This window comes from Salvelinus fontinalis, chromosome 10 (assembly GCF_029448725.1).
Source record: "Salvelinus fontinalis isolate EN_2023a chromosome 10, ASM2944872v1, whole genome shotgun sequence".
NCBI lineage: Eukaryota > Metazoa > Chordata > Actinopteri > Salmoniformes > Salmonidae > Salvelinus > Salvelinus fontinalis.
Window position 1 is genome coordinate 8506198 of NC_074674.1, and position 67410 is coordinate 8573607.

At 46.3% G+C, this 67410-nt stretch overlaps 1 protein-coding gene across 2 annotated transcripts; it reads right to left on the reverse strand.

Annotated features, from left to right (window-relative positions):
* Nucleotides 1–8350: 8350 nt before the first annotated feature.
* On the reverse strand, nt 8351–45368 carry LOC129863570 (telomerase-binding protein EST1A-like). Of its 2 annotated transcripts, none has more exons than XM_055935636.1 (19): nt 45287–45368; nt 32257–35464; nt 31925–32117; nt 31391–31501; nt 31090–31196; nt 25896–25974; nt 25447–25557; nt 25043–25258; nt 21161–21222; nt 20766–20911; nt 20052–20165; nt 18231–18399; nt 17336–17558; nt 17007–17186; nt 16615–16764; nt 13758–13902; nt 13241–13494; nt 12819–12900; nt 8351–12600 (listed from the first exon to the last, which is right to left on the reverse strand). In XM_055935636.1, exons 1-19 carry the CDS (start codon nt 45342–45344, stop codon nt 12470–12472), a joined length of 5739 nt encoding a protein of 1912 aa, XP_055791611.1. In that variant the 5' UTR covers nt 45345–45368; the 3' UTR covers nt 8351–12469. The 2 variants fall into 2 exon arrangements, with proteins under 2 accessions (XP_055791611.1, XP_055791610.1); XM_055935635.1 differs by lacking the exon at nt 45287–45368 and adding an exon at nt 41081–41314.
* Nucleotides 45369–67410: the final 22042 nt, after the last annotated feature.

A 67410-nucleotide genomic window follows, 5' to 3' on the forward strand; every position in this document is an offset into this window, starting at 1 on the left:
CTTTGTCTTTTTAAATATAGCATGGCACAGATGTTGGACCGGGGCTAGTTCAAATTGTGGTCTAGTAGCTTGGCTGGCCAGTGTCCAAAATCCTTAAATTCCATCCCTGAGTAGAAAAGTGTAAATAATCTGTATTTATAATTGAAACATGACAAATAATTGTCTAAATATGAACAATGATTCAAATGTGTTTATATTGTTACATTTGCATTACATTTGGGTTTCAAAACATGTTCCAAGGTCAAAGGAAAGAACAGAATATCTCTGTCTACATCACATGAATGTAGCACTGTACAGGAAGAAACAACCGATCGTGTGCAAAATACTGAGGTAAATCAACTTCCGGGTTGGTGATGTAAGTGACATTGGTGACCCAATGAAATTCAAGCTAAGGGGAGAGGAATACATTTCTAAACACTATTTCCAGTGGTGCATCTACTAACACTGAAAGTAGGATCAAATCTGTTTCATCATTTTCATTTTGTCTAGGTGTGTATTTCTTTATTGAGATTACATGTTTTTGTCATTAATTATCAAAATGGGTTCCATTACATCTTAATTACAAAATAAACACTCCCCTCTCATCCTGTCTTAGCTGCAAAGCCCATCCCACCTCCAAACTGACTAGCTTCAAGTTAAATACAACTGTTTTTAAATTGCATTAGCTAAATCAGCTGTTAGAAAACACAAGTGAAGAGTTTCTTCCAGTGGTGCATGAATGTGAAACTTCAGGAGGCTGAAGAGAATCAGCTTGGCCCCTAAGACCCTCACAAACTTATACAGATGCACAACTGAGAGCATCCTGTCGAGCTTCATTACCTGCTACGGCAACTGCACCGCCTGTAATCCAGAACTCTCTAGAGGATGGTGCTGTCTTCCTAACCCATCACCGGGGGCACACTGCCTGCCCTCCCGGACACCTGAAAGATTATCAAGAACAACAACCACCCGAACCACGGCCTGGTCACCCTGCTATCATCCAGAAGGCGAGGTCAGTACAGGTGCATCAAAGCTGGGACCGAGAGACTGAAAAACAGCTTCTATCTCAATAGCCATCACTAGCCGACCTCTACCCAGTACCCTGCCCTGAACATAGTCACTGTCACTAGCCGGCTATCACCCGGTTACTCAACCCTGCTACTTAGTAGCTCCTGCCCTATGTACATAGACATGGAATCACTGGTCACTTTAATAATGGAACACCGGTCACTTTAATAATGGAACACTGGTCACTTTAATAATGGAACACCGGTCACTTTAATAATGGAACACTGGTCACTTTAACAATGGAACACTGGTCACTTTAATAATGGAACACCGGTCACTTTAATAATGGAACACCGGTCACTTTAATAATGGAACACTGGTCACTTTAATAATGGAACACCGGTCACTTTAATAATGGAACACCGGTCACTTTAATAATGGAACACCGGTCACTTTAATAATGGAACACTGGTCACTTTAATAATGGAACACCGGTCACTTTAATAATGGAACACCGGTCACTTTAATAATGGAACACTGGTCACTTTAATAATGGAACACTGGTCACTTTAATAATGGAACACTGGTCACTTTAATAATGTTAACATAATGTTTTACCCACTTCATATGTATATACTGTATTGTAGTCAAGGCCATCCTATTGAACTTTTGCTGTACATATACTATTATATCAATGTATTCTTCAGGTATACTGCATATTCTATCATATACTGTCCATAATGTCTATACATCCCATCACACACATATATATATATATATATATATATATATATATATATACACTCCGGACTCTGACATTGCTCGTCCTAATATTTATCTATTTCTTAATTCCATTCTTCCAGATTTGTGTGTATTTTTGTGAATTGTTAGATATTACTGCACTGTTGGAGCTAGGAACACAAGCATTTCTCTACACCCGCAATAGCATCTTTTAAATATGTGTATGCGACCGATAACGTTTGATTTGAGCTTTAATCAAATAAAAAAAGTAAGGTCCCAATGACAGACAGAAAGTCCTCCACTGAACAGAGAATGGGTTTGGGAGACCATACAGTACATCTCTACCGGATAGACCTACTGTAGCTAGGTCAACAGCGGTGGAGAAACCATAGACCTACAGTAGCTAGTTCAACAACGGTGGAGAAACCATAGACCTACAGTATATATACGTCACCAACGGTGGAGACACCATAGACCTACTGTAGCTAGGTCAACAGCGGTGGAGAAACCATAGACCTACTGTATATATACGTCAACAACGGTGGAGAAACCATAGACCTACAGTATATATACGTCAACAACGGTGGAGAAACCATAAACCTACAGTATATATACGTCACCAACGGTGGAGAAACCATAAACCTACAGTATATATACGTCAACAACGGTGGAGAAACCATAAACCTACTGTAGCTAGGTCAACAATGGTGGAGAAACCATAGACCTACTGTAGCTAGGTCAACAATTGTGGAGAAACCATAGACCTACAGTATATATACGTCAACAATGGTGGAGAAACCATAGACCTACAGTATATACGTCAACAACGGTGGAGAAACCATAGACCTACTGTAGCTAGGTCAACAACGGTGGAGAAACCATAGACCTACTGTAGCTAGGTCAACAATGGTGGAGAAACCATAGACCTACTGTAGCTAGGTCAACAACGGTGGAGAAACCATAGACCTACTGTAGCTAGGTCAACAGCGGTGGAGAAACCATAGACCTACTGTAGCTAGGTCAACAATGGTGGAGAAACCATAGACCTACTGTTATCCTAATTAAGCAATACGGCACGGGGGTGTGGTATATACCACGGCTGTCAGCCAATCAGCATTCAGGACTCGAACCACCCAGTGTATAATAATTTGCTTTGTGTTAACGAGTCCTCGCTCCTGGATCTGTATTATTATCATAGTCACAAAGTAGGAGTACTGATCTAGGATCAGATTTGATTAGATCAGATTTGACAACCTGATCCTAGATCAGTACTCTGAAGGTACATTTCCACCTAAGACTTACCCACAGTGTTTTACAACAACAAAAAAGGCTCAGATTTTTGTGTCTCCACTCCCCAGACCAGCTCCAGTATCTTTCTGGGCCATGGCCTCGGTGGACCTGCTGTGACTTGGGGCCAAGGACAGGCCACTGATACTTTGTCAGCCTGCATTTACACAACACTGGCTAACTGGGAACATAAATTAACACCTTCTCACAAAGCAATTGTCTTGATGCAGAGGTTGTATTGTCACAGCACTGATGGAAACAAATCAACACTAGAGCCAACATTAACATAAACACTAGGGACACACTGGTGAGGGGTAAGTATCAGGTGGAAATTCACCATGAGAGGCTTTATGAATACCGTCCCTGCTGTCTTAGTGAGATAGCCATGTAAAATAAAAAACAAGATAAAGTTTATTCAAAATTACAATCATTCAACATCCATTTTAATCAGACATTTTTGTGAACAATGAGCATTGTCCTTTAACAACGACTAAAGCTTCCTTTAAATGAAGATAGAAGACAGTTCAAATGATCCTATTTCATTATATCAATAATCAATAAGGACTCCTGCTGCTTACAGATCCACAGACTGCTCTCTTCAAAATAAGCAACATCTTTTCAAATATCACATGGCACAGATTTTGGACCTGGTTAAAATTGTGGCTTAGTAGCCCGGCTGACCAGTGGCCAAAATCCATGTTATGTTTTTCTCTTACAGTTGTCAGTTAGAATAAGCCTTTCTATCTTCTGACTGACACATCGGACACCTATGGGTTCTCCCTCTTGTGAATATTCTTCTTGGGTGATTTAAGGGAACTACTTAGATTGAAGCATTTGTCACAACCATTGTAGCGATACGTTTTCTCTCCATTGTGAACTTGCTTGTGGTGTGTCAGATCACCTAATGTTGTAAAGCATTTTTCACATATAGAACACTTATATCGCTTCTACCCTGTGTGTGTCTTCATATGTTGTGTCAGGACTGTGCTCTGAGTGAAGCTTCTGCTGCAAACGTTACACTGATGTGATTTCCCCCCTGTGTGTGTCTTCATATGTTGTGTCAGGACTGTGCTCTGAGTGAAGCTTCTGCTGCAAACGTTGCACTGGTATGGTTTCACTGCGTTGTGAATTCGCTGGTGGCGTTTTAGAATACTTAATGATATCCAGCGTTGTCCACATACAGAACACTTAAATGGTTTCTTGGATTTCTCCCCTGTGTGAGTCATCATATGAAGTGACAGGTATCCGCTCTGACTGAAGCGTTTGCTGAAAACGTTACACTGATGTAAATTCTCTCCTGTGTGAGTCTTCCACTCTCAGGAAACTCGTTGTTCGGAAGCTGCAAAGATACAATGCTTTCTCTGATTGACAGATTGGCGCTGTTTCGCTCGCTCAGATACTTTAACTGAGATTGATTCATCTTTTTCTTGTATACCGAGTATATCATGTACAATTATAATTAATATGCTTTGTTTACCGTATTGAACAAACTTTTTTTATTTTTTTGTACTTATATTTGTGGTGTGGTTTTCATATAAGCCCTTTTGGGCTTCCAACCTGCACACCATTTTTACCATTTAAAAAAAAGAATCTGCTCTAGTTTGTCTTTCACCTCTTTTCTTTGATGTGAATAAATAAAACCTAAAAATCTAAACCTTTCTGTTGGAGTGCGTCTCGGGTCAAATAAATGATCAATATTTCAATATTTTATTTGGATGGCTGCTCATAAAGCCGGCCCTGGCTGTAACTCTTTTGAAGTCAAATCTCTACCATCAAGTACTTCTCTGCAGCTGCCACCTCAACATCTATTTTCTGTGATTTACGTTCCATCTCTGCGGTACAGTTGATATCTACTGCTATGAACGCTAAGAAGCCAACCTTTACTGAAACATATATCACTCATTGGCCTATCCCTCTGTTCTGGCACAAATCTACTATTCAGAAGGACCCTCTCAGTCACTCACCCTCCTCTACCTTCTTCACTGCCTCAGCATACAACACAACCTGCCTCTGACCCTGGCCACCTCAACCTGCCTCTGACCCTGGCCACCTCAACCTGCCTCTCTGACCCTGGCCACCTCAACCTGCCTCTCTGACCCTGGACACCTCAACCTGCCTCTCTGACCCTGGCCACCTCAACCTGCCTCTCTGACCCTGGCCACCTCAACCTGCCTCTCTGACCCTGGCCACCTCAATCTGCCTCTATGACCCTGGCCACCTCAACCTGCCTCTCTGACCCTGGCCACCTCAACCTGCCTCTCTGACCCTGGCCACCTCAACCTGCCTCTCTGACCCTGGACACCTCAACCTGCCTCTATGACCCTGGCCACCTCAACCTGCCTCTCTGACCCTGGCCACCTCAACCTGCCTCTCTGACCCTGGCCACCTCAACCTGCCTCTCTGACCCTGGCCACCTCAACCTGCCTCTCTGACCCTGGCCACCTCAACCTGCCTCTCTGACCCTGGACACCTCAACCTGCCTCTCTGACCCTGGACACCTCAACCTGCCTCTCTGAACCTGGCCACCTCAACCTGCCTCTCTGACCCTGGCCACCTCAACCTGCCTCTCTGACCCTGGACACCTCAACCTGCCTCTCTGACCCTGGCCACCTCAACCTGCCTCTCTGACCCTGGCCACCTCAACCTGCCTCTCTGACCCTAGCCACCTCAACCTGCCTCTCTGACCCTGGCCACCTCAACCTGCCTCTCTCACACTGGACACCTCAACCTGCCTCTCTGACCCTGGACACCTCAACCTGCCTCTCTGACCCTGGACACCTCAACCTGCCTCTCTGACCCTGGACACCTCAACCTGCCTCTCTCACACTGGACACCTCAACCTGCCTCTCTGACCCTGGCCACCTCAACCTGCCTCTCTGACCCTGGACACCTCAACCTGCCTCTCTCACACTGGCCACCTCAACCTGCCTCTCTGACCCTGGCCACCTCAACCTGCCTCTCTGACCCTGGCCACCTCAACCTGCCTCTCTGACCCTGGCCACCTCAACCTGCCTCTCTGACCCTGGACACCTCAACCTGCCTCTCTGACACTGGCCACCTCAACCTGCCTCTCTCACACTGGACACCTCAACCTGCCTCTCTGACCCTGGCCACCTCAACCTGCCTCTCTGACCCTGGACACCTCAACCTGCCTCTCTGACCCTGGACACCTCAACCTGCCTCTCTGACCCTGGACACCTCAACCTGCCTCTCTCACACTGGCCACCTCAACCTGCCTCTCTGACCCTGGACACCTCAACCTGCCTCTCTGACCCTGGACACCTCAACCTGCCTCTCTGACCCTGGCCACCTCAACCTGCCTCTCTGACCCTGGCCACCTCACCCTGCCTCTCTCACACTGGACACCTCAACCTGCCTCTCTGACCCTGGCCACCTCAACCTGCCTCTCTCACACTGGACACCTCCGATCCCCAACAACATGGGCACCCCTACAGTTGACAACTTTTCCCACCGAAACTCCACATTCCTCTGTCCCATGTCCTCCTGCACACTCCCACATCTTGGAATCTCCCTCCTACACACTGCTGCGACATGTCCATAAACGTGACACCTATAACACTGCAGAGGATTCGGTACATAACCTCTAACAACATAACTCATGTCTTAACATTACTTTGTCAGGTAAAGACTAAATCAAATCTCAAAAGAACAGACTGCGTCACTTCTGTTTCACCACGCGCTCCACCAGGTCTGTTTCACCACGCGCTCCACCAGGTCTGTTTCACCACGCGCTCCACCAGGTCTGTTTCACCACACGCTCCACCAGGTCTGTTTCACCACGCGCTCCACCAGGTCTGTTTCACCACGCGCTCCACCAGGTCTGTTTCACCACGCGCTCCACCAGGTCTGTTTCACCACGCGCTCCACCAGGTCTGTTTCACCACGCGCTCCACCAGGTCTGCGTCGCACCAAACGGCGAGCGTCACAAACACCAGGAATCTTCAACACCACCACTTCCACACTTAACACTATCCCAGAAATCACTCCCTTCAATGGTGCCCTGTACCTAAGCGTAGAGCAAGATACATGTCTTTCCCCAAGTTGCGTCGCACAGAGCACCTACCTGCACCCTCTGATATGAAGAAACACAAACAAAACATCACAAGTCCCCTTCAGGTTACCTTCACTGACTGACTCAACCGCACCCACCATCTTTTCCATCCAAACTGAAACCACCCATGCATCAGCCAAAAGGCCTGGATCCACCCTCTTCAAAGATCTCACTCCCACTGGACCAAACTTATCTCCATCATACCCATCGATACAAGGCTTGGGATCCTCACCACACCTTCCCCCCTCTTCCATTTCACCTCCAGAACTACAACTGACGTCCAGCTCACTCTGTTTGAACTTGACACCAATCCTTCTCGACATACCCTTCAAGAGATTTCACCCTATCCTCTGCCTCCCTCAGTCTTTTCACCCTCCTCTGTCGTTCCCTCCAATCCTCCTCCGTTAACCAATTACCCGACTCCTGACTTTTCCAAATCAAAATCTCTTGCCTCCTCGAGGGACATGCTACGACCTGTATTGGACCTACCCAAAAGCACACTGTCTGGGCTTCCTCTCCCGAACCGCCATCATGAGTCCCATGCCCCTTGTCAATTTACTTCAGTTGTCACCAGATCATTTCCAAGACATTAACCCAGCCTATTTCTACATTTTCTCTTCTTAAAATGTGATTTTAAATCTAACACTAACCACACTGCTAACCTTATGCTCAAACCTAACCTTAATTTAAGACCAAAAAGAAAACATTATAATCATGAATTTTTACAATTTAGCCAATTTGGACTGTGGCTGTAGAATGTAGTGGAAGCCATTTTCTTTCCATATTCACTTCCGGGTGTGGACGAAACAGTGACATGTTGAGGACCCAAAGAAATCCAACCAGAGGCGGGGGTAATACATTGCTAGCCAATGTACTCGTTAGATGATGTCATTCTAAGGCGAGGAGTTGCCAGACACAACATACCACTAATGGTGTCAAACTCATTCCACTGAGAGCTGAGTGTCTGCGGGTTCTTAGTGTCTCGTTTCAATTAAGACCTAGACAACCAGGTGAGGAGAGTTCCTTACTGAGACCTAGACAACCAGGTGAGGAGAGTTCCTTACTGAGACCTAGACAACCAGGTGAGGAGAGTTCCTTACTGAGACCTAGACAACCAGGTGAGGAGAGTTCCTTACTAATCAGTGACCTTAATTCATCAATCAAGTACAAGGGAGGAGTGAAAACCCTCTGTGGAAGGAGTTTGACATGTGATGTAAACCCATCATACACCATACACACATAAATAAACAAACAGACAACTGATTTGAATCAAAACAAATCATTTATTCAAACAACTCATGGAAAAGAATGAAAAAGCCTTGTGATGGGATAGTCCATGCAGGCCTGAGGTCGGCTCCAGCATATAGACAGAACAGTGACAGTCCAGGGAATCTCTCCTTCCTCCTGAAGTGCGCTCTCGATCACCAATCCCTCCCACAAAAAGGGAACAAGTGCACACTTTGGGAGAAAGGAGAGATCATTGGGACTCACTTAAAGATTCCTAAACAAGTGGGATCAACAAGTTAACTAGCTATGGTTTTGGCAAATACACAACACACAAAGGTAAAGATCAAATGACTGAGAGTATCAACTCATTTATACCAAATCTATCTATAGTTGTTCATAGACTTGAGCTTACAAGACTGATGTTTAATGCTTTGTGAAATTACTCAACTGTGTGTGTTACTGTCATAGATAATAAACCAACTAACTTGTGCCGTCTGGTGGACAGATTAGAACTGGTAACACGTTTAACGTCAGCATGCATATTAAACCATTAGAGCATGCTGATTAAACATATTACGTCAGGTATGTCATTCACTGATGTCATCTTTGTTTATATTGTGTGGGACGTTTTATGGTTGTGAAAAGACTTCCGTCTCTCTGACGCAGTGCATAATATTGTGTACTCTGACACACGCACGTTTATGGTAAACACACACGTATCATACCAGCTTGTTAACGCGTGCACACTGTACAGTCGTGGACAAAAGTTTTGAGAATGACACAAATATAAATGTTCAGAAAGTCTGCTGCCTCAGTTTGTATGACGGCAATTTGCATATACTCCAGAATGTTATGAAGAGTGATCAGATGAATTGCAATTAATTGCAAAGTCCCTCTTTGCCATGCAAATGAACTGAATCCCCCAAAAACATTTCCACTGTATTTCAGCCCTGCCACAAAAGGAGCAGCTGACATCATGTCAGTGATTCTCTTGTTAACACAGGTGTGAGTGTTGACGAGGACAAGGCTGGAGATCACTCTGTCATGCTGATTGAGTTCGAATAACAGACTGGAAGCATCAAAAGGAGGGTGGTGCTTGGAATCATTGTTCTTCCTCTGTCAACCATGGTTACCTGCAAGGAAACACGTTCCGTCATCATCGCTTTGCACAAAACGGCTTCACAGGCAAGGATATTGCTGCAAGTAAGATTGCACCTAAATCAACCATTTATCAGATCCTCAAGAACTTCAAGGAGAGCGATTAAATTGTTGTGAAGAAGGCCTCAGTGCGCCCAAGAAAGTCCAGCAAGCGCCAGGACTGTCTCCTAAAGTTGATTCAGCTGCAGGATCGTGGCGCCACCAGTACAGAGCTTGCTCAGGAATGGCAGCAGGCAGGTGTGAGTGCATCTACACGCACAGTGAGGCGAAGACTTTTGGAGGATGGCCTGGTGTCAAGAAGGGCAGCAAAGAAGCCACTTCTCTCCAGGAAAAACATCAGGGACAGACTGATATTCTGCAAAAGGTACAGGGATTGGACTGCTGAGGACTGGGGTAAAGTAATTTTCTCGGATGAATCCCCTTTCCGATTGTTTGGGGCATCCGGAAACAGCTTGTCCCGGGGGAGACAAGGTGAGCGCTACCATCAGTCCTGTGTCATGCCAACAGTAAAGCATCCTGAGACCATTCATGTGTGGGGTTGCTTCTCAGCCAAGGGAGTGGGCTCACTCACAATTTTGCCTAAGAACACAGCCATGAATAAAGAATTGTACAAACACATCCTCTGAGAGCAACTTCTCCCAACCATCCAGGAACAGTTTGATGACGAACAATGCCTTTTCCAGCATGATGGAGCACCTTGCCATAAGGCAAAAGTGATAACTAAGTGGCTTGAGGAACAAAACATCGATATTTTGGGTCCATGGCCAGGAAACTCCCCAGACCTTAATCCCATTGAGAACTTGCGGTCAATCCTCAAGAGGCGGGTGGACAAACAAAAACCCACAAATTCTGACAAACTTCAAGCATTGATTATGCAAGAATGGGCTGCCATCAGTCAGGATGTGGCCCAGAAGTTAATTGACAGCATGCCAGGGCGGATTGCAGATCTCTTGAAAAAGAAGGGTCAACACTGCAAATATTGACTCTTTGCATCAACTTCATGTAATTGTCAATAAAAGCCTTTGACACTTATGAAATGCTTGTAATTATACTTCAGTATTACATAGTAACATCTGTCAAAAATATCTAAAGACACTGAAGCAGCAAACTTTGTGTAAATAAAGTTATTTGTGTCATTCTCAAAACTTTTGGCCACAACTGTAGTGCTACAAAAGCTAATTCCATTGTTAATTGTATGATCAGTGTAGGGCACCCTATTGGCACACTGTTCCTTATAGGCCTAGTGCACAACTTTTGACCAGGGCCCACAGGGTACCATTTTGGACGCAGCCCGGGTCTTAGCCACTCATAAAGAAACAGATCAGCACAAAGTTCTGCACTTAGAATGAACATAGATACATAATTTATAGAAGCTGAACGAGTTACCCATAGATGGTGATAAAAACAAAGGAAAACAAACACACAAAATATACAATGACCTAAAAGCTAACGTTCAATCTTATTATAATATTTAAACTGTTAAAAACAACAAACTAAAAGGGTAGGTGAGTGAGAACGTCTGCGGACAGAAAAGCTCTTCTGTAGAGCATAAACATCACACTCCCAATGGATACACCAGCCAACTCAGAAACAACACACTCCCACCACCGCACAATGCTAAAACATAACAAAACATTTTTCCTTTGTCTTTTTGTCTTTAAATCTGTTCCTTTACAGAAGCCTTGGGAATGACTCTCAATCAACACAAGCTGCTGGGCAACTGGGATAAAAATCACTTCATGGTTTTACAGGAACTGAAACGGACCACTTCCGGGTCATCAGAGGCTGAGAGTGTGGCTCGGGGTCACGGGGACCTGGAGGTGGGTGTGTAGATGAAGGTACCCGCCTCTCCACTATACTACAACCTGGCTGGTACCCCGATACTACAACCTGGCTGGTACCCCGATACTACAACCTGGCTGGTACCCCGATACTACAACCTGGCTGGTACCCCGATACTACAACCTGGCTGGTACCCCGATACTACAACCTGGCTGGTACCCCGATACTACAACCTGGCTGGTACCCCGATACTACAACCTGGCTGGTACCCCGATACTACAACCTGGCTGGTACCCCGATACTACAACCTGGCTGGTACCCCGATACTACAACCTGGCTGGTACCCCGATACTACAACCTGGCTGGTACCCCGATACTACAACCAGACTCCCATGCCCCTCCCCCGAGTGGTGCAGCGGTCTAAGGCATCTCATTTCAGTGTGTGAGGCATCACTACAGACCCTGGTTTGATTCCAGGCTGTATCACAACCGGCCCAGCGTCGTCAGAGTTTGGCCCGGGGTAGGCCCTCATTGTAAATAAGAATTTGTTCTTAACTGACTTGCCTAGTTAAATAAAGGTTAAATAAATAAAATACAAAGCCTCTCTCTCTGTGCTGCACTGGGGTTCCAGACAGCTGTCAGTCAAACAGTCACACAGACACATACTATAAAACTTCTCAGTCAGGTTTGGGCCTTGGTCCTCGAGCCCTAACCTCCCTGTCCCTCTCCATTCCATGTCTCTCTTCCTCTCTGTCGTTTCCACTGAGGTAAGTACTGCCACTGGCCTTGTGAACCCACTGCAGCCCACTGCAGAAGTTACGCACGACGCATGGCTGGACCGAAGAAACCAGAAATGAACACAAATACCTTCTGTCTTCTACCTCTCTTCATGGGCCAGCCTTCCTGCATCTCTTAAAAACTCTCCCTGCTCCTCTCCTCCCTCCCGCTCCCTGAGCTCAGCGGTAAACACACACACCTCATCACAACGAGAGGGTAAAAAGCTCTCAGCCTATTCAACTCATTCCACACACAAAAAAAAGCTTTTTAGTGTCCATATTTCATTTTTCCACAAAAAAAGCTTTCTCCATCAGTCTTCCCTTCTGCATTAGCTTACAGGCTCCTCCTCCACTCCGATGGTATGGGAGGTGGCCAGCGGTTCTCAGCAGTTGATTGGTTGATTGGGTGCTCTGGGCATAGTCTAAGGTGTGACCCGGTTCAGCCCACTTTGGCCCAGGTGAGGAAGGCGGGGATGTCTCTGACCGGCACATTCCTGGTCAGGGCTTTGACCCGCAGGTTACGGTCATCTGTCAGAAGAACCACCTCCCGACGCAACCGCACCGGACCGTCTGGTAGAGAGGGGGGAGAGAGAGGTTGGAAGGGAGGAAGAGGGCAAATAGGTAGGGGAGAGAGAGTGGAGGGGAGCAGAGGTTGGGAGGGGGGGAGAGAGGGGAGCAGAGGATGGGAGGGGGGAGAGAGGGGTTGGGGAAGGAGAGGATAGAGGGAAAGAGGGGGGTTAATATAAAAGTACAGAGATATCAGGCATAATGTGTGTGTGAGTGTCTACCTCTCTGTGCAGGCATGAAGTCCTTAGCCTTGTCTTTGCAGTAGTGGAGACAGCAGGACAAGATGACATCATCATTGTTCCCCTGGAGAGAGAGAAAGGAAGGGGGGAGGGAGGGAGGGGGGAGAGACTGGTAAATCTAAAGATGATTTTCAACGACAGCCCAAAATTGGATGAAAATGCATTGATATGCAGTCAGACTGCTCCCAACTAATTCACACACTACAGATGGTAAAACATTGCACTGTAAACAGAGGATCTGGGTGTTTATACACACACACACACACACACACACACACACACACACACACACACACACACACACACACACACACACACACACACACACACACACACACACACACACACACACACACACACACACACACACACACACACACACACACACACACACACACACACACCTGTTGTCCGGAGGTGTCTTCACTGCGGAAGGCGATAGACTCCAGTTGACTTCCTCTGCTGGTCAGCGCTCTGAGACAGGGCTCTCTGGCCTCGAACCCTCGCTCCAGAAACGCCACGGCAACCTTGGCCTTCTCCTGGACCGCCCGTGCATGAGTCGCACCAGGGTTACCACGGGAACCACCGCCGCCACGACCACCGCCGGAGCCTCCGCAGCTCTCCTGACCCTTCGCCAGACCATCCAACTCTGTTATCACTGGAGAAGGGAGAGAGAGATGGGGGGAGAGAGAAAGAGAGACAGTGGGAAGAGATTAAGGGGGAGAGAGAGTGAGCGAGTGACGGGGAGGGAGCGAGAGTGAGCGAGTGACGGGGAGAGGGAGAGAGAGGTGGAAGGGGGATAGAAAAGGAGGGGGAGAGGTGTCTTGAGGCCGGTGAGGTAGTTGATGAAGTGAGTGTGAGTGAGTGAGTGAGTGTGTGTGTGAATGTGTGTGTGAATGTGTGTGAATGTGTGCTAGTTACCTATGAGGGGCACCACCAGTATGTAAGTCCCAGACTGCAGCAGTGTCTTGAGGCCGGTCAGGTGGTCGATGAAGCCATTGGTGTCTGGAACCAGGAAAAGAGGACGTACCTCTAACTTCAACTGACCACCCGTCTGTAACACCGCCTGCACGGAGGGAGACACAGCCGCATGTTAACACACCTTACATGGTATAAACACAAATATACACACACATGTTAACGCACATACACACAGACGTTAACACACAGGTTAATACGCTCAAGAATTCAGGACATACAGTGGCGTCCGAAATGATTGACACCCTAAAAAAGATGATCTATAATAACAGTAGAAAGTCAACGCTGAGCTGCACAGAACCAGCTAAAAGTTGACACAACTACTCCAGGGTTTTTATTCATTTATTTTTATACTATTTTCAACATTGTAAAAATAAAGAAAAATCTTTGAATGTGTAGGCGTGCCCAAACTTTTGACTGGTACTGTATAGTACGCACCAAACAAAATGGGGAAATTATATTATTTTATACCAATACAATGGCTCAGAGAAAGAGATGTTGTTTATGAAGTCCTCAAAAAAAGGTAGGGGTCAAAATTGACACACCTAAAGATTCTTGTGAAAAGTTTAGTATTTGGTCCCATATTCCGAGCATGCAATGAGTATGTTTACATGCACAGGAATAAAGTAATATTAACACTCTGCTTATCTTAAATCAGGTCATTTTTCAGCTGTGGAAATATAATTGCAAAAGAGTTTTCTAATGATCAATTAGCCTTTTAAAATGATAAACTTGGATTAGCTAACACAACGTGTCATTGGAACACAGGAGTGATGGTTGCTGATAATGGGACTCTTGACGCCTATGTAGATATTCCATAAAAAATCAGACGTTTCCAGCTACAATAGTCATTTACAACATTAACAATGTCTACACTGTATTTCTGATCAATTTGATGTTATTTTAAAGGACAAAAAATGTGCTTTTCTTTCAAAAACAAGGACATTTCTAAGTGACCCCAAACTTTTGAACAGTAGTGTACAGTCGTGGCCAAACGTTTTGAGAATGACACAATATAAATTTTTACTAAGTCTGCTGCCTCAGGGTCTTTAGATATTTGTGTCAGATGTTACTATGGAATACTGAAGTATATATACAAGCATTTCATAAGTGTCAAAGGCTTTTATTGACAATTACATGAAGTTGAGTCAATACTTGCAATGTAGAGCCTTCTTTTTCAAGAGATCTGCAATCCGCCCTGGCATGCTGTCAATTAACTTCTGGGCCACATCCTGACTGATGGCAGCCCAGTCTTGCATAATCAATGCTTGGAATTTGTGAGTTTTTGGTTGTCCACCGCCTCTTGAGGATTGACCACAATTTCTCAATGGGATTAAGGTCTGGGGAGTTTCCTGGCCATGGACCCAAAATATCGATGTTTTGTTCCCCGAGCCACTTAGTTATCACTTTTGCCTTATGGCAAGGTGCTCCACCATGCTGGAAAAGGCATTGTTCATCACCAAACTGTTCCTGGATGGTTGGGAGAAGTTACTCTCAGAGGATGTGTTGGTACCGTTCTTTATTCATGGCTGTGTTCTTAGGCAAAATTGTGAGTGAGCCCACTCCCTTGGCTGAGAAGCAACCCCACATATGAATGGTCTCAGGATGCTTTACTGTTGGCATGACACAGGACTGATGGTAGCGCTCACCTTGTCTCCTCCGGGACAAGCTGTTTCCGGATGCCCCAAACAATCGGAAAGGGGATTCGTCAGAGAAAATGACTTTACCCCAGTCCTCAGCAGTCCAATCCCTGTACCTTTTGCAGAATATCAGTCTGTCCCTGATGTTTTTCCTGGAGAGAAGTGGCTTCTTTGCTGCCCTTCTTGACACCAGGCCATCCTCCAAAAGTCTTCGCCTCACTGTGCATGTAGATGCACTCACACCTGCCTGCTGCCATTCCTGAGTAAAGATCTGTACTGGTGGTCCCCCGATCCCGCAGCTGAATCAACTTTAGGAGGCGGTCCTGGCGCTTGCTGGACTTTCTTGGGCGCCCTGAAGCCTTCTTCAAAACAATTGATCCGCTCTCCTTGAAGTTCTTGATGATCCGATGAATGGTTGATTTAGGTGCAATCTTACTGGCAGCAATATCCTTGCCTGTGAAGCCCTTTTTGTGCAAAGCAATGATGACGGCACGTGTTTCCTTGCAGGTAATCATGGTTGGCAGAGGAAGAACAATGATTCCCGAGCACCACCCTCCTTTTGAAGCTTCCAGTCTGTTATTCGAACTCAATCAGCATGACAGAGTGATCTCCAGCCTTGTCCTCGTCAACACTCACACCTGTGTTAACAAGAGAATCACTGACATGATGTCAGCTGGGCCTTTTGTGGCAGGGCTGAGATGCAGTGGAAATGTTTTTTGGGGGATTCAGTTCATTTGTATGGCAAAGAGAGACTTTGCAATTAATTGCAATTCATCTGATCACTCTTCATAACATTCTGGAGTATATGCAAATTGCCATCATACAAGCTGAGGCAGCAGACTTTGTGAAAATGTATATTTGTGTCATCCTCAAAACTTTTGGCCACGACTTTATATAGTGTGTGTCTGTATATAGTGTGTGTGTGTCTATGTATGTGAGTGTGTGTCTGTGTGTGTGAGTGTGTATATAGTGTGTGTGTGTGCGTGTCTGTACATAGAGTGCGTGTGTCTGTGTGTGTGTCTGTGTCTGTGTGTCTGTGTGTGTGAGTGTGTATATAGTGTGTGTGTGTGCGTGTCTGTACATAGTGTGCGTGTGTCTGTGTGTGTGTCTGTGTCTGTGTGTCTGTGTGTGTGAGTGTGTATATAGTGTGTGTGTGTGACCTGTATCTTGTCCCTGCGTCGTTGCTGCTGAGCCAGTCTGTTAGTGAGGGCGCTGCGTCTGGCCCGGAGCTCTCTGATGTCATCTTCGCTGCCCCCGCCCTCATCCCCCTCGGAAACAGACGACTCCGCCTCCACGATGACGTCATCACTCTAAGATACAGCACCACAGGAGAGAGGGGAACAGAGGGACATTTTAGCAGACACACATCTGAAAACACCTACACACCGGATTCAGCTAACCAAGGCATTCATGACGGTGACTAGTTGAGACAGGTGTCTAACTCAGTGCTAGACTTAAAACAAATAATCAAGGAAATCATTGAGAGACAGAGAAACTTGGAGAAGAACCTGCGATAACATTTGATAAGTAAGAGAGAGAAACAAACAAACACCTCTCTCTCGGTCAGTGAGTCGTGTCGACTGTGGGCGTCGCCGGGGCTGCTGGGTTGGGGAGAGGTTGCCATGGAGACATACTTCCCTCCCTTGAAGGCCAGGAGAGGTTGTTCCTGTCCACACAGAGCCTCCAGGAAATACTTCAACACTGTTACCCTTTTACAGTCTGCTGCTATTACCTAGAGAGAAATAGGGAGAGAAAGGGAGAGAGTGAGAAAGGGAAAGAGTGAGGGGGAGAGAGGGAGAGAAAGAGCGAGGAAGAGAGAGAGAGCGAGCGAGCAAGAGAGAGAGAGCATGTATGCAATGTACATATGGTGTATAAACTCACGGTATCCCTGGTGAGGTCTATGTAGCAGGGTTCCTGTGGGGCGGCGAGCAGCGGGACGAAGCCGGCCAGTAGCCTGTCCTCCTCCAATAGCAACAGGCGGAGCTCCTCATCCCCCTCGCCTCCGTCCCCGTCTGCCTTGTACAGCGGCGCTTCCCCGTGGTCGACACGAGCCAACGCATTACACAGGTCGGCCAAGCTACACCACACACCGGAGCTACAGCCACTGGTAGAGAGACGAGAGACAATCAGTGTGGTACAGTAACACCTCCCCACAGGAAGAGAGAGGAGACAGTAGCACCTCCCCACAGGAAGAGAGAGGAGACAGTAGCACCTCCCCACAGGAAGAGAGAGGAGACAGTAGCACCTCCCCACAGGAAGAGAGAGGAGACAGTAACACCTCCCCACAGGAAGAGAGAGGAGACAGTAGCACCTCCCCACAGGAAGAGAGAGGAGACAGTAACACCTCCCCACAGGAAGAGAGAGGAGACAGTAACACCTCCCCACAGGAAGAGAGAGGAGACAGTAGCACCTCCCCACAGGAAGAGAGGAGACAGTAGCACCTCCCCACAGGAAGAGAGGAGACAGTAGCACCTCCCCACAGGAAGAGAGAGGAGACAGTAGCACCTCCCCACAGGAAGAGAGAGGAGACAGTAACACCTCCCCACAGGAAGAGAGAGGAGACAGTAGCACCTCCCCACAGGAAGAGAGAGGAGACAGTAGCACCTCCCCAGAGGAAGAGAGAGGAGACAGTAGCACCTCCCCACAGGAAGAGAGAGGAGACAGTAGCACCTCCCCACAGGAAGAGAGAGGAGACAGTAGCACCTCACAGGAAGAGAGAGGAGACAGTAGCACCTCCCCACAGGGAGATCGTCGTGTGTTTGGATTGTATACTCACTCTATACTACAAGGCGGAGGATTCCATTGGTCGGGGTGTCCAAGCATCCAATCAGACCAGACTTTAACGCTGGGCAGCAGCTCCCTCAGGTCCAATGGGAAGGCAGAAACTCTCACCATCCCCTCCTCCCACTCATCCCCCTCTTCTCTCTCCTCCTCAGGGATGGGCTCTGAGAGAGGGAGTGAGGGAGAAAGGGATAGGGAGAGAGAGAAAAATAATCAATGTCTGCCTTCCTAGGGGGTAGAGTTCATAGGTCAGGCAAACCTCTCCATCAAGGTTACTACAAGATGTGTGGGTGGAGTTGGATTTTTGGTAACATGATATCCTCACCGGTCCCACTCACAATAGCACAGTAAAAAACATTTGTCATTACATTTTTTGAAAGCAAGGAAGAGTCGCCTTCCCTTGCTAGTAGTAGCTAGCTAGCTAGTAGTAGCTAGCAGCCTGGCTAAAAACATAGCAAGCTAGCTAGCCTTTTTAGCTTCCCACTTCTCCAATGCAACATAATCAGATTCATCATTGAAAAAAAATATGCCCTGGAAAATATTCTTATACTTGTCGGTGTAACCTGTTAGGTTGTGTTAGCGGGTTAGAGTGTTAGTGGGTTAGAGTGTTAGTGGGTTAGAGTGTTAGTGGGTTAGAGTGTTAGTGGGTTAGAGTGTTAGAGGGTTAGAGTGTTAGAGGGTTAGAGTGTTAGCGGGTTAGAGTGTTAGAGGGTTAGAGTGTTAGCGGGTTAGAGTGTTAGTGGGTTAGAGGGTTAGAGTGTTAGAGTGTTAGTGGGTTAGAGTGTTAGAGGGTTAGAGTGTTAGCGGGTTCGAGTGTTAGCGGGTTCGAGTGTTAGTGGGTTAGAGTGTTAGCGGGTTAGAGTGTTAGAGTGTTAGAGTGTTAGCGGGTTAGAGTGTTAGCGGGTTAGAGTGTTAGTGGGTTAGAGTGTTAGAGGGTTAGAGTGTTAGCGGGTTAGAGTGTTAGAGGGTTAGAGTGTTAGTGGGTTAGAGTGTTAGAGGGTTAGAGTGTTAGTGGGTTAGAGTGTTAGAGGGTTAGAGGGTTAGAGTGTTAGCGGGTTAGAGTGTTAGAGTGTTAGAGTGTTAGTGGGTTAGAGTGTTAGCGGGTTAGAGTGTTAGCGGGTTAGAGTGTTAGAGGGTTAGAGTGTTAGCGGGTTAGAGTGTTAGAGTGTTAGTGGGTTAGAGTGTTAGCGGGTTAGAGTGTTAGAGGGTTAGAGTGTTAGCGGGTTAGAGTGTTAGCGGGTTAGAGTGTTAGTGGGTTAGAGTGTTAGTGGGTTAGAGTGTTAGAGGGTTAGCGGGTTAGAGTGTTAGAGGGTTAGAGTGTTAGCGGGTTAGAGTGTTAGAGTGTTAGAGTGTTAGAGGGTTAGAGTGTTAGCGGGTTAGAGTGTTAGCGGGTTAGAGTGTTAGCGGGTTAGAGTGTTAGTGGGTTAGAGTGTTAGAGTGTTAGCGGGTTAGAGTGTTAGCGGGTTAGAGTGTTAGTGGGTTAGAGTGTTAGAGGGTTAGAGTGTTAGAGGGTTAGAGTGTTAGAGGGTTAGAGTGTTAGCGGGTTAGAGTGTTAGCGGGTTAGAGTGTTAGAGTGTTAGAGTGTTAGCGGGTTAGAGTGTTAGAGAGTTAGAGAGTTAGTGGGTTAGAGTGTTAGTGGGTTAGAGTGTTAGCGGGTTAGAGTGTTAGTGGGTTAGAGTGTTAGCGGGTTAGAGTGTTAGAGGGTTAGAGTGTTAGTGGGTTAGAGTGCTCTTCCCTCTCATTTGAACTGTGTCAGTCAGACAGTCTTTTTACAACCATACAATATATACAAATATCCCATCTGTGAATGACATACCTGCAGGTGTGTCTCTCAGTAGCTCTGTGCAGCGCTGGACCAGCAGAGAGAACATGGCCAGACCCAGAGCTGTAGTCTGCTCCTGTAAAACAGACCTCACCTCACCATCTCCTCCTAAAGGAAGGGAGACGGAAGGGGGAGGAGAGGGGAGAGGGGGGGAGGGAGACAGAGAGAGGAAGGGAGAGGAGAGGGAGGGAGAGAGAGAGAGAGGAAAGGAGAGGGAAGGGGGAGGAGAGGGAGGGAGAGAGAGAGGAAGGGAGAGGGAGGAAGGAAGGGAGAGAGGAAGGGAGAGAGGAAGGGGGAGAGGGAGGGGGAGAGGGAGGAAGGGAGGGGGAAGGGGGAGTAGAGGGAGGGAGAGAGAGAGGAAGGGGGAGGGAGGAAGGGGGATTAGAGAGAGGAAGGGGGAGAGAGAGAGGAAGGGGGAGGGAGGGAGGAAGGGGGAGGAGTGAGAGGAAGGGGGAGGGAGATGGGAGGGAGGGAGGGAGAAGGGGAGCGAGGGAGAAGGGGAGGAAGGAGGTAGAAGGAGAGAGGAAGGGGGAGGTAGGGAGAGAAGAAGGGAAGGAGGTAAGAGAGAGAGGAGAGAGGAAGGAGAGAGGAAGGAGGTAGAGGGAGAGAGAAAGAGATCATGGGCTTCAGTGTTTTTTGCACAATACTTTTGTACAAGGTCACTTTTCTCTGTGTGTGTGTGTGTGTGTGAGTGCGCGCATGTGTTACCTCTGCTCTGAGCGTTGTGTATCGTGAACATGTTGATGGTGATGATCTGTAACATGCGTGTGCTGCCCAGAGGGGAGGGGCTGTGTTGGATCAGCACTCTGAACTCCTGGAGAACACGACTGACCACCGCTGGGAACGACTCCATGCTGCCACACAGTGGACATGTTGCTCATTTAACACTCTTACCCAGAGATACTTACAGTCAGTGCTTTCAACTAAGGTAGGTAAGACAACCACATATCACAGTGATTGGAAGTAAAATCATTCTTCAAAAACAACAGCCTAATCAGTGAAATATGTGTGTTAGAGCATACACACAACCACACGGGCTTTAAAAAAAAAATGAAGTCTACATATTTAATTCACGACCACACACACACACCAAAATAACTCACCCCACTTTAGTGAAGAGTTTTCCATGAGCGTGGAGGAAGCTGAGTATAAACCTCTTATTGAGCTGCAGACAGACAGGAGCAACAGAGCACTGATGAGTCAGATAGTAGGTCTAGCATTGATTAGTCATGTCTGTCCTGTCGTCTTCTTCTTCTTTCATTGTTCTATGCTATTTAACTGCTAGGTGAAGGGGACTGGTTATAACACTGGTTATAACAGCTAGGTGAAGGGGACTGATTATAACACTGGTTATAACAGCTAGGTGAACGGACTGGTTATAACACTGGTTATAACAGCTAGGTGAACGGGACTGGTTATAACACTGGTTATAACAGCTAGGTGAACGGGACTGGTTATAACACTGGTTATAACAGCTAGGTGAACGGGACTGGTTATAACACTGGTTATAACAGCTAGGTGAACGGAACTGGTTATAACAGCTAGGTGAACGGGACTGGTTATAACACTGGTTATAACCGCTAGGTGAACGGGACTGGTTATAACACTGGTTATAACAGCTAGGTGAAGGTGATTGGTTATTACACTGGTTATAACAGCTAGGTAAAGGTGATTGGTTATAACACTGGTTATAACAGCTAGGTGAAGGTGACTGGTTATAACAGCTAGGTAGGTGAAAGAGACTGAGTAGAAAGGTGGGCACCAGAACCTGACTATAGGCCAACTTACATCAGAAAAACAACAAAGGTAATTGAAGAGATGAAAAGAAAAAGAGAGGAAGATTAAACTATGGTAAACAGTCTTCCAGACACAAAGACAGACATTTCTCATTAACTACTGTTTTAGTCATGGGGAAGTCTGTTAACTAACAGCTTTGACACATGGATATGCGTGTGTGTGTTAGTAATGGGCATTTTAAATTATTTCACTATTCAAATAATATATATATATTTTTTCCCCCAGATATCCCGGATAGTCGAACTACATGTAAAAAACACAACAACAAAAAACATTCGTAACGGTGTTTCAACTTGGGAAATGGCTTGCTACGCAGCCTGCGAAACATGGGAGAGAGGTGCTGCTCTGCTTGCTACGCAGCCTGCGAAACATGGGAGAGAGGTGCTGCTCTGCTTGCTACGCAGCCTGTGAAACGTGGGAGAGAGGTGCTGCTCTGCTTGCTACGCAGCCTGCGAAACGTGGGAGAGAGGTGCTGCTCTGCTTGCTACGCAGCCTGTGAAACATGGGAGAGAGGTGCTGCTCTGCTTGCTACGCAGCCTGTGAAACGTGGGAGAGAGGTGCTGCTCTGCTTGCTACGCAGCCTGTGAAACATGGGAGAGAGGTGCTGCTCTGCTTGCTACGCAGCCTTTGAAACATGGGAGAGAGGTGCTGCTCTGCTTGCTACGCAGCCTGTGAAACGTGGGAGAGAGGTGCTGCTCTGCTTGCTACGCAGCCTGCGAAACATGGGAGAGAGGTGCTGCCCTGCTTGCTACGCAGCCTGCGAAACGTGGGAGAGAGGTGCTGCTCTGCTTGCTACGCAGCCTGCGAAACGTGGGAGAGAGGTGCTGCTCTGCTTGCTACGCAGCCTGCGAAACGTGGGAGAGAGGTGCTGCTCTGCTTGCTACGCAGCAGTGCGGGGGTCGGTGTGTTTGAGACGGGAAGGAGAGAGAGTAGCCATACAGACTTGTGCTAGTTAGACAAACTTGTAGATGCCAGGTTTTTTTCAGGACAACAAAAGGGCTTAGGTGGGCGTGGGCACGGCAACGGTCAGCCTGTCGGCACGGCAACGGTCAGCCTGTCGGCACGGCAACGGTCAGCCTGTCGGCACGGCTGCATTGTTAATAAAATTGTACAGACATCCGGCCCGTATGGTGCATTATGCATCATATGAAACATTTTTGGACTATATCAACAATGGACTCATAAAACAAATACAAAAAGATCGTTTTAGGATGTAGTTTTCCTTTAGGTTTACACAAAGCATTTTTCCACGACTGAAATTTTTGAAAAATAAAAAAAATACATATACTGGTTTGACTTAGGCTGCCCGCCCAAGGGTTTCTATGGCAGAGGAATCCCTGGATGCCATAGTTTATCTATCATCCCATCTTGTAGTGCCTGTCTTGACTGCATCAAATCGATGTGAAGAAGCTAGCTAAGATAGCCAGCTATGTTAGTCAGCTAGCTAGCTACTAGGCTAATTGAGTCTATTTTGCTGTGCTTCCCATCCTTGTCTACAACAATTCCATTCAGATTAAACAGCCAACCTGATGGTCGCTCGTCGCAACCTACTCCTTCTCATTTAGCTAACTTAATTCCGTAATTTTTATTCAATTTTGCAACGATTAGAGATCTCCCACATTGCTTTCTACACATTGCAGCCTCGGACTGTAGTGCTACAAACGCGAAGAACCTTCCTAAGACTACATTATGTATTTTTATTGGGATCACGTCTTAAAAACGACATTAAAATTTGCATTGTTTTATTGAATTAAGAATTTTAAATGTCATGGTATATTCCTGTGTAGTAATATCACAGATCATTTAGACAAAGCCTTTTCATTGATAAAATAGGGTGGTTATTTTTTTTAGTCTTAAAAAAAATGAATACTCTCGCAAGTATTCTAATACTAATGTATTTGAATATTCAAATAACAGTGCCCATCCCTAGTGTCTGCGTATGTGTCTGTGTGTGTTTCTGCCTGCTTGTGTGTGTCTGGACATGTTTAACTACACTTTTCCCCACAAGAAAAGTAAACTAACAAAAATTGGGTTTAGGGTTAGGTTTTTTGGTTAAGGTTAGTGTACGGGTTAGGTTTAGGGGTTAGGGAAAATTGTATTTCGAATGGGACTAAATTGTGTGTCGCCAACAAGGTTAGTTGTACAAGACTGTGTGTGTGTGTGTTTGTGTGTCTGCCTGTGTGTGTGTGTGGATGTGTTTACAAGGGCGTATCTCCATGGAGACGGCGAGAGCGCCGCGGCCCACGACGCACTCTGTCTGTCCACTACGGAGGGTGAGTCACAGAGCCACCACTTCCTGGGAGAGAAAACATCTCTAGTGTGTGTATATGTGTGTTTATGTCTGTGTGCGTGTGTGTGTGTGTGTGTGTGTGTGTGTGTGTGTGTGTGTGTGTGTGTGTGTGTGTGTGTGTGTGTGTGAGAGAGAGAATATAGGTGTGTTTCTCTGACTGTGCCCTGTGGACAAGGGAACCTGAGGACCAGAGGTATTTAACAGAGTGACAGCATGTACAGTGCATTCAGAAAGTATTCAGACCACTTCCCTTTTCCCACATTTTGTAACATTACAGCCTTATTCTAAAATTGATTAAATTATTTCTTCCCCCTCATCAATCGACACACAATAAGCCATAATGACAAAGCAAAAACAGGTTTTAGATTTTTTTGCAAGGAGAGGAAGAGGGGAATATGAGCTGGAAAGAAAGAAAGACCGACACAGAGAGAGATGTATAATGGTGAATAGTTCCTGTTGTGTGTGTGTAAACAAGGTCATGTGTGCCTCCATTTCTGTGTGTGTCTATGTGGCTGTGTGTGTCTATGTAGCTGTCTATGTGGCTGTCTATGTGGCTGTCTATGTGGCTGTCTGTGTGGCTGTGTGTGTGTGTGTGTGTGTGTGTGTGTGTGTGTGTGTGTGTGTGTGTGTGTGTGTGTGTGTGTGTGTGTGTGTGTGTGTGTGTGTGTGTGTGTGTGTGTGTGTGTGTGTGTGTGTGTGTGTGTGGCTACCATGAAGTATACTTCTTCTGGCGCATGAGTGAAGATGTGCACACCCACAGATGGACACAAAGAGACACAGAGGAGTATTAACAACGTCCAATATAGAAGAACTGTAACAGAACCAGGAGGAGAAGCAGAAGAGAAGCCATAAAGAGTGAGTGTGCGTGGGTGCATACGTATGTGTGTATTATACTCACATCACTAGCGCTGAGGTTGCCGAGCTCTCCGTCCTGTTCAGAGTCTCTGCTGGACTCGCTGCCCCCGCGGTGCGATGAGAGAGCCACTGCCTGGACGACTGGGCGAAGCCAGATCTCTACTCTGGCCCCCTGCTCCCCCCGTCCTCTTCCTCCACCCTGGACCCCCGGGCCCCTGGAACCCCCTTCTGACTCCTGCCTCCGCCCCATCTGGTCCGCCTGGGGGGGGGGTCAAGGGGTCAGAGGTCATATATACAGAATACACAAGCAGGGGACAGAACCAGGAGAGAAAGGCTTGGATGTGTTTGGTCTATGAATAAATTAGCTGGTCGATGAAAGCAGTGTCGGTTGAGCTATAGGTGTATATGTGGCCAGTGTGTGTGTGTGTGTGTGTGTGCGTGTCTGACCTTGCGTTTGGCCTCTTCAAACAGGCTCATGAGGCTCTCCTTGGCAGTGAGGATGGGATTGGAGGCCGCCAGGCTACGCATGTAATAATACACTGCATCCAACTTCCTCTTCTAGAGAGAGAGAGAGAGCGAGAGAGAGAGAGAGAGAGAGAGCGAGAGAGAGAGAGAGGGGGAGAGAGAGAGAGAGCGAGAAACAGAGACAGAGACAGAGAGACAGACAGAGAGAGAGAGAAAGAGAGAGAGAGAGATGTGAGTGATCTTTCTTGTGTCTGTCGGTTTTCTCTCTCAAAATATTACTAACTATATACATTATTCACCATTTTCATGGAAATTATTTTTTTTTGGGGGGGGGCGGTCAGCAATACATACTTTACACAACATTACATCAACACAACACAGCAGATATTTGTCTCGTCTCATCTACTGTAGAAAATAACACATCCTCTCACCGTGTAGACAGCCAGCAGGGCAAGCTGGTTGTAGGGTCGTCCGTTCTTAGGAGCAATCTGCTGGGCCTTCAGGTACCAACTAGACAGGAGGAGGAAGAGGGGGGAAGAAGGGGGAGAAAGAAGAGAGAGAAGACAAGATGACTTTACACAAAAGAGAGATCACTCCTGTGTAGGGGTTGTAAAGCTGGCTTCGAGGCAAGCAACACTGAAGCATGCATGAGAGCACCAGCTGTTCCGGACAACTCTGTGATCACGCTCTCCGTAGCCGATGTGAGCAAGACCTTTAAACAGGTCATGAAGTGTTCGCATACCGCCCAACAGATCCACAGATGACGCAATCTCAATCCACACTGCCCTTTTCCACCTGGACAAAATAAACACCTATGTGAGAATGATGTTTATTGACTACAGCTCAGCGTTCAACACCATAGTGCCCTCAAAGCTCATCACGAAGCTAAGGACCCTGGGACTAAACACCTCCCTCTGCAACTGGATCCTGTACTTCCTGACGGGCCGCCCCCAAGTGGTAAGGGTAAGCAACAACACTTCTGCCACACTGATCCTCAACACCGTGGACCAACAAGGGTGCGTGCTTAGTCCCCTCCTGTACTCCCTGTTCACCCACGACTGCGTGGCCAAGAACAAGTCAAACGCCATCATTAAGTTTGCTGACGATACAACAGTGGTAGGCCTGATCATCGACAATGATGAGACAGCCTATAGGGAGGAGGTCAGAGACCTGGCAGTGTGGTGATAGGACAACAACCTCTCCCTCAATGTGAGAAAGACAAAGGAGCGGCTCGTGGACTACAGGAAAAGGAGGGATGAACAGGCCCCCATTAACGTCAACGTGGAGCGGGTCGAGAGTTTCAAGTTCCTTTGTGTCCACATCACCAACGAACTATCATGGTCCAAACACACCAAGACAGCAACACCTTTCCCACTCAGGATACGGAAAAGATTTGTCATGGCTCCCCAGATGCTCAAAAAGTTCTACAGCTGCACCATCGAGAGCATCCTCACTGCTTGCATCCCCGCCTGGTATGGCAACTGCTCGGCATCCGACCGTAAGGCACTACAGAGGGTAGTGCGTACGGCCCAGTACATCACTGGGGCCAAGCTTCCTGCCATCCAGGACCTATATACTAGGCGGTATCAGAGGAAGGCCCAAAAATTGGTCAACGACTATAGTCACCCAAGTCATAGACTGTTCTCTCTGCTACCGCACAACAAGCGGTACCGGAGGGCCAAGTCTAGGTTCAAAAGACAATTAATAAAACGGCCACCCGGACTATTTACATTGACCTCCCCCCTTTGTTTTTACACTGCTGCAACTCACTGTTTATTATCTATGCATAGTCACTTTAGCCATACCTAGATGTACAAATTACCTTGACTAACCTGTACCCCCGCACATTGACTCGGTACCGGTACCCCCTGTATATAGCCTCAGTATTGTTAAGTAATTTTGTGTTACTTTTTATTTAATTTTTTACTTTAGTTTATTTAGTAAATATTTTCTCTACTATTTCTTGAACTGCATTGTTGTTTAAGGGCTTGTAAGTAAGCATTTCACGGTTGTATTCGGCGCATGTGATTTGATAGCCACCGTTAATTTACTAAAGTTACTGGAATCCTGTAATTTTGGTAATTAACAGAAAATCTACGGCAATCTATTGCAACTTTGGTAATTTATACTTTAATAACTACCTTTTTTACATTCATATATATATGAATGTAAAAATATGTCAAATGTAAAAATATATATTGTCCAAAAGTTTTTAGTAGATAGACCATATGGTCCAAGAGAAAATAGCCAAAAAAAATAAATAGGAGATATTTAATTTTTACATTTTTTAAATTGTACCTTTATTTACAACTGCGACCTGGCCAAGATAAAGCAAAGCAGTGCGACAAAAACAACAACACAAAGCTCCACATGGGATAAACAAACGTACTCAATAACACAATAGAAGAATCTATATACAGTGTGTGCAAATGTAGAAGATTAGGGAGGTAAGGCAATAAATAGACCATAGAGGCGAAATAATTACAATTTAGCATTAACACTGGAGTGATAGATGTGCAGATGATGATGAGCAAGTAGAGATATTGGGGTGCAAAAGAGCAAAAAGATAAATAACAATATGGGGATGAGGTAGTTGGGTGGGCTATTTACAGATGAGCTGTGTACAGGTACAGTGATCGGTAAGCTGCTCTGACAGCTGATGCTGAAACCCTCAAATTAAACACCAATGGTATTCACTAAGTTTATGGTTTATACTTAGAATGTTTTACAGCGGTCATTCTAAGAAAACAATACTAAAGCAAACATTTACCAGTAGAAATAAAAACATTTAATTGATATTTTAATTTTCATAAGAGAATTCATATTTTCTCATATTTTAATTGCTAGAGACGAAACACAGTGGTTCGTTCAGTTGGTTTGATATTTATGGACGCGACCCAGTTGTTCGTTCAGTTGGTTTGATATTTATGGACGCGACCCAGTTGTTCGTTCAGTTGGTTTGATATTTATGGACACGACCCAGTTGTTCGTTCAGTTGATTTGATATTTATGGTCGGGACCCAGTGGTTCGTTCAGTTGGTTTGATATTTATGGACGCGACCCAGTTGTCCGTTCAGTTGGTTTGATATTTATGGACACGACCCAGTGGTTCGTTCAGTTGGTTTGATATTTATGGACGGGACCCAGTTGTTCGTTCGTTTGGTTTGATATTTATGGACGCGACCCAGTTGTTCGTTCGTTTGGTTTGATATTTATGGACGCGACCCAGTTGTTCGTTCGTTTGGTTTGATATTTATGGACGCGACCCAGTTGTTCGTTCAGTTGGTTTGATATTTATGGACGGGACCCAGTGGTTCGTTCAGTTGGTTTGATATTTATGGTCGGGACTCAGTGGTTCGTTCAGTTGGTTTGATATTTATGGACGGGACCCAGTGGTTCGTTCAGTTGGTTTGATATTTATGGACGCGACCCAGTGGTTCATTCAGTTGGTTTGATATTTATGGACGCGACCCAGTTGTTCGTTCTTTACGTTCCGTTTCTGCATTTGCTTTTGTTTAACCTGCATAGCGCCACTTGCGTCACGACTGCAACAGTAGGTACGAGATAAATCAATGTTCATTACTCACCACATTAAGTCATCAGATGCTCCATAAAAATATGTCACTGCAAAAACAAAGAAATGCTAGCTAGCTATGTTTTTCCTCGTTGGACCTGCGTTTACAATGATTCCAATTTCGGTTTGCATTGTCGACGCTGGCCCTTTCAGTGAATTGGCTAGCAAAGATGCGAACACCCCACATATACACACAGTTTTACGGGGCAGTTTTACGACCTTACAACCACGTCGTAAATACCACAGAGACTCTCCCTGACCATGCAATTGAGAGAGAGAGCTTCACAGTAAAACAAAGGGATTCTCCCGTCCAATTCTACTACATCGCAGAATTTGAGAATGGAAAAATAGTCCTATTTTGGAGAATGTGAAAACGGTCAGTGGAGAAGCCAGCTACGACCCGTCCGTTTTGTCTCATGTTCATGACCTCATACAGCCACATTACCCTAACTCTGTTTATACAGGTGCCTGAGCTATGAGGTTCGCATCTAATTCTTATATAAAATGAATGAGAAAGATGAAACTAAAGATGAAACTATTTACGAAATGATGTAATGTGATGTTAACTTTTAAAATTAGAAAATTGTCTTCCCTGTAAAGTTTAACTGCGTCAGTAGCCAAACTCAAGTGAATAGGCATTGGTTGGGAATTATGAACCAACCCCTTTTCTACATTTCTATAAGAACCCCATGACCCAATTCACATTGAACTAAGCAAACCCCAGCGTGAGCTGTGTTGGCAAATAGTTGGACATCCACTCTACATAACGAAAAGTCACTCAAGTTCCGAATACCGTGAGGATTTGTCTTCACGTTTTAAAAGGGCTAATTCTAATGTCAACCATACAGGCCAGGAAACATGGGAGCTTGAAATGGTATGAACTCTGAACTATTGATCACTCAAGAAGAAATGACTCGTAGATGACAGCCTATCAGACTGCAGCTGGAAAGGTAGCAAATCTAGTACGACAACACTGACCGACGTGGACCAATCGCAGAGATGAACCTCTCCGACCACGTGAACTTCTCACACGACGACCCGGAAGATTCCATAAAGGATGTGGGCGACATCGACTGGGCAAACCAGAGCCTCACATCACCAGCTTCAGGTAAATACAATGTATTGCTTTTCCCGAATGAGCGATCGTTAGTGGCATATGTCATTATGTGAGAATAGCTTCCCAGGTCCTATGAAGACCAATGTTCCTTAGTCTTCCTTCCAAAACCTCCTTCTCTTCTCTCTGAATTTACCATGTTATAACCCAACTGGTTTGTCTTGTTTAGTACACTAGAGACGGCATTTTACTGTATAATGTTATTATGTATTGTATATTCTGTAATTGTTTCATTAGTTAGTAAATAAATAATTGAGCCAATTGGTGTATGGATGATTTATAGTAAAGGGTGGGTTCGTGCAGATAACCAACCATTTACGAAATTCAGATGAGACTGACGAAGGTAATAATAATAATAATTAATTAATAGAAGACTAATTGATCAGATATTAAAATATCTGATGAGGTATATTCAAAAAATTATAACTTTGTAATCTGAATATTTTCCATGGTGCCCCGACTTCCTAGTTAATTACATTTACATGATTAGTTTAATCACGTAATAATAATTACAGTGAATTGTCTTCACCTTTAATGATACTAAAGACACGACAGTGTGGTTGTTGGTTTAGCTTTCTGTAACTGTGTAGCAAGTATAGGCGGCATGTGTAGGTCCACATTGCATCAAGGTGTTACGATTTGTTTTCCAACTCTCCCATTATCTGGTTTTAATGTACATTCTAGAATGCCCTTCTAGCCAATCAGAAATTAGCATTCAACAATGCTGTGGTATAAGCTACATTTACTAGTCAGGAAATAGTCTCCCTGAGAAAAATATATTTAGCAAAAGAGACCTGAAAACAAAAAGCACACCGTTTTCTCCATTGTGGAGAAACGAGCAGGAACACGAGCAGGAACACGAGCAGGAACACACATGAATGGACAGACAAATATGTGTTTTGTGGTAGCCAATAGCCACGGTTGACGTGCTACGTACCTGCGGGCCTTGCCGTAGTTAGCCGAGTCGCTGGCCTGCTCCCGGTAACGGGCGATGTCTCCCTGACAGATCAAACACCGCTGGGCACTGATCAGAGCATACCTCACCTGAACCAACACACATTAAACATGGTTAATTACTCTCTCACTCACTCACACACACACACACACACACACACACACACACACACACACACACACACACACACACACACACACACACACACACACACACACACACACACACACACACACACACACACACACACACACACACACACACACACACACACACACGTTACCGTTTTGCGTAGTGGTCGTGGTCTGATGGCCATGCCGTCCATGTAATCCTCCAGTTTAAACTGAAACACCATCTGAAGTTTCTGCAGCAGCGCATCAAAGAATACTGCCCCCTGGGAAACAAACAACAGCATGAGAGAAAAAGTTTAGTACCCTGAAGAAATGTAGTCTGCATACAGTCACCAACACTATTCGCATTACAGTGCTGTTCACACAATCAGTGCTCGTGTGTGTCTGTACATGGTGTTTGTCTGTCTGTATGGGTTTCAAGTTAAGTTTTATTAGTCGTATGTATGGTTTACATACATGATATACACCGTCCCACAAACTGCTTACTTGCAGGTTCCTTTTTGGATAATGCAACAACAATAATAAATAATGAAAGATAAGAATAGGAATAAAAAGTAAATTTCTCAGTAGAATAGAATAAACATTTCAGCGTAAACACAATAAAGGAAGGCACAATTTATAGTCCAATATTTACATGTGTTTTAGGTAACGGCTGATTGATGCCTGTGTGTGTACATGCTGTGTACCTCGTCCAGCAGTGTCAGCAGCATGGTGGTGATGCGCGGAGCTGAGTCTCCGCTGGGATCTTTGAGGAGCTGTCTGAAGCGCTCTATAACCTGGTAGAACACGTTCTTCCATAGAGCCTGGTCCAGGTTCTGGCTGTCACTGAACTCTATGTCTGTTAGGATCACACGCTCGTACAGGGTCAACAGGTCAGCTCTGGGGGGGGAGACAAGATAAAGAAAGGAGCATAGTCTGTTTTTAGACAGCAGGTTGCAGCTTTCACCATCCCCCCCCCCCCCCCCCCTCCTCCATTAGCAGGTTACTGAGCTGTCGCTTCCTCTCCTCTCTATCTTACCTGAGCTGAGCCATGCGGTCCAGTCCATCAGCACTGAGTCTGTCTCGAGACAACAGGTTAGTGAGCTGTAACTCCTGACTGTCTGCAGCTCTCAGCAGTCTCCCCAGCTCTCCTCTGGCATGTTGCCCAGCCTCCTCAGGGGTTACACCTGCTCCGGATCCACCCCCTGCTGCAGCCTCGGGTCCATCTGGGTACCCCTGGCCCCTGTACCCCCCGTAGAACTGACCCGGGTGGTACATGTCGTTAGAGGGGGGGATCAGGTAAGGGCCGGCGGGCATAGTGTGGTAAGGGTAGGGGTAGCGTGTGTTGGGGTTCGGGTTGGCGTTGTAAGGGTAAGGGTTGTCAGAGTTCTGGTACTTGTAGAAGGCCTGGGCCATGGCTGCAGCCTGCTGCTGGAGGTGGAAGTGCTCCCCCTGGCGGACCGGGGGACTCCCTGCAGCCTCGTCATCTGTATCCAGGAAGTGCAGCGCTCCGTAACCAACGCCTGTCTGCAGGTACATGGGCTGCTGCTGCTGGAGCGATGCATGCTGGGAGAGCCCGAGGGCGGGTTTCTGGTCGGGGTTGTTCGGGTCCCAGAGACGCCTTGTTCCTCCGCCCCGCCCTCCTCCTCTCCCTAGCCCCGCCTCTCTTCCTCCACGGATCCCACCAAACAGTAGCCTCGGCCCGGGCTCCCCCGGCGAATTGGAGAGGTTGGTGTGGGCGGGGAGGATGAGGATGCCCCTCCCCCTGCTGCGAGGCCCAGTGACCTGTCTGCGTCGCCCCTGGGGGTCCTCGCCGGGGCCTGAGGTAGCCTGGGAGGAGCCTGACTGTCTGTCACTGTGAGATATTCTCAGGAGACCTCCTCTCCCTCCTCCTCCTCTGTGCCTCCCTCCTGTCACTCTGCTCTCCTCCCCCCTCTTCCTCCTCTCCGGGCTCCAGTCCTCCTCTCCTCCGTCTCTCCTCCTCCTCCTCCTCTCATCCATCCAGTCTCCCACCTTGCTCTCTTCCAGTGAGTCAGTAGAGGAGTCTCTGGTGCTTCTCCTCCTGTTCTGGAGCTGACCTCCTCCTCCCTCCCCTCTCTCTCGCTCCCTGCGCCCCAACCGGTCTCGTCGGGCCCTGTCCTCCCCCAACCCCGCTCCCTGTCCCAGTCCAGGTCCGTCCAGACTGGTGCCACTGCTGGCAGAGCTGGTGCTGTAGGTGCGGTTCCTGGGTCTTCTGATGTCTGACTTGGAGTAACGCTTAGAGGATGATGATGGGTGGTGGTGGTTGTTGTTAGGACTAGTGTTGACTCTGCTCCTCTCCTTCCCCTCCGCTGGCCTCTCTCTGTTTCTCTCCATCTCTCCATCCCTCTCTCTGTTCCTCTCGTTCCCCTCCGCTGGCCTCTCTCTGTTTCTCTCCATCTCTCCATCCCTCTCTCTGTTCCTCTCGTTCCCCTCCGCTGGCCTCTTTCTGTTTCTCTCCATCTCTCCATCCCTCTCTCTGTTCCTCTCGTTCCCCTCCGATGGCCTCTCTCTGTTTCTCTCCATCTCTCCATTCCTCTCTCTGTCTATGTCTCGGGGTCTGTTGTTCCCTCTCTGCTTGTTTCTCTCCATCTCCCCATCCCTCTCTCTGTCTATGTCTCGGGGTCTGTTGTTCCCTCTCTGCTTGTCCCTCTCCATCTCCCTATCCCTCGGTTCCTCTCTTTCCTTCTCTCTATCCCTCTGTTTTTCTCTTCCTTTTGTTGGCTGTGTATCTGCAGGACGGTTTGCTTCCCCCTCTGACTCTCTCTTATTTGTCTCTTTCATCACTCGCTCACCCTTCCCCCCTCCTCCTTCCCCTCTTCCTCTTCTCCTGGAGTCCTGATTGCCCCCCTTCTCCCCTCCTCCTCCTCTGTTCCTGCGGTTTCCTCTCTCTCTCTTCTCCTCCTCTGTCTTCTCACCTCCATTTGCTCCTCCTCCCTCAACTCCTCTGCTCCTCCTGCCCTCACCGCTAGCCTTCTTCCTCCTGTCTACTTCCTGACCTTCTCCTTTCTCTCCTCCTCCTCGTCTGTCATCCTCCTCCTCTCTCCCGACTGGGACAGTCACACGGAGTTTCTCCATGTTCCCAGTCAGGTTCTCTGATACAGGGTCTGAGACTGCCGCTGCTGCTTTGCCTGTCTCTCTCCTCCCCTTCTCCTCCCCTCCCCCTCTCTCTCCTCCAGTCTCTTTTTGTGGGGCTGGCTCTCTCCTGACTACAGCCTCCTCTCTAACAGAACCAGACCCAGGACCAGGAGTATGGGCAGGTTTCTTCGTCTCTCTTCCCACTTCCTTCCCCTGGGTGCTGGTTGTGCTCCTTCGGGCCCCTGGCTGATAGATCTCCCGGTCCGGTTTACGAGTCTTCCTGGTGGGCTTGGCAGAGCCAGGGGAACCCCCTGCTGGCTCCGGGAGGTCTGGGTCTCTCCCACTGTGGTCGTTCTCTCTCCCTCCATCCCTCTGGTCCTTCTCTCTCCCTCCATCTCTCTGGTCCTTCTCTCTCCCTCCATCTCTCTGGTCCTTCTCTCTCCCTCCATCCCTCCGGTCCTTCTCTCTCCCTCCATCCCTCTGGTTCTTCTCTCTCCCTCCATCCCTCTGGTCCTTCTCTCTCCCTCCATCCCTCCGGTCCTTCTCTCTCCCTCCATCCCTCTGGTCCTTCTCTCTCCCTCCATCCCTCTGGTCCTTCTCTCTCCCTCCATCCCTCTGGTCCTTCTCTCTCCCTCCATCCCTCTGTCTGGAGCTCTGTGGTCCGCTGCCTGAGCCCGATGGCCCCCCTGCACTGCTACTGTTGCTGCTACTGTTGTCGACTCTGGTGGTGTGGTGGTCACCTCTTTGAGTCCTCTGTTGTGCAGATGCTCGAGAGCCTTCGCGGTTAAAAGTAAAACCTCCCCCACCATGACTACCCCCTCCTCCATATTTATCTTCTCCTTCTTTCCCCATCCCTCCATCTGCACATCCAGGTTCAGTTGAAACCATCTCAGTGGTGGCCATCTTGTGTCCTTCTTCCTCCTTCTGCGGTGGTGGTGACATCACCAGCTCCTCCTCAGGGTCAGAGGTCATGGTTACAGGGTCTCCAGGGTGACGAGGGGAGGTCACCACTTCGCCTTCCTTGCTGTCATGGCGACGGCTGCCGTGGATGGCCTCGGACGTGTAGCATTGCAGATCGGGGTGTTTTGATGCGTCGTTGCCGTGGTTACTCTGCTGCTGGCATTCGCCACGCCACTCCTCTCCTAGCTCCTCTGTGACAGGGAGAGAGGGAAGGGGGGGATAGAAAAGGGAGAGATATAGTTGGGGAAAGAGAGGGAGAGGAATGAGGAGAAAGGGAGAGAAATATTAGCAGTGATGACAAGGTGTGTGTTGAACTTGAAAGTGTTCCAAGAAGCTGTAGAGAGGACGTTCAGACAACAGACAGACTGCTTGTCCTGTCCTACACACAGTAACACTGCAGAGTTAACACACAGACACAGTTCCACCTGCACAGAGCACATCACATCCTATCTCACTTCTTATGTGTGATTCATCTCCCAGTCAGCTAATGAACTAAACTGACTCATCAGGCTCTTCAACTAACCCTCAGCAGGAGACAGTTTAAGAAGGTGTGTGAGAGAGAGAGAAAGAGAGACAGACAGAGAGAGATAGAAAACAACAAATGTGGGGTTAAAATTGGCAAAAAACACATTTCTTTCCACAGGGCTGTGGGGTGAGACAGGGATGCATCTTAAGCCCCACCCTCTTCAACATATATATCGACGAATTAATGAGGGCACTAGAACAATCTGCAGCACCCGGCCTCACCTTACTAGAATCTCTAGTCAAATGTCTACAGATGATCTGGTGCTTCTGTCCCCAACCAAGAAGGGCCTACAGCAGCGCCTAGATCTTCTGCACAGATTCTGTCAGACCTGGTCCCTGACAGACCTGATCCCTGACAGACCTGGTCCCTGACAGACCTGGTCCCTGACAGACCTGGTCCCTGACAGACCTGGTCCCTGACAGACCTGGGCCCTGACAGACCTGGGCCCTGACAGACCTGGGCCCTGACAGTAAATCTCAGTAAGACAAAAATAATGGTGTTCCAAAAAAGATCCAGTTGCCAGGACCACAAATACAAATTCCATCTCGACACCGTTTCCCTAGAGCACACAAACAACTACACATACAACTACACATACCTCGGCCTAAACATCAGCGCCACAGGTAACTGAGTCTGACAGCACAGTGGGTCGACGAGGATTTCCTACTGAGGAAAGCCGTATTGCATGCTCAAGAATGTGCTGGTTCTCATACCGCTCCTGCCATTTCAATGGCATTTGAGAACATGTTTGAAACTTGTTAACATGAACACACTCCTAGCGCCATTCAACCAACTGACTGGAGAAATAAGCTCATCAACTGTGTCTGCAGCAGACGTGATACCCTCTGTCATGGCATTGAAACGCCTGCTCAACAAAACTGCCGACACAGACTGTGGGGTTAAAACTTACAAAAATAATCTACAAGAGGCTGTGAACAAGCGATTCGGTGGCATTCTCTCTGAGCCTCTTTACTGTGTCGCCCCCATGCTTGATGCTAGGTACAAGGACCGCTACCTCGATGCAGACAAGAAACAGGGTTTACGTGAAATGTTACAGACACAGCTGGACAAGATGAAAACGGACACAGTGACAGTGCCCACCGAGGAAGAGAGGCCACGGACAGACAGACAGAGCTGAAACTTCACTGCTTGACATGTATGATGAAATCCTGGATGAGAATGAAACGACTGAACAAATGAACAATGAAACAGCACAGCAAGTAAGTGAAAGAAATAGGTTTTGATAATGTTTTACTGGTAATGGGGACATACGTAAATGCCAACAAAATAACTTTTTGGTCAGTGTGTGTGTGTGTGTGTGTGGTGTGTATGTGTGTGTGTATGTGTGGTGTGTGTATGTGGTGTGTGTGTGTGTAACCTTTATTTAACCAGGCAAGTCAGTAAGAACAAATTCTTAATTACAATGACGGCCTACCACCGGCCAAACCCGGATGACGCTGTGCAAAATGTGCGCCGCTCTATAGGACGGCCGGGTGTGATACAGCCTGAAATCGAACCAGGGACTGTAGTGACGCCTCTTGCACTGAGATGCGGTGCCTTAGACCGCTGCGTACATGTGTGTGTGTTATCTACTTAACTGTACTAGAATGCTTAAAAGGCCACTAACATTTTCAATATCGGTTATCGGTCAAAACAAATCATATTTCAACAACAAAAAACGGACATGGCACACACTCCCAACTGCCCCAGGGCCTGGATATAAGTTGTAGCTATGGTGTGCAAATTGTTATCAAGGCAACGGGTGGCTACTTTGAAGAATCTAAAATCTAAAATCGATTTTGATTTTTTGGTTACTACATGATTCCATATGTGTAATTTCATAGTTTTGACATCTTCGCTATTATTCTACCATGTAGAAAATTGTAAAAATAAAGACAATTTAAAAAAACTTGAATGTGTAGGTGTGTCCAAACTTTTGACTGGTACTGTGTGTGTGAAATGAGTTTTGATTTAGAATGGAGCATTATCAGGCACCTGTAGCGGGTCAGGGGGAAAAATACAAGTAATCTATGCACTTAAATAGCGAATGGAGGACTCTTTTCCCGTTGTTCATTTTCATATCAGCCAGCTAGGCTATACTCCTGTTGTAAAGCCAAACAATGTTCTTAATATTGGGAAAGTTGAGAAATAAATATAGTATGCCTTGCCTACAGAAAGCTGCTGGGATTACATTTGCATTGATGTCAGAGTGATTAGAGGGACAATAGAATGCTGAGTACCAGGCAGTTAGCAAGTTTGGTAGACTGCTAATGACCATCAGCTGCATCAGAGCTTGAAGAAGCCTAGTTACCGTGACTATGTGGAATTTGACTACGGTCATTAGTCGTGACTACCAACGTGGCGGTAATACAGTCAGAGTAACAAGCCCTAGGCGCAGCTCCAATGTATCAACTGTTTAAATGTAACAACCGAAGACTCATCAGGGTCTGCATCCCCGCTTGCCATCACCTCTAATTTTTATTTTAAAAACTGACGGCGGAATAGATGCACAGGAAGAGTTGATGGAGAGAAGCAGGTGAGTGATGGCTGGAAGGGGATGTGGCTGGCTGGAAGGGGATGTGGCTGGCAGGAAGGGGATGTGGCTGGCTGGAAGGGGATGTGGCTGGCAGGAAGGGGATGTGGCTGGCTGGAAGGGGATGTGGCTGGCTGGAAGGGGATGTGGCTGGCTGGAAGGGGATGTGGCTGGCTGGAAGGGGATGTGGCTGGCTGGAAGGGGATGTGGCTGGCTGGAAGGGGATGTGGCTGGCTGGAAGGGGATGTGGCTGGCTGGAAGGGGATGTGGCTGGCTGGAAGGGGATGTGGCTGGCTGGAAGGGGATGTGGCTGGCTGGAAGGGGATGTGGCTGGCTGGAAGGGGATGTGGCTGGCTGGCTGGAAGGGGTGCTGGCTGGCTGGAAGGGGATGTGGCTGGCTGGAAGGGGATGTGCCTGGCTGGAAGGGGATGTGGATGGCTGGAAGGGGATGTGGCTGGCTGGAAGGGGATGTGGCTGGCTGGAAGGGGATGTGGCTGGCTGGAAGGGGATGTGGCTGGCTGATCACAGCTGCCACACTTGAGATGTGCATGAAAGTGAAGTGGACGTTACAGCACATACAAGAAACTAGTTGCTGTTGCTTTTTTTTTTTTTTACTACATTTATAAACCAAACTGACTTTATAAACATTTTATAATAGGTGTGAGCTTTTTAGATCGGTAGGGACCAAATGTTATATATATATCATATATATATATATATATATCATATGAAACGGTACTATGGAGCCGTGGCCGTGCATGACTCCAAAACCATCATTAAGTTTGCCGACGACACGACGTTGGTAGGTCTGATCACCGACGACGATGAGACAGCCTACAGGGAGGTCAGAGACCTGGCAGTGTGTTGCCAAGACAACAACCTGTCCCTCAACGTCAGCAAGACAAAGCATCTGATAGTGGACTACAGGAAACGGAGGGCCAAGCGAGCCCCTATCCACATCGATGGGGCTGTAGAGGAGCAGGTCAAGAGCTTCAAGTTTCTTGGTGTCCACATCGCTAAGGAATTATCATGGTCCACACAAACCAACACAGTTGTAAAGAGGACGCAACAATGTCTTTACCCCTCAGGAGGCTGAAAAGGTTTGGCACGGGCCATCAGATCATCAAAAAGTTCTACAGCTGCACTAGTAAGATCATCTTGCCTGGCTGCAAAGACTCCAGCCACCCAAGGCATATACTGTTTTCTCTGCTACCGCACAGCAAGCAGTATCAACGCATCAAGGCTGGAACCAACAGGACCCTAAACAGCTTATACCCTAAGCCATAAGACTGCTAAATAGGTAGTTAAATAGTTAACCAATAGCTATCTGGACTATCTGCATTGACCATTTACACATTAACTATTTTGACTCATCACATACGCTGCTGTTACTGTTGATTATCTATCCTGTTGCCTTGTCACTTTATCCCTACCTATATGTACATATCTACCTCAATTCCCTCGTACCCCTGCACATCAGCTCGGTACTGGTACCCCGTATATATAGCCAAGTTATCCTTACCCATTTTGTATTTATTCCATGTGTTATTATTTTTCTAATACTTCTCTTTTTTTCTCTCTCTGCATTGTTGGGAAGGGCAGTAAGTAAACATTTTGCTTAGTCTACACCTGTTGTTTATGAAGCATGGGACAAATAAAATGTGATTGATTGATATGGTATTCTAAAATGTTGGAATCATCTTCTGTTCAAGATGGCGCAGGAGGGGATGCTGGCGTCTTATTGGCTCTTAACCAACCGTGCTATTTTGTTTGTTTTTCACATTGTTGGGAACTTATTTTGTACATAATGTTGCTGCTACCGTCTCTTATGACCGAAAAGAGCTTCTGGACATGAGAAGAGCAATTACTCACCTCGAACTGGACAAAGAATTTCTCTTTAATGAGTCGGACAGGAAGGATATACTCCAAACAACCGTACAGGCCCTCATCCCCATCATTCTCCAAGTCTATGTCCAAGAGGCTTCTAAACAGCTTCTACCCTCAAGACATAAGACTCCCGAACGTCTAATCAAATGGCTACCCAGACTATTGGGAATCCCCCCCTCCGTTCTACGCTGCTGCTACTCTGTTATTATCTATGCATAGTCACTTTAATAACTCTACCTACATGTACATATTACCTCGACACCGGTGCCCACGCACATTGACTCTGTACCGATGCCCCCTGTATATAGCCCCGCTATTGTTATTTACTGCTGCTCTTTAATTATCTGTTATTCTTGTCTCTTACTTTTTTTAGGTATTTTCTTAAAACTGCATTGTTGGTTAAGGGCTTGTAAGTAAGCATTTCACTGTAAGGTGATCTGTTGCCACAAGAAAAAGGCAACCAAGTGAAGCGCAAACATTATTTTAAATACAACCCATGTTGATTTATTTTCCTTTATGTTCTTCAACTATTTGCACTGTGTTACAACATCGTACATAGCCATAATATAACATTCGAAATGTCTCTATTCTTTTGAAACTTTTGTTTTGTCAGTGTAATGTTTATTTTTCATTTAAATGTTGTTTATTATCTATTTCACTTGCGTTGGCAATGTAAACATGTTTCCTATACTTATGTAAGCATGGGGGGCGTTTGAAAACAAACGACCACATGATGAGCCTAGCTACCATTAGCTAGCAAGTTAGCGTTAGCCACTTAGTTTCGTGGCACTTTATACTTTGGGTAGCTCATTTTGCGTTCTCTTTCTTAGTGTATTGAGCACTTTCTGCGATCGTTCTCACCTCTGTGAACATCGCCGTTGTTGACGAAACTCGACGCTTCAACTCGAAGCTCCGCAGCAGAAATCCGTACTCTGTCTAGTTCACTGAGGTCTAATTCGTCCGCCATCTTCGTCTCTATCTAACAACACAAACACACGGCGCCTCGGAGGGACAAAACACAACGCACCCGCAGAGAAACGCGTTTAGATAAACAACTGTTTGTCATTCTGGGTACAGTAGCCAAGCTTGAACATTAGGCTATACTTAGCCGAAAGGCCGGCAGATGGCGATATTGATCTGGTATTGATGGCTCCAAAAGCATTGTATGCAGTCGGCTGTTGTAACAAAGACAGTACAGTATGAAGATACGCTAAAACTGCTTATCCAATCCCCGATCACCCTTGTAGGCCATGTGATGAAGAGTGATGAAGAGAGTTTAGAGCACATTTATTGAACTGCTAGCTACATAACTAAAGAAACATGGGACCTGACGAGAAGTATTGATTTCGATGTATAAATTCCAAGACAGTCTTTCACTGTGTTTACACACATGGATGACAATGCTAAAGAGCTATGGTGGACAATAATATGCATTGTGAACAATAAGATTGGTCACTGTGACAAATCAAATTTGATTTTGATGTTAAGTAGTCTAATAATGAAGCCATGTAATGATGTGAAAATAGACTTGTATTTATATGAATGAAATATGTGACCTGACGAGATGTATTGATTTCGATGTATAAATTCCAAGACTGTCTTTCACTATGTTTTTTATACTCACATGGATGATAATACTAAAGATCTATGTTGGACAATAATATGCATTGTGAACAATAAGATTTGGAAGACAAGCTGTATGATGACTATAAAAAACTTTTTGTCCCCTATGACATTATTTTTAAACAACTCAGAACAGAATAAAAACAAGAACAAAGGTGGACTCCAAAAAACAAGTTGACCTACAAAACCTTCCATGGACACTATTAAATATGTAAACTACACAGGGAAACCCAGCCGCGAGCTGCCTAGTGACGCGAGCCTACCAGACGAGATAAATGCCTTTTATGCTCACTTCGAGGCAAGCAACACTGAATCATGCATGAGAGCACCGGCTGTTCCGGACGACTGTGTGATCACGCTCTCTGTAGCCGACGTGAGCAATACCTTTAAACAGGTCAACATTCACAAGGACGTGGGGCCAGACTGATTACCAGGAAGTGTCCTCAGAGCATGCGAGGGCCCATTTGGCATGGGTCCTCAGATCCTCAAAAGGTTCTACAGCTGCACCATTGAGAGCATTCTGACGGGTTGCATCACTGCCTGGTATGGCAACTGCTCGGCCTCCGACCGCAAGGCACTACAGAGGGTAGTGCGTACGGCCCAGTACATCACTGGGGCCAAGCTTCCTGCCATCCAGGACCTCTATACCAGGCGGTGTCAGAGGAATGCCCTGTAAAATTGTCAGACTCCAGCCACCCTAGTCGTAGAATGTTCTCTCTGCTACCGCAGGACAAGCGGTACCGGAGCGCCAAGTCTAGGTCCAAGAGGCTTCTAAACAGCTTCTAACCCAAAGCCATAAGACTTCTGAGCATCTAATCAATTGGCTACCCAGACTATTTGCATTGCCCCCCCCCCCCCCCCACCCCTCTTTTATGCTGCTGTTACTCTCTGTTATTATCTATGCATAGTCACTTTAATAACGCTACCTACATGTACATATTACCTCAATCACCTCGACTAACCGGTGCCCCCGCACATTGTCTCTCTACCGGTACCCCTTGTATATAGCCTCCACATTGTCTCTGTACCGGTACCACCTGTATATAACCTCCACATTGTCTCTGTACCGGTACCCCCTGTATATAGCCTCCACAATGTCTCTGTACCGGTACCCCCCTGTATATAGCCTCCACATTGTCTCTGTTCCGGTACCCCCTGTATATAGCCTCCACATTGCCTTTGTTCCAGTACCCCCCTGTATATAGCCTCCACATTGTCTCTGTTCCAGTACCCCCTGTATATAGCCTCCACATTGTCTCTGTTCCGGTACCACCTTTATATAGCCTCCACATTGTCTCTGTTCCGGTACCACCTGTATATAGCCTCCACATTGTCTCTGTACCGGTACCCCCCGTATATAGCCTCCACATTGTCTCTGTACCGGTACCCCCCTGTATATAGCCTCCACATTGTCTCTGTACCGGTACACCCTGTATATAGCCTCCACATTGACTCTGTTCCGGTACCACCTGTATATAGCCTCCACATTGTCTCTGTTCCGGTACCCCCTGTATATAGCCTCCACATTGTCTCTGTTCCGGTACCCCCTGTATATAGCCTCTCTATTGTTATTTTACTGCTGCTCCTTAGTTGTTTATTACTTGTATTTTTTCTTCTTCTTTTTTTTTTCTTCTTAATACTGCATTGTTGGTTTAGGGCTAGTAAGTAAGCATTTCACTGTTGTAGTCGGCGCATGTGACAAATACAATTTGAAGTGGCCCCTCAGGGGTGCGTGCTTAGTCCCCTCCTGTACTCCCTGTTCACCCACGACTGCGTGGCCGTGCATGACTTCAACACCATCATTAAGTTTGCTGACAACAACGGTGGTAGGCCTGATCACCGACAACGATGAGACAGCCTATAGGGAGGAGGTCAGAGATGCCAGGACAACAACCTCTGCCTCAACGTGAGCAAGACAAAGGAGATGATCGTGGACTACACGAAAAGGAGGGCCGAACAAGACCCCATTCACATCGATGGGGTCAAGAGTTTCAAGTTCCTTGGTGTCCACATCACCAACAAACTATCATGGTCCAAACACACCAAGACAGTCATGAAGAGGGCATGACAACCCCTTTTCCCCCTCAGGAGACTGAAAAGATTTGTCATGGCTCCCCAGATCCTCAAAAGGTTCTACAACTGCACCATTGAGAGCATCCTGACTGCTTGCATCCCCGCCTGGTATGACAACTGCTCTGCATCTGACCATAAGGTGCTACAGAGGGTAGTGGGTACGGCTCAGTACATCGCTGGGGTCAAGCTTCCTGCCATCCAGGACCTATATATTAGGCGGTGTCAGAAGGCGGCCCAAAAAATGGTCAAAGACTCCAGTCACCCAAGTCATAGACTGTTCTCTCTGCTACCGCATGGCAAGCGGTACCGGAGCGCCAAGTTTAGGTCCAAAAGGCTCCTTAACAGCTTCTACCTCCAAGCCATAAGACTTCTGAACAATTAATCAAATGGCTACCCTGACTTTTTTTTTTATATATAAAAAAGTGTAACGGATGTGAAATGGCTAGCTAGTTAGCGGGTACGCGCTACTAGCGTTTCAATCAGTTACGTCACTTGCTTTGAAACCTAGAAGTAATGTTGCCCCTTGCTCTGCAAGGGCCGCGGCCTTTGTGGAGCGATGGGTAATGACGCTTTGTGGGTGACTGTTGTTGATGTTTGCAGAGGGTCCCTGCTTCGAGCCCGGGTATGGGTGAGGGGACGGGCTAAAGTTATACTGTTACAAAAGCAAGGTTGGCTAGCCAAGACAAAAATATGTATAACCAACTCAAGATAGTTAATCTGTGTCGTTCACAGTGGGAGCAAATGAAGCATAGCGGGCAGAACAGGCATGGAGGTGGGACAAACCAAGCAGGAGAAAGCAAGATCCTATTGGCGCGTTGTAGCATGCATTTGCACATTTCAGTTAGGGAACGCCTCCGCTGTGAAGTGCGCAAGTGCACAAACTCAATTTTACATTACACTCCTACTAAACAACGCATTTATTTTTTACTTTGGCAAAGCGTCAAGTCTATACAACTTAATGCACTGTGGTCGTAACATATTTTAGTTTTGGAAACCGAAAAATGTATTGAGATCAGATGTTTAATCGATTAGAAAATTTCGAGAATGTCGGCCCAGTTTCACGTAGTTCTTTCCTCTCCCACTACTGGACTTCCTCTCACTACCATATTTGGTGGTGAGAAAACGGTAATCAATCACAATATGTTTTGGATGAACAAATTCATACTAATTACCAAAAACAGTAACCAAATTCACACTATTATACTGGATTTCAAACAAAAAGAAAAACTGTACTCCAGTCGGATTTTTAACATCGACCCCCTCCCCTGTTTTAATACAGCTGCTAAATTGTATTTATTTATTTAACCTTTATTTAACTAGGCTTATTCTACTCGCTGTTTACTATCTATGCATAGTCACCTTACAAATTACCTCGACTAACCTGTGCCCCTGCACATTGACTCGGTACCGGAGGCTGGAGCCTCTTCATTCACCCTCTGAAACATTCCGGCTGCTATGTTCATGTGCTACTCGGAACTAGGAAACTCTGAAATGTCATATTAGCTAATTTCTTGTAGTTATACACGTGCCACGATCAACAAATCATCAAGTCTGACTTTTCGAGTTTCCTAGTTCCGACTAGCATAGGAACGCAGCATAAACTCATAGGTAGAAACACGTAATCGGGTCTAACGGTCGTCAGGCGCTGAACTGCGCATGTACAGGCCGTCAAATCCAACTATAAAGTTTGGAGTAATAACATGTTCAACTACTTAAGACATTGGCTCGAATCTATGTTTTGCGTTTAGATATTTGAGAAAATTAACAACTAAACAATATTTTTTCACTTCTCTCTTTAATAACTTATCAAACCCCCAAACCCCTGCCTTGTCGGTTTGGTCTTTTTCCCAGTCGTTCCCGGAAGTCTGGCGATGTTGCACCTCTGGGTTTAGAAACTCTGTGGCTGTAGCCTGATCGGTTGGACGCGATATGCAACATCTGGGACGCGCATTCGTAGGCATGAGCCACTTTAGCACGGTGGTGGAGCATTGTATTTCATGTTGAAAGAACCGATCCACAGGGGATACGAGTGTATTTCCGGCTGCATGAAATGCCTTTGGACGGTAAGATGGAAACGACTCAATATCGTCATCTGCCGGCTATACCCTTTCTACCTCACGACCCAGAACGGGGTCAGTAGCCTAGGGACCGCGTGTCAAGACTAAAACAAGGATATATATATATGTGTGTTTAGTTTATTTGTTTTTGCAACTCAGGCTTTCAACTTATTGCTGTTGAGAGTTGTAATAGTAGAACGCACAAGGTCTCTAAATGTGGTATTGCATGGGCAGTTTTCCTCTTGTTATGTCAATCACTGACAGACCTTAGAGAGCTATTTATAACCTGTCAAAAACGTCCTGTTGATCCACCTGCCCATGTTAGCCAGGTAAATGATGCTAACCTATTTAAATCTTGTTGGGTAGTTATCGTAGCCAGATGATGTAGCCTTGATCCCCAGGGGCCCCCATTGATTTTTTTGAGCCACTCAGGTATCATATCACCTGAGTATCATATGAATACGCTGAGTTTGTTACTATGCCGATAAATGACAATATCCATCCGGACCTTTGCCACCCAGGAAATATGTGTGACCGGACCACAAATAATAGTTGAGAACCCCTGCTATACAGTGTAATTTACAAATGAAGTGAATTATGATATGAATTAGGTTAGAAATGTATTCGAATGTTTAGTCAAGATTTGCGATATGTCAGAGTATGTCTACAAAGTGAAACAACACCAGCCTGTAGCCAACTAAACAAATGGCTAAAAGGGATCTGACTGCATTCTTTTAAATTGTTTTTAGAAATATTTGGATGAAATAATGAATCTATGTGGGTGGTAAGTGAAGTGATTTTGACTTTATTAGACATATAAAAGCTTGTTTGTAAGTCATTTCAAATACATTACATTTCATATGTGCCTCGGTCAACAATGATAAGTAATTTTCTCTCTTTCTCATCTCTCTTTTCATTCGCTTGTTAGCACTCTCTGTTGCGCTCTCTCTCTCCGTCGCTCTCTCTCAGTCACTCTCTCTCTCCGTCGCTCTCTCTCTGTTGCTCTCTCTCTGTTGCTCCCTCCCCCTCTCTCCCTCTCTCCCTCTCTGTGGAATAATGAGATGTGTGAATGGAGAGGGAGGGGGGATGTGAGTCATCCCAATGAGTCATGCAGTGTGTGTTAAGGATGGCACAGGAAGAGACAGGCAGTAAATATGGGCATACACAGACATGGAAATATGGTCACACAACAATAACAAACAAAACACGCACGCACGCACGCACGCACGCACGCGCGCGCGCACGCACACACACACACACACACACACACACACACACACACACACACACACACACACACACACACACACACACACACACACACACACACACACACACACACACACACACACACACACACACACACACACACAGTGCTATAATGGATTAATTGGCAAAGCCAGAGTGAGTGTGTGGGCAGAATACCATTTTTTGCTCATGGTCCTGTAGATCTTTAACATGCAGTTACAGGTCTTGGCCAGCTGGTGTCAGGTGTATTGAGTATTGAACCCCTTGCTAGCAATGCTCAAACACACTGCAGCTTCCTACCCTCTTCTCCTATTGAGCTCTCTCGACCAAAGACAATCACACACCTACAGGAACTTAGATATGATGATTTAGTGTGATCCAACGCAGCCGATAGGAAGCTGTGTGTGAGTGTTTGTTACAGAAATAACTATCTCTTTTCTTCAACACCCCCTCTCCATCTCGACTCATTATATCTTTCACTCTTTCTTTCGGTTGACACTTCTCTTTGTCTTTTCTATCTGAAACAGACAAAATAGGAGTGAAAGAGAGAGGGGGTCAGGGAGAATGAGAGACAGAGAAAAAGATACAAAGGGGGAGAAGAGAGCAGGAGCGCATGCAAGATAGAGAGAGAGCGACAGACAGACAGACAGACAGACAGACAGAGCGAGAGAGCGAGAGAGAGATAGAGTTTGAGAGAGACAGACAGACAGAGAGAGACAGACAGACAGAGACAAAGAGAGACAGACAGACAGACAGACAGAGAGAGAGAGAGAGAGAGACAGACAGAGGGAGAGTTTGAGAGAGAGAGACAGACAGACAGACAGAAACAAAGAGAGAGAGAGAGAGTTTGAGAGAGACAGACAGAGAGAGGGAGAGTTTGAGAGAGACAGACAGACAGAGAGAGACAGACAGACAGACAGAAACAAAGAGAGAGAGAGAGAGTTTGAGAGAGACAGACAGAGAGAGAAAGGGAATGGGAGAGGGATATAGGGATTGTGAGAGAGTGGGACAAAGAGAGAGAATGAAAGAGGTAAAGAAAGAGAGGAAAAACCGATAGAGGGACAGAAAGAGAAAGAAAGAGCAGGTGGGGGACCCAGCTGTATCAGCAGTAGCAGTGCAGAGAGATGAGGTGTTGTAGCAGCCGTCTGCTCTATCTGACAGTAGAGTAAACATCCTTATTTCCCTAGCAACAAGATTCACTTCGGAATTAAAGGACCAGTGCCTTACACATGACGCACGCTCTCTCTCTCTCTCTCTCTCTCTCTCTCTCTCTCTCTCTCTCTCTCTCTCTCTCTCTCTCTCTCTCTCTCTCTCTCTCTCTCTCTCTCTCTCTCTCTCTCTCTCTCTCTCTCTCTCTCTCTCTCTCTCTCTCTCTCTCTCTCTCTCTCGCTCTGTCTCTTTCTTCCTCTCTCTCTCTCTCTCTGTCTCTCTCTCTCTCTCTTCCTCTCTCTCTCTCTCTCTCTCTCTCTCGCTCTCTCTCTCTGTCTCTCTCTTTCTCTCTCTCTCTCTCTCTCTCTCTCTCTCATTTTCCCTCCATTTTTGTCTTCCTCTCTCTCCACTTCAGTAGGTTTTTTTGATGTCTTCTTGACTGCTCATTCTCCCCCCATGTTCCTACAGCATGTGAGTAAATGACACATCTAAGGCCTGTGTGTGAGCTCACATCCACAGTGGGATGATTTGATTCAGTAGATCTACATGTTCTTGGAGAACTGTAATTGCTAATAGGCTACTGTACATCATGTGCACATTGAACGCAGTAGTCCAGTGGTCACCAACCTTTTCTCAGTCAAGATAACAAAATGCATTTTAAACTTAACTTAAAAATCGGAAGCCTATGACCAATACATTATCACTGCATATTGGCTATGCTTGAATTGTCATCCATACTGGTAATAGATAATTTGTTGTATTAGTTGTGAAGCTGTGAGAATATACTTTTAGTTTTACTGGACTGATGTTATCTGATGAGAGGGAGGGGGGGGGGGGGGCAGGGGGAAGGCTCAGAAAAGGGGACACCTTTTTCCAGCTGATGGCGAAACTTAAGTCGCACTGCATTATTTTTGCCTCATGCATTGTTTTGTTGTCATTTAGCAGACACTCTTATCCAGAGTGATTTACAGTAGTGAGGGCATACATTTTCCCCTGTGGGAATCGAACCCACAACCCTGGTATTGCCAGTGCCATGCCCTACCAACGGAGGCACACAGGACTCCTATGACCAGAGGAAGTGAAATATTCCTCAATATAAAAAAAAAGGCACAAACCGTTAATAATAACAACACGTTGCTGTACTCATTACAGCTGCAGTGCTGGTTATAGTGTGAGTGGAAGTAGTGAGAACACGTTGCTGTACTCATTACAGCTGCAGTGCTGGTTATAGTGTGAGTGGAAGTAGTGAGAACACGTTGCTGTACTCATTACAGCTGCAGTGCTGGTTATAGTGTGAGTGGAAGTAGTGAGAACACATTGCTGTTCTAGTTCATTACAGCTGCAGTGCTGGTTATAGTGTGAGTGGTAGTAGGGAGAACACATTGCTGTTCTAGTTCATTACAGCTGCAGTGCTGGTTATAGCGTGAGTGGAAGTAGGGAGAACACATTGCTGTTCTAGTTCATTACAGCTGCAGTGCTGGTTATAGTGTGAGTGGAAGTAGTGAGAACACATTGCTGTACTAGTTCATTACAGCTGCAGTGCTGGTTATAGTGTGAGTGGAAGTAGGGAGAACACGTTGCTGTACTCATTACAGCTGCAGTGCTGGTTATAGTGTGAGTGGAAGTAGGGAGAACACATTGCTGTTCTAGTTCATTACAGCTGCAGTGCTGGTTATAGTGTGAGTGGAAGTAGGGAGAACACATTGCTGTTCTAGTTCATTACAGCTGCAGTGCTGGTTATAGTGTGAGTGGTAGTAGGGAGAACACGTTGCTGTACTCATTACAGCTGCAGTGCTGGTTATAGTGTGAGTGGAAGTAGGGAGAACACATTGCTGTTCTAGTTCATTACAGCTGCAGTGCTGGTTATAGTGTGAGTGGAAGTAGGGAGAACACGTTGCTGTACTAGTTCATTACAGCTGCAGTGCTGGTTATAGTGTGAGTGGTAGTAGGGAGAACACGTTGCTGTACTCATTACAGCTGCAGTGCTGGTTATAGTGTGAGTGGTAGTAGGGAGAACACGTTGCTGTTCTAGCTCATTACAGCTGCAGTGCTGGTTATAGTGTGAGTGGAAGTAGGGAGAACACATTGCTGTTCTAGTTCATTACAGCTGCAGTGCTGGTTATAGTGTGAGTGGAAGTAGGGAGAACACATTGCTGTTCTAGTTCATTACAGCTGCAGTGCTGGTTATAGTGTGAGTGGAAGTAGGGAGAACACGTTGCTGTTCTAGTTCATTACAGCTGCAGTGCTGGTTATAGTGTGAGTGGAAGTAGGGAGAACACATTGCTGTACTCATTACAGCTGCAGTGCTGGTTATAGTGTGAGTGGAAGTAGGGAGAACACATTGCTGTTCTAGTTCATTACAGCTGCAGTGCTGGTTATAGTGTGAGTGGTAGTAGGGAGAACACGTTGCTGTACTCATTACAGCTGCAGTGCTGGTTATAGTGTGAGTGGTAGTAGGGAGAACACGTTGCTGTACTCATTACAGCTGCAGTGCTGGTTATAGTGTGAGTGGAAGTAGGGAGAACACGTTGCTGTTCTAGTTCATTACAGCTGCAGTGCTGGTTATAGTGTGAGTGGAAGTAGGGAGAACACATTGCTGTTCTAGTTCATTACAGCTGCAGTGCTGGTTATAGTGTGAGTGGTAGTAGGGAGAACACGTTGCTGTTATAGTTCATTACAGCTGCAGTGCTGGTTATAGTGTGAGTGGTAGTAGGGAGAACACGTTGCTGTTCTAGTTCATTACAGCTGCAGTGCTGGTTATAGTGTGAGTGGAAGTAGGGAGAACACGTTGCTGTACTCATTACAGCTGCAGTGCTGGTTATAGTGTGAGTGGAAGTAGGGAGAACACATTGCTGTACTCATTACAGCTGCAGTGCTGGTTATAGTGTGAGTGGAAGTAGGGAGAACACGTTGCTGTACTCATTACAGCTGCAGTGCTGGTTATAGTGTGAGTGGAAGTAGGGAGAACACATTGCTGTACTCATTACAGCTGCAGTGCTGGTTATAGTGTGAGTGGTAGTAGGGAGAACACGTTGCTGTTCTAGTTCATTACAGCTGCAGTGCTGGTTATAGTGTGAGTGGTAGTAGGGAGAACACGTTGCTGTACTCATTACAGCTGCAGTGCTGGTTATAGTGTGAGTGGTAGTAGGGAGAACACGTTGCTGTACTAGTTCATTACAGCTGCAGTGCTGGTTATAGTGTGAGTGGTAGTAGGGAGAACACGTTGCTGTTCTAGTTCATTACAGCTGCAGTGCTGGTTATAGTGTGAGTGGTAGTAGGGAGAACACGTTGCTGTACTCATTACAGCTGCAGTGCTGGTTATAGTGTGAGTGGAAGTAGGGAGAACACATTGCTGTACTCATTACAGCTGCAGTGCTGGTTATAGTGTGAGTGGAAGTAGGGAGAACACGTTGCTGTTCTAGTTCATTACAGCTGCAGTGCTGGTTATAGTGTGAGTGGAAGTAGGGAGAACACATTGCTGTACTCATTACAGCTGCAGTGCTGGTTATAGTGTGAGTGGAAGTAGGGAGAACACGTTGCTGTTCTAGTTCATTACAGCTGCAGTGCTGGTTATAGTGTGAGTGGTAGTAGGGAGAACACGTTGCTGTTCTAGTTCATTACAGCTGCAGTGCTGGTTATAGTGTGAGTGGTAGTAGGGAGAACACGTTGCTGTTCTAGTTCATTACAGCTGCAGTGCTGGTTATAGTGTGAGTGGTAGTAGGGAGAACACGTTGCTGTTCTAGTTCATTACAGCTGCAGTGCTGGTTATAGTGTGAGTGGTAGTAGGGAGAACACGTTGCTGTACTAGTTCATTACAGCTGCAGTGCTGGTTATAGTGTGAGTGGAAGTAGGGAGAACACGTTGCTGTACTCATTACAGCTGCAGTGCTGGTTATAGTGTGAGTGGAAGTAGGGAGAACACATTGCTGTACTCATTACAGCTGCAGTGCTGGTTATAGCGTGAGTGGAAGTAGGGAGAACACATTGCTGTTCTAGTTCATTACAGCTGCAGTGCTGGTTATAGTGTGAGTGGTAGTAGGGAGAACACGTTGCTGTACTAGTTCATTACAGCTGCAGTGCTGGTTATAGTGTGAGTGGAAGTAGGGAGAACACGTTGCTGTACTCATTACAGCTGCAGTGCTGGTTATAGTGTGAGTGGTAGTAGGGAGAACACGTTGCTGTACTCATTACAGCTGCAGTGCTGGTTATAGTGTGAGTGGAAGTAGGGAGAACACATTGCTGTTCTAGTTCATTACAGCTGCAGTGCTGGTTATAGTGTGAGTGGAAGTAGGGAGAACACGTTGCTGTACTCATTACAGCTGCAGTGCTGGTTATAGTGTGAGTGGAAGTAGGGAGAACACGTTGCTGTACTCATTACAGCTGCAGTGCTGGTTATAGTGTGAGTGGAAGTAGGGAGAACACATTGCTGTACTCATTACAGCTGCAGTGCTGGTTATAGCGTGAGTGGAAGTAGGGAGAACACGTTGCTGTTCTAGTTCATTACAGCTGCAGTGCTGGTTATAGTGTGAGTGGAAGTAGGGAGAACACGTTGCTGTACTCATTACAGCTGCAGTGCTGGTTATAGTGTGAGTGGAAGTAGGGAGAACACGTTGCTGTTCTAGTTCATTACAGCTGCAGTGCTGGTTATAGTGTGAGTGGAAGTAGGGAGAACACGTTGCTGTACTCATTACAGCTGCAGTGCTGGTTATAGTGTGAGTGGTAGTAGGGAGAACACGTTGCTGTACTCATTACAGCTGCAGTGCTGGTTATAGTGTGAGTGGTAGTAGGGAGAACACGTTGCTGTACTCATTACAGCTGCAGTGCTGGTTATAGTGTGAGTGGTAGTAGGGAGAACACGTTGCTGTACTCATTACAGCTGCAGTGCTGGTTATAGTGTGAGTGGTAGTAGGGAGAACACGTTGCTGTTCTAGTTCATTACAGCTGCAGTGCTGGTTATAGTGTGAGTGGAAGTAGGGAGAACACGTTGCTGTACTCATTACAGCTGCAGTGCTGGTTATAGTGTGAGTGGTAGTAGGGAGAACACGTTGCTGTACTCATTACAGCTGCAGTGCTGGTTATAGTGTGAGTGGTAGTAGGGAGAACACGTTGCTGTACTCATTACAGCTGCAGTGCTGGTTATAGTGTGAGTGGTAGTAGGGAGAACACGTTGCTGTACTCATTACAGCTGCAGTGCTGGTTATAGTGTGAGTGGTAGTAGGGAGAACACGTTGCTGTACTCATTACAGCTGCAGTGCTGGTTATAGTGTGAGTGGTAGTAGGGAGAACACGTTGCTGTTCTAGTTCATTACAGCTGCAGTGCTGGTTATAGTGTGAGTGGTAGTAGGGAGAACACGTTGCTGTACTCATTACAGCTGCAGTGCTGGTTATAGTGTGAGTGGTAGTAGGGAGAACACGTTGCTGTACTCATTACAGCTGCAGTGCTGGTTATAGTGTGAGTGGTAGTAGGGAGAACACGTTGCTGTACTCATTACAGCTGCAGTGCTGGTTATAGTGTGAGTGGTAGTAGGGAGAACACGTTGCTGTACTCATTACAGCTGCAGTGCTGGTTATAGTGTGAGTGGTAGTAGGGAGAACACGTTGCTGTACTCATTACAGCTGCAGTGCTGGTTATAGTGTGAGTGGTAGTAGGGAGAACACGTTGCTGTACTAGTTCATTACAGCTGCAGTGCTGGTTATAGTGTGAGTGGTAGTAGGGAGAACACGTTGCTGTACTCATTACAGCTGCAGTGCTGGTTATAGTGTGAGTGGAAGTAGGGAGAACACATTGCTGTACTCATTACAGCTGCAGTGCTGGTTATAGTGTGAGTGGAAGTAGGGAGAACACATTGCTGTACTCATTACAGCTGCAGTGCTGGTTATAGCGTGAGTGGAAGTAGGGAGAACACATTGCTGTTCTAGTTCATTACAGCTGCAGTGCTGGTTATAGTGTGAGTGGAAGTAGGGAGAACACGTTGCTGTACTAGTTCATTACAGCTGCAGTGCTGGTTATAGCGTGAGTGGTAGTAGGGAGAACACGTTGCTGTACTCATTACAGCTGCAGTGCTGGTTATAGTGTGAGTGGAAGTAGGGAGAACACGTTGCTGTACTCATTACAGCTGCAGTGCTGGTTATAGTGTGAGTGGTAGTAGGGAGAACACGTTGCTGTTCTAGTTCATTACAGCTGCAGTGCTGGTTATAGTGTGAGTGGTAGTAGGGAGAACACGTTGCCGTACTAGTTCATTACAGCTGCAGTGCTGGTTATAGTGTGAGTGGTAGTAGGGAGAACACGTTGCTGTACTCATTACAGCTGCAGTGCTGGTTATAGTGTGAGTGGTAGTAGGGAGAACACGTTGCTGTACTCATTACAGCTGCAGTGCTGGTTATAGTGTGAGTGGAAGTAGGGAGAACACGTTGCTGTACTCATTACAGCTGCAGTGCTGGTTATAGTGTGAGTGGTAGTAGGGAGAACACGTTGCTGTTCTAGTTCATTACAGCTGCAGTGCTGGTTATAGTGTGAGTGGTAGTAGGGAGAACACGTTGCTGTTCTAGTTCATTACAGCTGCAGTGCTGGTTATAGTGTGAGTGGAAGTAGGGAGAACACGTTGCTGTACTCATTACAGCTGCAGTGCTGGTTATAGTGTGAGTGGAAGTAGGGAGAACACATTGCTGTACTCATTACAGCTGCAGTGCTGGTTATAGTGTGAGTGGAAGTAGGGAGAACACGTTGCTGTACTCATTACAGCTGCAGTGCTGGTTATAGTGTGAGTGGTAGTAGGGAGAACACGTTGCTGTACTCATTACAGCTGCAGTGCTGGTTATAGTGTGAGTGGAAGTAGGGAGAACACATTGCTGTACTCATTACAGCTGTAGTGCTGGTTATAGTGTGAGTGGAAGTAGGGAGAACACGTTGCTGTTCTAGTTCATTACAGCTGCAGTGCTGGTTATAGTGTGAGTGGAAGTAGGGAGAACACATTGCTGTACTCATTACAGCTGCAGTGCTGGTTATAGCGTGAGTGGAAGTAGGGAGAACACATTGCTGTTCTAGTTCATTACAGCTGCAGTGCTGGTTATAGTGTGAGTGGAAGTAGGGAGAACACATTGCTGTTCTAGTTCATTACAGCTGCAGTGCTGGTTATAGTGTGAGTGGAAGTAGTGAGAACACATTGCTGTTCTAGTTCATTACAGCTGCAGTGCTGGTTATAGTGTGAGTGGAAGTAGGGAGAACACGTTGCTGTTCTAGTTCATTACAGCTGCAGTGCTGGTTATAGTGTGAGTGGTAGTAGGGAGAACACGTTGCTGTACTCATTACAGCTGCAGTGCTGGTTATAGTGTGAGTGGTAGTAGGGAGAACACGTTGCTGTACTCATTACAGCTGCAGTGCTGGTTATAGTGTGAGTGGAAGTAGGGAGAACACGTTGCTGTTCTAGTTCATTACAGCTGCAGTGCTGGTTATAGTGTGAGTGGTAGTAGGGAGAACACGTTGCTGTACTCATTACAGCTGCAGTGCTGGTTATAGTGTGAGTGGAAGTAGTGAGAACACATTGCTGTTCTAGTTCATTACAGCTGCAGTGCTGGTTATAGTGTGAGTGGAAGTAGTGAGAACACGTTGCTGTACTAGTTCAATACAGCTGCAGTGCTGGTTATAGTGTGAGTGGTAGTAGGGAGAACACGTTGCTGTACTCATTACAGCTGCAGTGCTGGTTATAGTGTGAGTGGTAGTAGGGAGAACACATTGCTGTTCTAGTTCATTACAGCTGCAGTGCTGGTTATAGCGTGAGTGGAAGTAGGGAGAACACGTTGCTGTTCTAGTTCATTACAGCTGCAGTGCTGGTTATAGTGTGAGTGGAAGTAGGGAGAACACGTTGCTGTACTCATTACAGCTGCAGTGCTGGTTACAGTGTGAGTGGTAGTAGGGAGAACACGTTGCTGTTCTAGTTCATTACAGCTGCAGTGCTGGTTATAGTGTGAGTGGAAGTAGGGAGAACACGTTGCTGTACTCATTACAGCTGCAGTGCTGGTTATAGTGTGAGTGGAAGTAGGGAGAACACATTGCTGTTCTAGTTCATTACAGCTGCAGTGCTGGTTATAGTGTGAGTGGAAGTAGGGAGAACACGTTGCTGTTCTAGTTCATTACAGCTGCAGTGCTGGTTATAGTGTGAGTGGTAGTAGGGAGAACACGTTGCTGTTCTAGTTCATTACAGCTGCAGTGCTGGTTATAGTGTGAGTGGAAGTAGGGAGAACACGTTGCTGTTCTAGTTCATTACAGCTGCAGTGCTGGTTATAGTGTGAGTGGTAGTAGGGAGAACACGTTGCTGTTCTAGTTCATTACAGCTGCAGTGCTGGTTATAGTGTGAGTGGTAGTAGGGAGAACACGTTGCTGTACTCATTACAGCTGCAGTGCTGGTTATAGTGTGAGTGGAAGTAGGGAGAACACGTTGCTGTTCTAGTTCATTACAGCTGCAGTGCTGGTTATAGTGTGAGTGGTAGTAGGGAGAACACGTTGCTGTACTCATTACAGCTGCAGTGCTGGTTATAGTGTGAGTGGAAGTAGGGAGAACACATTGCTGTTCTAGTTCATTACAGCTGCAGTGCTGGTTATAGCGTGAGTGGAAGTAGGGAGAACACGTTGCTGTACTCATTACAGCTGCAGTGCTGGTTATAGTGTGAGTGGTAGTAGGGAGAACACATTGCTGTTCTAGTTCATTACAGCTGCAGTGCTGGTTATAGTGTGAGTGGAAGTAGGGAGAACACGTTGCTGTACTCATTACAGCTGCAGTGCTGGTTATAGTGTGAGTGGAAGTAGGGAGAACACATTGCTGTTCTAGTTCATTACAGCTGCAGTGCTGGTTATAGCGTGAGTGGAAGTAGGGAGAACACGTTGCTGTACTTGTATAAAAGTGTTGACAGTGCTGCATAACAACTTCAACTTGAGCTTAATCATAAAAACAGCAGCTCTTTAATCGCTGAGTCTCTCTCTCTCTCTCTCTCTCTCTCTCTCTCTCTCTCTCTCTCTCGACATGGTTTTAAATGTTTTGAAATCTCACATGATCAACTTTGGTGCGTTAGAGGCTTCTTTTCACAGTCTATAGCACAAGGAAACTGTACAGACACAGTGATCTGAGCTCTCTCAGGGGAGCTCCTGTGTGGCTCGGCAGTCTAAGGCACTGCGTCTCAGTGCTAGAGGTGTCACTACAGACACCCTGGCTTGAATCCAGGCTGTATCACGACAGGCCATGATTGGGAGTCCCATAGGGCGGTGCACAATTGGCCTGGATTTGGCTTTTGTAGTCCGTCACTGTAAACAAGAATTTGTTCTTAACTTACTTCCTGGTTAAATACAAATAAAATACATATCAGATTTGCTATAGGTGCACTTGATTTGCTCTCTGGGTCTGCCAGCTAACAGAGAACTACCTTCAGACACACGAAATGGTTCAAAATGAGAACACTTTGCCTTCCCGGCAGTACGGCTGCTGAATCAAGTGCACCTTTACCGTTGGGTTTTTTACAGAAATGTTTGGTGATCGACTAGGAATGGCTTGGATTGCGATCGACCGGTTGGTGACCACTGCTGTAGTCTAACACGGAACCCAAGCCGGCGCGTACGCCATCGTGCATAAATGTCTTTTGTCCCCCCACACCAAACGCGATCACGACACGCAGGTTAAAATATCAAAACAAACTCTGAACTTGCAGCGCGATCTGCGCTGCAAGAAATAGAAAGGAGTTAGGAGTCAGAAATAGAAAGGAGTTCTATTTTAGCCCTTGGTTGACGCGCAGTGTGGGTGCAATAATTGAGTAACATAGATTTCTAAATTTATTTTGCAACGCTCGTGCACGCGACGCAAGCGGTGTGGTCAGCCTATAATGCATGTACTGGATATAGTAGATGTGGTATTTATTGACTGAGAAATACTGCTGACAGGCTACTCTCTGGGACAAACTTGGAATAATTAGTTCCCTAACTAGTAGTCTATTAAGTAGTATTCAATAGGTATTTGGCATCATTTTATTTTTACTATGTTAGTTCTCTGTTAAATAAGTTAATATCAGCATAGCTACAGTTGAAGTTAGAAGTTTACATACACTTAGGTTGGAGTCATTAAAACTATTTTTTTCAACCACTCCACAAATGTCTTGTTAACCAACTATAGTTTGGGCAGTCGGTCAGGTCATGTAGTCTGTCCATGTAAACCTCTGACTTCAACTGTTCATCTGAATAGACTCTTCTCAGTTTCAGAACCACTCTTCTGTCAAATTTTTGTATTTCGTCGTCGTTGTCTTCTTCGTCTTCTTCTTCGTCTTCTTCTTCTTCTTCTTCTTCTTCTTAGCAGTGGTGTGTATTCATGGATGCCAAGGGAATCCAGGCTTCCCCCAAAAAATGGACCAAGAAAAATTTTAATAAAATACAAAATAATTTTTGTCTCTCTGTGTTTCATAATATTCCTTCAATTTTCCTTCTCTACATGTAGGCCATCTATCTGATGCTCTCCGGTTCAAACGAGTATGACATTGTTGCCGCCCATAGCATTGAAGGCAAGGGAAGAGAGCATTTGGCCTCATTTCATTAAAAAATGTAAAAGAGTCCCAAAAATGTGCCAATCAGCATTGAACTAAACTGAGCAAGCTCAACTGTGAATGGTCCAAAAAAACAGTGTCAAGGGAAGCCAACTTGGATTTGGCTTCACTCCTATCAAGCCTCATTGAGAGCATACGCCATTGACAGACAAACTTGAATTGTTGCATCTCGTTGTGTTGTTGTCCTCCCATGGCCAGCTAGCCAGTGCGGCCCTTTGCTAAATTAGCTATGGATGGAGATTGAGATTTGGACTTGTGGTTTTACTTAATTCTCCGTACTAACCAATGATTATAACGGCGATTCTGATCCAATCATTAAATTCATACATTGTTGTGCCCCTGGCCTGAGTGTCACTCCCTGACCTTGGAGATCTTTTTATGTTTATTTTATTTATAAAATTAATTTATTTATTTATTTTTATGTCTATTTTGGTTGGTCAAGGCGTGAGTTTGGGTGGGCATTCTATGTCTGGTGTTCTATGTTGTTCTATGTTTTGTATTTCTATGTGTTTGGCCTGGTATGGTTCCCAATCAGAGGCAGCTGTCTATCGTTGTCTCTGATTGAGAACCATACTTAGGTAGCCTGTTCCCACCTGTGTTTGTGGGTAGTTGTTTTCTGTTTTGTGTGTCTACACCAGACAGAACTGTTAATTTGTCGTTTTGTTGTTTTGTTCTAGTGTTTCGTATTTATTAAATGTAAAATGGACACTTACCACGCTGCACCTTGGTCCTCTTCTCCTTCTCCCGACGACAGCCGTTACACTGAGAGGAGGAAAGTTCAATATGTAGCTAGATGTAGAAGGCTAATGTTATCTAACTAACGTTGCCCATGAATGGAAGCTAGGCTAGCGAGCAAGCATTTTAGCCAGGTAGCCTAGGACAACAACAAATACAAGCGTGTACTGTATGACAGAGTGACAGACCGTCTCCTCAACATGAAAAAGAGGAGGATGGAATTTGTGTTTCTCTACAAGTAGGGTGAATCACCGTGTTTTTCTACTTGTACGCACACATAAGGTCATGTGACTGTTTGTTCGCCACTGTATTAGACTATAGCTGATTGGACGATGTTGAAGCTGAAGTGGTGCTGAAATAGTGGAGGCAGCTCCTGTTTTCTTTGTGACTTATGTGACATTAGTTGTTTAGTAGTCCAGAAATGTCCGAAACATGACCTTGTTTGACCATGCTGTAGGTTATGTAACTGTTTGTTACATGCAATCTGCTTTGTGGACTTCACCGGACAGAGGTTGCTCTCCGGTTTTGTGATGAAACAAAGGTGTGGTTGAATTTATTCTGCCACTGTATCTTCTTATTGTCTCGGCCTTAGACCTATATATCACGGTGTCAAGGCATATGAACTAACAGGTTATAGAGCAAATAATACAATTATCACAACACATAGGTAGCTTGGCTTCCCCCGTGATTTTACCCACACACCATTGCTGTTTCTCAGTCAGAGAGAGAAACAGAGAGGAGAGAAGAGGAGAGAAACAGAGAGAGAGAGAAGAGGGGGAAACAGAGAGGAGAAAAGAGGAGAGAGAGAGAAGAGGGGAGAAACAGAGAGAGAGAGAAGAGGGGGAAACAGAGAGGAGAAAAGAGGAGAGAGAGAGAAGAGGGGAGAAACAGAGAGGAGAAAAGAGGAGAGAGAGAGAAGAGGGGAGAAACAGAGAGAGAGAGAAGAGGGGGAAACAGAGAGGAGAAAAGAGGAGAGAAAGAGAAGAGGGGAGAAACAGAGAGGAGAGAAGAGGAGAGAGAGAGAAGAGGGGAGAAACAGAGAGGAGAGAAACAGAGAGTAGAGAGAGAGAGAGAAACAGAGAGGAGAGAGAGAAACAAAGAGGAGAGCGAGAGAGAGAGGGAAACAGAGAGGAGAGAAGATGAGAGAAACAGAGAGGAGAGAAGAGGAGAGAGAGAGAGAAACAGAGAGAGAGAGAGAGAAACAGAGAGGAGAGAGAGAGAAACAAAGAGGAGAGCGAGAGAGAGGAAGAAACAGAGAGGAGAGAGAGAGAGAAACAGAGAGGAGAGAAGAGGAGAGAGAAACAGAGAAGAGAGGAGAGGAGAGAGAAACAGAGAGGAGAGTAGAGAGATAGAAACAGAGCGGAGAGAGAGAGAGAAACAGAGAGAGAGAGAGAAACGGAGAGGAGAGAGAGAGAAACAAAGAGGAGAGCGAGAGAGAGAGGGAAACAGAGAGGAGAGAGAGAGAGAAACAGAGAGGAGCGAAGAGGAGAGAGAGAAACAGAGAGGAGAGGAGAGAGAAACAGAGAGGAGAGAAGAGGAGAGAAACAGAGAGGAGAGAGAAACAGAGAAGGGAGAAGAGAGAGAGAGAAACAGAGAGGAGAGAGAGAAACAGAGAGAGAAGCAGAGAGGAGAGAGAGAGAAACAGAGAGAGAGAGAGAAGAGGAGAGAAACAGAGAGGAGAGAGAAACAGAGAGGAGAGAGAGAGAGAAACAGAGAGGAGAGAGAGAAACAAAGAGGAGAGAGAGAGAGAGAGGGAAACAGAGGAGAGATAGAGAAACAAAGAGGAGAGCGAGAGAGAGGGAGAAACAGAGAGGAGAGAGAGAGAAACAGAGAGGAGAGAAGAGGAGAGAGAGAGAGAGAAACAGAGGAGAGATAGAGAAACAAAGAGGAGAGCGAGAGAGAGGGAGAAACAGAGAGGAGAGAGAGAGAAACAGAGAGGAGAGAAGAGGAGAGAGAGAAACAGAGAGGAGAGAGAGAAACAGAGAGGAGAGGAGAGGAGAGAGAGAAACAGAGAGGAGAGAAGAGGAGAGAAACAGAGAGAGAGAAACAGAGAGGAGAGAAGAGGAGAGAAACAGAGAGGAGAGAGAGAAACAGAGAGGATAGAGAGAGAAACAGAGAGGAGAGAAACGGAGAGAAGAGAGAGAGAAACAGAGAGGAGAGAAACAGAGAGGAGAGAAGAGGAGAGAAACAGAGAGGAGAGAAGAGGAGAGAGAGAGAAACAGAGAGCAGAGAAACAGAGAGGAGAGAAGAGGAGAGAAACAGAGAGGAGAGAAGAGGAGAGAGAGAGAAACAGAGAGGAGAGAAAGAAACAGAGAGGAGAGAGAGAAACAGAGAGGAGAGAAACAGAGAGGAGAGAAGAGGAGAGAAACAGAGAGGAGAGAAGAGGAGAGAAACAGAGAGGAGAAGAGAGAAACAGAGAGGAGAAGAGAGAAACAGAGAGGAGAGGAGAGAAACAGAGAGGAGAGAAGAGGAGAGAAACAGAGAGGAGAGAGAGAGTAACAGAGAGGAGAGAAGAGAGATAGAAACAGAGAGGAGAGAGAGAGAGAAACAGAGAGAGAGAGAGAAACGGAGAGGAGAGAGAGAGAAACAAAGAGGAGAGCGAGAGAGAGAGGGAAACAGAGAGGAGAGAGAGAGAGAAACAGAGAGGAGCGAAGAGGAGAGAGAGAAACAGAGAGGAGAGAGAGAAACAGAGAGGAGAGGAGAGGAGAGAGAGAAACAGAGAGGAGAGAAGAGGAGAGAAACAGAGAGGAGAGAAGAGGAGAGAAACAGAGAGGAGAGAGAGAAACAGAGAGGATAGAGAGAGAAACAGAGAGGAGAGAAACGGAGAGAAGAGAGAGAGAAACAGAGAGGAGAGAAACAGAGAGGAGAGAAGAGGAGAGAAACAGAGAGGAGAGAAGAGGAGAGAGAGAGAAACAGAGAGCAGAGAAACAGAGAGGAGAGAAGAGGAGAGAAACAGAGAGGAGAGAAGAGGAGAGAGAGAGAGAGAAACAGAGAGGAGAGAAAGAAACAGAGAGGAGAGAGAGAAACAGAGAGGAGAGAAACAGAGAGGAGAGAAGAGGAGAGAAACAGAGAGGAGAGAAGAGGAGAGAAACAGAGAGGAGAAGAGAGAAACAGAGAGGAGAAGAGAGAAACAGAGAGGAGAGGAGAGAAACAGAGAGGAGAGAAGAGGAGAGAAACAGAGAGGAGAGAGAGAGTAACAGAGAGGAGAGAGAGAGAAACAGAGAGGAGAGAGAGAGAAACAGAGAGGAGAGAAGAGGAGAGAAACAGAGAGGAGAGAAGAGAAACAGAGAGGAGAGAGAGAAACAGAGAGGAGAGATACAGAGAGGAGAGAGAGAAACAGAGAGGAGAGAGAGAAACAGAGAGGAGAGAGAGAAACAGAGAGGAGAGAAGAGGAGAGAAACAGAGAGGAGAGAGAGAGAGAAACAGAGAGGAGAGAGAGAGAGAACAGAGAGGAGAGAGAGAGAAACAGAGAGGAGAGAAGAGGAGAGAGAAACAGAGAGGAGAGAAGAGGAGAGAGAGAGAGAAACAGAGAGGAGAGAAGAGGAGAGAGAAACAGAGAGGAGAGAGAGAAACAGAGAGGAGAGAGAGAGAAAAACAGAGAGGAGAGAGAGAGAAACAGAGAGGAGAGAGAGAGAAACAGAGGTAAGAGGAGATAGAGAGGAGAGAGAAACAGAGAGGAGAGAAGAGGAGAGAAACAGAGAGGAGAGAAGAGGAGAGAAACAGAGAGGAGAGGAGATAGAGAGAAACAGAGAGGAGAGAGAGAGAAACAGAGAGGAGAGAAGAGGAGAGAAACAGAGAGGAGAGAAGAGGAGAGAAACAGAGAGGAGAGAGAGAGAAACAGAGAGGAGAGAAGAGGAGAGAAACAGAGAGGAAAGAGAGAGAAAAAGAGAGGAGAGAGAGAGAAACAGAGAGGAGAGAAGAGAGAAACAGAGAGGAGAGAAGAGGAGAGAAACAGAGAGGAGAGAAGAGAGAAACAGAGAGGAGAGAAGAGGAGAGAAACAGAGAGGAGAGAGAGAGAAACAGAGAGGAGAGAGAGAAACAGAGAGGAGAGAAGAGGAGAGAAACAGAGAGGAAAGAGAGAGAAACAGAGGAGAGAAACAGAGAGGAGAGAAGAGAGAAACAGAGAGGAGAGAGAGAGAAACAGAGAGGAGAGAGAGAGAAACAGAGAGGAGAGAGAGAGAGACAGGGAGGAGAGAGAGAGAAACAGAGAGGAGAGAGAGAGAGAAACAGAGGTAAGAGGAGAGACTGGCTCTACTTAGACCAGAGAAAGAGCAACAGCCTGATTGTCCAGAATATGGAATAGAACCAGCAACTTCAGGATTGAGCACAAATTTAATGGAGATTCGTATATATTCTACAACACATCAATAGATTACAGTTATTATTGTCTTATTAAACTCACTCGGCAGACGCTAAGATACATGTTAGCATTAATATTATGATTATACAGCTATTTTGTTGTGGTACAATACAGTTTAGATTGGGAATATGCTGTGATTCAGTGCTGTAGTGGAGAATGTGTCGTTTCTGCAGTGAAGTAGTGTCTTTGTGTCTGTGTGTGAGAGGGAGGGGGAGCCGGAAGCGCCGGGTGTGTGTCTCTCTCCGTGTGCGTCTGTGTGTGTGTGTGTGTGTGTGTGTGTGTGTGTGTGTGTGTGTGTGTGTGTGTGTGTGTGTGTGTGTGTGTGTGTGTGTGTGTGTGTGTGTGTGTGTGTGTGTGTGTGTTCAGTCCACTAAATGATACAGCGGAGGACCAACTGCTGCGTTATGCACAAGAAGATTCTCAACTCGACAGGGATCTGATGTCTGTGTCCTTGAAGACATGGCTCATGTGTGCAGGGTTCTGCTTGTCAGTACAGTGATTTGGTGCAGGTAGAGCAATGCAGAACGACAGGAGACAGGGTGGAGGGAGAGCACGAGAGAGGGAGGGAGAGAAAGAGCAAGGGAGGGAGGGAGGGACTGAATACAGACGAGGAAAGCGGAGGCGGAGGTGGATTCTTAACACCAGGGGGGTTTCCACTGCCCCCCCGCCCCCGCCTCTCTCGTGGGATGGAGGGATGACTTTTGAAAGTGACAGCAGAGGAGGACAGATGGAGGGAGGAAGTTAGCTTAGAAAAGAGGAGTGAGGGATGGGGTAGCAGAAGGCGACGAATGAAGAGGGATGAGAAATGCAGAATGAAGTGGAAGAGGGATGAGAAATGCAGAATGAAGAGGAAGAGGGATGAGAAATGAAGAGGAAGAGGGATGAGAGAGAAATTGAGAGAAAGAGGTGAGAGAAACTGATGGAGGGGAGAGAGAAAGAGGTGAGAGACAGTGATGGAGGAGAGAGAGAAAGAGATGAGAGACAGTGATAGAGGGGAGAGAGAAAGAGGTGAGAGACAGTGATGGAGGGGAGAGAGAATGAGGTGAGAGACAGTGATGGAGGGGAGAGAGGAAGAGGTGAGAGACAGTGATGGAGGGGAGAGAGAAAGAGATGAGAGACAGTGATGGAGGGGAGAGAGAAAAGAGGTGAGAGAAACTGATGGAGGGGAGAGAGAAAAGTGGAGGGAAAATGCAGAATGAAGAGAGAGAAAGAGATCGATGCGAGAGAAAGAGGGAGGAGAGAGAAAGAGAGGGAGGAGAGAGAAAGAGGGGGAGGAGAGAGAAAGAGAGGGAGGAGAGAGAAAGAGAGGGAGGAGAGAGAAGGAGAGGGAGGAGAGTGAAAGAGGGGGAGGAGAGAGAAAGAGAGCGAGGAGAGAGAAAGAGAGAGAGGAGAGAGAAAGAGGGGGAGGAGAGAGAAAGAGAGCGAGGAGAGAGAAAGAGAGAGGAGAGAGAGAAAGAGGGGGAGGGGAGAGAAAGAGAGGGATGAGAGAGAAAGAGGGGGAGGAGAGCAAAAGAGGGGGAGGAGAGAGAAAGAGAGGGAGGAGAGATGGGTCAAAGGTCTGTGTGATGCCGTCATTAAAGTTTAAAGTTAAAATATCCCTGTAAAGTCCCTTAAGTAGTACTGTTTCTAATGTCTAATTTACATTGAGGATGAGGGGGAGGGGGAGAGAGGAAGGCAGAGAGAGAGAGAGAGATGGGGGAGAGGATGGCAGAGAGAGAGAGAGAGATGGGGGAGAGAGAGAGAGGAATGCAGAGAGAGAGATGGGGGAGAGGATGGCAGAGAGAGAGAGAGAGAGAGAGAGAGGAAGGCAGAGAGAGAGAGTGCAAGAGAGGAAGGCAGAGAGAGAGAGATGGGGGAGAGGATGGCAGAGAGAGAGAGAGAGAGAGAGAGGAAGGCAGAGAGAGCGAGAGAGAGAGAGGAAGGCAGAGAGAGAGAGAGAGAGAGAGAGAGAGAGGAAGGCAGAGAGAGAGAGAGAGAGAGAGAGGAAGGCAGAGAGAGAGAGAGAGAGAGAGGAAGGCAGAGAGAGAGAGAGAGAGAGAGAGAGAGAGAGAGAGAGAGAGAGAGAGAGAGAGGAAGGCAGAGAGAGCGAGAGATAGAGGAAGGCAGAGAGAGCGAGAGAGAAAGGAAGGCAGAGAGAGAGAGAGAGAGAGTGCTCTGTTTGGCTTTCACCATATATTGTATTATATTAAGGACAACAGCAGTGTGGGGAGCCTCCCACCGGAATACTCATTGTCATTACTAACATTAATCATCAACACACACGCCACACACACACACACACACTGGTTGCTATTCATCCTTGCCTGCTTGTGACTTTTTCATGAGGAGCCAGGTTGTGGATCCTTTCAGAAAGTATTCATACGTCTGGACTTGTTCCACATGTTGTGTTACAGCCTGCATTCTAAATGGATTCTATTGATTTTTTCTCACCCATCGACACACAATACCCCATAATGATAGTAAAAACATGTTTTGAGACATATTACGTATCTAAGAGCTTTCCACACCTGGATTGTGCACCATTTGCCCATTATTATTTTCTTCAAGTTCTGTCAAATTGGTTATTGATCATTGGTTGACAACCATTTTCAGGACTCGCCATAGATTTTCAAGTAGATTTAAGTCAAAACTGTAACTCGGCCACTCAGGAACATTCACTGGCTTCTTGGTGAGCAACTCCAGTATATATTTGACCTTATGTTTTAGGTTATTGTCCTGCTAAATGGTGAATTAATCTGCTGGTGTCTGGTGGAAGCAGACTGAACCAGGTTTTCCTCTAGGATGTTGACTGTGCTTAACTACATTCCACAATTTTTTTTATCCTGAAAAACTCCCCATTCCTTAACGATTACAAGCATACCCATTACATGATGCAGCCACCACTATGCTTGAAAATATGGAGAGTGGGACTCTTTATATTTGGGACAAAAAGGGAATTACTTTGCCACATTTTTTTGCAGTATTACTATAGTGCCTTATTGCAAACAGGATGCATGTTTTGGAATATTATTTTCACTCTGTCATTTAAGGTAGTATTGTGGAGTAACTACAATGTCGTTGATCCATCCTCAGTTTCCTCCTAACTGTTTTAAAGTCACCATAGTCCTCATGGTGAAATCCTTGAGCGGTTTATTTCCTCTCCGGAAACTGAGTTAGGAAGGACTCCTGTATCTTTGTAGTGACTGGGTGTATTGATACACCATCCTAAGTGTCATTAATAACTTCACCATGCTCAAAGGGATATTCAATGTCTGTTTTTTTTACCCATCTACCAATAGGGGCCCTTCTTTGCGTGGCATTGGTAGACCTCCCTGGTCTCTTGTGGTTGAATCTGTGTTCGAAATTCACTGATTGACTGAGGGACCTTAC

Coding starts and splice junctions, on each gene's coding strand:
- LOC129863570 (XM_055935635.1), bottom strand. CDS start 41,186: ATGGCGGACGAATTAGACCTCAGTGAACTAGACAGAGTACGGATTTCT. Junction 25,975..31,089: donor AACTACGGCAAGGCCCGCAG/GTACGTAGCACG, acceptor CCTCCTGTCTAG/TTGGTACCTGAAGGCCCAGC. Junction 17,559..18,230: donor CCTCCGCCTTGTAGTATAGA/GTGAGTATACAA, acceptor TCTCTCTACCAG/TGGCTGTAGCTCCGGTGTGT.